This window comes from Neolamprologus brichardi, chromosome 3 (genome assembly GCF_056152115.1).
Source record: "Neolamprologus brichardi isolate AB-2024 chromosome 3, ASM5615211v1, whole genome shotgun sequence".
Taxonomy (NCBI): Eukaryota; Metazoa; Chordata; class Actinopteri; order Cichliformes; family Cichlidae; genus Neolamprologus; species Neolamprologus brichardi.
The window spans coordinates 23,789,482-23,861,570 of NC_142106.1; the positions used below are offsets into that span (position 1 = coordinate 23,789,482).

General features: G+C 41.0%; 1 protein-coding gene across 1 annotated transcript; it reads left to right on the forward strand.

The window, feature by feature from the left end:
• The first annotated feature begins 18,008 nt into the window (after window positions 1-18,008).
• Window positions 18,009-55,911, forward strand: cyp26b1 (cytochrome P450, family 26, subfamily b, polypeptide 1). Its single transcript, XM_006803409.3, has 7 exons — window positions 18,009-19,296; window positions 36,961-37,185; window positions 48,509-48,627; window positions 48,867-49,023; window positions 49,391-49,546; window positions 51,243-51,527; window positions 52,240-55,911. The coding sequence occupies exons 1-7, from the start codon at window positions 19,093-19,095 to the stop codon at window positions 52,630-52,632; spliced, it is 1,539 nt and encodes a 512-aa protein (XP_006803472.1). The 5' UTR covers window positions 18,009-19,092; the 3' UTR covers window positions 52,633-55,911.
• The last annotated feature ends 16,178 nt before the right edge of the window (window positions 55,912-72,089 follow it).

Below are 72,089 nucleotides of genomic sequence, written 5' to 3' on the forward strand. Positions count from 1 at the left end.
TTCAGATTTTGAGAGGACATTTTTTCACAGTGATATTATTGTTTGTTACAATTAGGGTTATAAATAAACTCATGATATCAAATACAGGGTCCTCGTAAAGATGCAAGTACATTTAATATGTGTGTGTCTGTGCGTGTGTGTATGTGCTTGCTGGATTTTTCCCCTGGTATTCACGGTGAATGCAAAAAACATTAAAGTGTCAGGCGGCATTACTGTAATTGCCGTTTTAGATCTGATTCGATACAGGCCTCTCTGGGGAAATTTTCGGAAATGTATGTGCACTTGTGTGTGTGTGTGTGTGTGTGTGTGTGCACATGTGTGTGTGTGTACATTTGAAAGAGACACGGCGATCCAGCTGGGAAACTGACTAACTGATTACTGTCATGATTTCTGGGAAATGAGCAGCATTATTGAACACAGAACAAGTGTGTTTATTGCTAATTTGTGGTGTTTTATTATTATTGTTAGATTTTGATAAATTAAGTGCAGAGTGTGTGTTAGCGGCCTTTGAGTCATCAGCTGTGTTTGGAAACATGTCAGCAAAACACAAGACAGAGTGTTTGGATTACTTTGTAGATGTTCATGTAGCTTCCTGGACCTGAATTAAATTTAATTTGAAATGCAAAATTTGAAACTGCAGTGCTTTGTACCAGGATTTTGGTATAATCACATACACTCACCACATACCTTTACCTTTTTCAACTGTTCGGTAATGAAAAAATCTCATCGACCAAATTTCCTCATTTTCAGTAAACCTCTGTAAATTGTAGCCTTAACTTCCTGTTCTTAGTTTACAGGAGTGGCACCCAGTGTGGTCTTCTGCTGCTGTAGCTGATTTTCTTGTGCATTCAGAGATGCTATTTTGTAAATCTTGGTTGCAACAAGTGATTATTTGAGTTACAGCTTAAGCAACAAAACTGCTCCTCACTGGATATTTTCTCTTTTTTAAAACCATCCTCTGCAAACCCCAGCAACACTGAATATGGTTTCATGTCCACTAATGAATCAAGAGGCTGTTCTTGCTGCTTTAGACATACAAAAGCACAAACTAGTCATTTTAACTCCATCAGAGCTGGTAAAACTCCAAAAACTGGCGAGTGTCCTTGAGCCATGCGGATAAATAAAACTATATTTTAACTTATTGTTACTGTTTCTCCAAAAAGCTCTGTAGTTGACAATTATTGTGTAGATTAATAATTACTTTCTTGAACTGTCTATTACAGGTTTGTGACTGAGCTTGTTGGAGGTGAGACATATGTGTCATGTTCAGTGGTTTTACCTGCTTTCTGCCACCTGCATCACACCATGGAGGTCTCCGATGATGACTCAAACTACATGGTGAAATTTAAGACTGCCTTCACAAAGGACCTATCCCAACATGTAGCTACACTCAACCATCAGTGGCTCAAGATAGCTATTGTGCTTGACGCACGCTTTAAGAACTTAAAGTGTCTTGCAAGGGGAGAGTGAGAAGAGGTTTGGACCAGCCTCGAGGCCCTGCTGCAGGAACAGTGTAGAGATGATATTTTTTGCACTAAAATGTTTGATGGTTTAGCCTAATGTACAAAATAATTTGGGCTAAGGTTACTCAGAGTTTAAAGGTGAAGCTGGTCAAATAATCTTTCATGTTTCTGCCTTGTGTGTGTGTTTTTTTTTTTTTTTTTAAAAACTGCACTTTATGTTGAAATTTGTATCATTATTATTATTATTTAGAGACAATACCATTTTGAAAATGTACTTAAAGTACTTAAAATAGCACTTTATTTTTAAGTCTGCCCAATTTTGGCCAGGGATTATTTTTGTTTTTCTGTTTTGAATTGAAATGCAAGTTAAATGCTCCAGCCCCCCCAGAAAATAAAAGTGCTTGAGTATACAATATTCATGTCCATGTCTATTATTTGATTCTGTTGCCCAATAAAACCCTTTTAAATAAAAAAAAATCATTTGCGCTTTGGGGCAAATTTTCTTGTGCGATTAACTGCAATTAATTTTTTTTTTATCGAGTCTCACCCCTAATTCTTTCATTTCTAAAAAAAATGAAAAAATATACCTAGCACTGTTGCCGCACAGCAAGAAGGTCCTGAGTTCAATTTCACCATCAGGCCGGGGTCTTTCTGTGTGGAGTTTGCATGTTCTCCCCATGTTTGCGTGGGTTCTCTCCTGGTACTCCGGCTTCCTCCCACCGTCCAAAGACATGCAGTTAGTGGGGATAGGTTAATTGGAAACTGTAAATTGGCCATAAGTGTGAATAAGAGTGCAAATGGTTGTCTCTCTCTATGTGTTAGCACTTTGACAGACTGGTGAACTGTCCAGGATGTACCCTGCCTGACACCGCCCCCCCAAACCCTGACAAGGATAAGCGGAAGAGGGTGGATTTTAAAAAAAATGTATTTAAGACAACTCAATTCACTACACTATCAATTCAATATCAATACCTTCATTAGTAATGAAAAATGATGGGTTGGGAGTGACAACAAGGTTTCAATAATGATGTAACCAGTTACATCACTTTTTTAAGCGTTATTTTAAACCCTGGCAATGAGTAAAGCCTGGCTTCAGTGCTTGTACTTAATCTGCAGTAAATGACCTAATAAGGAAATCTGTCAGATACATAGAAAGTTATTGGAAACCAAGGCATGTAAAGCAGTCTCAAGTCCGAGCTTTTGAGCCCAAGCTTTTTTTATATACGTTTATTTGATTATCTGAAAATTTGACCTCATCTAATGTGAACATCTAAAAATTCCAAGATTAAATTCAGAAAAGTCCCACAGGTTTCTTTAAACTGGTCCTTCCTCTAAATGAGAACAGCTTTCTGTTTTTGTTGTTACCGTTGACAGTAACTCTGTACTTTTTCACAGCAATCAAAAGAATCCACTCAAACTTTTCCCACCACTCATGATGAGATACACAAAAGTGTGAGACATAAACATTAAAACACAATCACAGAGAAACAAAGTTACAGAAGGCAGCCAAACGCACACAGAAGTGAGTCATTGAGCCCAGATGTCCTGATTCGGCTTTTCACCTAAAACCCCCCAGAATGACTGTTTAAGTGAGATACACTCATAAAACCCAAAATACAATCTCATAACCACACACAATACACTAATTGAATGCACTCATACATACACACAAACGCACTCTTCCATTACCATGAACTCACCTGATGGTAGACCAGGCTGACCTAATGAACTGTGTTTTCTAGCTGACGGCGATATGTCATCATGGTGAACTGGTGCTACATGTGTTATCTATAAACCGCTGATTAACAACAGTGTGTGTCAGAACTAAAGAGTGTGTTGTGTACATGTGCAACTCATGACGTTTGTGGGAAATGGGTTGTTGGCTGTACAAACGCTCAGTGTCTCTCTCTCACACACACATGGACACACTGCGACCCCCTGTGCAGTGCAGACTAATAGTTTTGCAATGTGCGTTTCGTGTCATTGGCACCAAGCAGGGCGACTGTCAGCAGGAGATCTGACACTCCGAGACATTTTACAGATATGTCAGTGTGGAGCAGCAGGGTAACGATCTCTTTGGAGCTGCCCAGTAAAACACCAGTCTGCGGTCAGACGATCTGTCACACTAATCCACACCATCCATCAGAACAAGAGGGAGAGAGACAGAGTGGGATCCAGAAAGAGTGAGAGAAAACTAGTTTTCTATAAAAAAGTTATTTCGGGTGTTTGGTGAATTTATTGCATTTCCATAAACAGAGCCATGACCACAACTTACCTTAGTTAAAAGATTTTACAAGTTTAAATTAGGTTGTAATTTCCAGTCAACGGCAAGGGGCTGATTTTACAGTAAATGTCCACCGCATCTCTATGAGCAAAACGCTCTAATCTCTGCCAACATTTACACGGAGATGCTTCACTGTTTATTCCACTGAAGTTGATGCTGATAAGCACCTGACTAACTCAAGATATAAACATATAAAGTGCTCTGAAAAGCATTTGTCCCCATCCTGATTGCTTTGCTTTGCATCTTTGTCCCCCTAAAATGTTTCATGAAAAAAAATCTAAAATCTAAAATCTAAACCTGACCTTGCATAAAAAGTAATTGCCTCCTTTGTTAAATCTTGAATTAACTGTAATTAACCACACATTTTGGAAAGCTGAGTTTATTTTAACACAGGCCTGATTAACAATCAAGAAATTATTTAAATAGAACCTGTCTGACAAGGTAAAGCAGGCTAAAAGATCTCAAAAAGCAACACATCATGCCACGACCTAGAAAAACAACCGAGAAACAAAGTTATTGACACTTATCAGTTTGGAAAAGGTTACAAAGCCATTTTTAAGGCTTTGGGACTTCAGTGAACCACAGTGAGAGAAATTATCCACAAATGGAGAGAACTCCATTTGTGGATAATGGAGTTCTCATTACTCACTACTCCTACTTCCCAGGAGTAGTCGACCTACCAAATTACTCCAAGAGCGCATCGCTGACTCATCCAGGAGATCACAGAAGAATGGTGAACAACATCTAAAGACCTGCAGACCTCACTTCTCTCACTTAATGTCAGAGTTCATGATTGAACAGTGAGAAGGGGACTGAGCAAAAGTGGCATCCATGAGAGAATTCAAGAAGAAAACCACTGCTGACCAAAAAGAACAAAGACTCGTCTCACATTTGCTGAAAAACATCTTGATGATCCCCAAGACTTTGGGGAAAATACTCTGTGAATTGATGGACAAAAATAAGGTTAAATTTGGTGTGAAGCTAACACCTGATTTCACTTTGGTTATGCAGTAGGACAATGATCCAAAAATTCCCGAGCTTTGTAATTGTTTTTGGATCATACTAATTTGTTAGTATTCATCCATCCAGCTTCTGCCTCCTATGTGGCTCAGGGTCACAAGGGCAGCACTCTAAGGAGAGACTCACCTCCTACCTCCTACCTACTGAGTCTTTACGACTATTGGGTCTATGGAGATGCTTAAAACACCCTGAACAACCTCACCTGGCTCCTTTTCTACTTTGAGAGGCCAGAAACTCTTCAGAGGAAACTCAATTCTGCCACTTGTATCTGCGAACTCATTCTTTTGGTCACTATCCACAGATCATGACCATAGGTGGAGGGTATGTAGATCAACTGGTAGACTGTTTTTTTATGGTGAGTTATCACCTTACACCAACAGACAAGTACAGAATCCCGTCACTGCTGATACCACACCAGTTCATCTGTCTCTCAAGTTTCGCCTCACTTGGGAAACTCCCAAGATACTTAAACTCCCCCATCTAGGGCTGCAACTCATCCCGAGTGGGCGCTCCACACTTTTATGGCACAGAACATCAGTTTCAGACTTAGTACTCGTGCACTGTGAAGCAAGTTCTGCTGTGGATCTAGATTTGGTGACATTATCCAACAGTAGTGCAATATACAAAAAAGCTGCAAAGATGTTGTGAATAATTTGTTATACTCATTACTTTGTACTTATTTATGTTGCTCTCATTTACCAACACAGACACAACCTTTAAAGCTCTCATGAGCACAGATTGAGGGATTTTTATTATGATATGATGCATCAAAGGCACTGATTCACAGCACAGAAGATAACATTTAAGAAGAGGGAACGTTGAATACTTTCTTATCTGGAGCAGACCACAGCTAAACACCAGTATGACCCATTACCTAAAGAATGCAGAGAAAACTGGTCAGATAAAACTACTGCAAACCCTACCTGTTTTATCGCATCAGCAGACATCCTCAGCTTGAATGTGCCCTCTGTCAGAAGTCAGCTAATGCTAACTTGGTGCCAGACTAAAGAGGTACTTGGAAACTAAACATATCATCCGTATTTCGAAAAACTTGACCTATTTAAAAAGAGACTGGGTTCTAAACTGGAGGCAGGAAGACTGTTTGCTGGACTGTGTGAAAGTGGCTGATAAGATGATGGAGAAAGAAGAAAGGATGGGGAAAGAAACAGCGTGGGAGGAATGCAAATGAAAAGAAAATACAAAGAGAAGCACCACAAAAAAGCTGACTTAAAGAGAAAATAACATGGTAGGGAGGAGTGATTAAGTACTAGTTTAGAGGAAACCAGACAAACTGGGTAGACAGAGAATAAACACTGGCATTTCTTGTTCTAATTTTCGCTCATTGGTCTCTGTCTGGTCTGTACCAGAGAAACCTCCAGTACATGTTCAGTTCTGATCCCTCTATGGCACCACTGTTGTCATATTTTCCCCTCCACGCCTTGTTGGTGCTTGTCATTGATCACTTATTCTGTCAGAAAAATGTGTTTACGCTCCCTTTCTGGCTTCCCAGCGTCACTCTTTTCTCTGGCTTCTCCCTTTTCATCAGAGGGTTTATTTGTCACTTCAAAGGAAATACATGAATCCCTCTGTTTTTGTTGCATCATCAGATGTCGCCATGGCATCTGACGAGGGCGGATTAAGGCTGTCTGTTTCTCACTCGCACTCTAACACAAGACAACTTTGAGTTAATTTAAACCATCCTCTGCCCGACCAGTAGCATAAAGACTCCCTGTGGAGCTCCCGACGGCAAAAAAAGTTAGAGGCTCTTCTCAAAACAGCAAAACATCACAACAGATGTTGTATTTCTGCACGAATCAGAGGTTTCAGTCAGATTCTTAACGATTAAAGAGTCTCATGTGTTTAACATAGAGATTAGAGGTGCTTCTTAATGAGCACTTGGTCAAGAGTTACAGTTAATTAATGGATCCATCCATCCATCAATCCATTCTGCTTATCTGAAGTCAAGTATTCCAGATGTACTTCAGGGGATTCCTGAGGTGACAAGAGTGACAAGTATAATCTATAAGGTCCTGGGTCTATCATGGGGTATCCTCCAAGTTGGGTGTGCCTAAAAAAAGGTGCCCAAGAGCCTAATCATCCCAATCAGATGCCCAGATTACATCATCTGGCTCTTATCAACATGAAAAAAGTTCTCTTCTCTAATCTCTTCACAAAAAGGCTACAAAACTGGAGAGAGAGAGTAATGGCTAAACTGGTTTTGTGAAATTTTAACGTGCACCTATAATTAATGATTTCAAAGCTCACTGAAGTTCACTAAAGCTCTTTTCAAGAATACACTGCTGGGAGAACTGAGTTGTAACTTTGTCCCCAATAGTCCTTTGTCATATCAGACATGAGTTACAGTGAGAGTAATAAAAGCACTGCCTGGTTTCAGTGAAAGGAACTGTGACATGAAGACACCCTGCACTATGGACCCGAGGGTCATTTTGTGGGCTTTGTCCTTGGGACCTAGCAGAGCAAAAACTTTTTCTGGTCTACTGCATTTTCACATAAAGCTTTGCTGGGTACTGTCTACTTCAAAGCTGTGGTGCATGTGTGAAAACGGCCCGAGGCAAGCCATTTCCTTGTTTAGAAACATGTGTTTGCTGGCTGCAGCTTCACAGTTAGGTATGAGGGTGGAATCAATCATCTCACTTGACTTAAAATGTGTACTTCTCAACATAATTCAAAACTATTTTAAAATCCTTTTTTAAAGTCACAAACAAAAATAATGATTCACATACAGATCCTGGTTACCAAACTTGCCTCTGGACCGGCTTCTGCACACATCTGGATGTCAGATGGATCACAACAATCATAATAAACTTAATGAACCTTCATTAAGTTTTGTCATTTTCCCCCATGTGAACTGCAGACTTACAACATTATGAACATTTCTTTGTACTGCAACGCTGGGATCTACTTTTACTTTTTCTTTCTTTACTTTTACTTTTTTTTTTTTTTTTTAGAAACCTTTAGGTTTGTTGCACTATATATGTAAGGTATAACACAACACACTGATCAATACAATCAATATTTCCAAAATTGTGTGGTAAATATAACCATCAACCAAGTAAATAAATAAACCTGAAACTCAAAAATAAAAATAAACCTTCTAAAAACAAAACAAAGACAAAACTAAATTCACAATCTACTGACATACAAAGCTTCAGAACAGATTCTTGTTCACGAGCGAGGTGAGGGTGGAGTCTGTCATCTGCATCTACAGATGCCTATATGTTGAAGAGAGAGCTGCGAGGAGCTTCATCATTCCTCCACATCAATAGAAGCCAGTTGCGATGAGTTGGGCATTTGATCAGGATGTTTCCCGAACACCTCCTAGGTGACATTTTTTGGGCATATCAAAATGGGAAGAGAACAAGGGGTGCACTCAAGACATGCTGGAGAGATTATGTCTCCTGGCCGGTTTGGGAATGGCTCAGTGTTGCCCCAGAGGAAGTGGAGGAGGTGGCCAGCGATATTCAGATGGATGATTCAACCGACCTGGACCTGAGTGAGTGGTTGGATGAGTTGTTGGTTAGGCTTTAGAGTTAATGTCACAATTTTCCTTTGAAGGACATGCGCACAGTCTGCCCACTGGAGTATTTAGCTTGTTTTATCTGCAGCCGCCAACTTAGAACTGACTTTAACTGTCAAGCAGGACCCTAAATATGACTGTGAATAAATTAGTGACAAGCTCATCAGCAGGACCGACTGAACAAACAGAAAATCATGCACTCACATCCCTCGGCCAAATGTAAGAGTTCAAATGTACAGCTTTCCGATTTAAAAAAAAAGCATTTTTTTAAAGTATTAAATAAGTGAATTAAGCAGATTTTACATCTTCCCTTCTAACAAATATGCAGCCAAGACTAGAAGCTTAGAGTTCTGATGAGCTGAAGCTCTAATTAAGTTGTCACACAGTGACCTTGAGGGGCAGCTTAGAAACCCACATCCTAGTTTTATTCAGAAGTCTTCCACAAGTCCCGATCCAGAAAATTTGTGGAGCAGGAAGGGCACTTTGTATTTAATTACTTCAAGGAATCCGCATAAAACCTTGGACTGTTTAACCACACTTAGTCACTAACCCTGTACCCTGCAGGCATCAAACACAGCACAGATAGTTCTCTTCTTCTTCTTGTGAGACTCGTCTCCAGAATCAGTCGTGTGTTCAGCTTCAGCCGTTTTAAAGGCTTGGGTCCTCAATATATAACAGATGACGAGAAGGTTATGTGTTTGACTCGCGAATACAACTTATCTGAATGTGTTGTTTTGAAAAGTGCAGTGAATAAATTGGATTATTATCTTGGTAATAAAAAGCAGACTGCTGACCTCTCCTGAACTTTAAAGTCTGGATCAGTCGTCTTTAATGTGACATCCAAGTGTTTATTAACACCGAGAACGCCACATGAGGACATGGTTTGTTATCAGCATAGCTAATTAATTCGATTCAACGCTCATATGGAGATCCAAAACAAAAAGTGCCACGTGGAAAACCTCTGTCCCTCCACTAAAATGAACAGAACAGAACATCAGCCACATCTGTAACTACTGAGCAGTTTTAATCTGTCTGTTTCTGCTTGTTCCACCGTGTTGTTATCTACCCATTTCTGCCCGGTCCTTTTATTGTTTCATCCATTACCACAGGTCTGCAGCCGCCTGCTGTGCTACACACAGCTCTTATTTTGTTAATGGAGGTTACCTAAGAGTTCAAATGATGAAAAAATGTGCAAAGCTAATTGGCACAGCCTGTGATTACATATCAGAAGGCTTACTAGCTCATTTAAAATTAATATAATAAAGGCTTTTCCGATGATCATCTTTTTCCACAGTTATAATGCCCAAATTAACTTTTAGTTCTTTTCATTTACCCGTTTAACCCTTCAAAACTGGAATTTTCCAATAGAAACACTCGTGTGGTGCTTTAAATTAAAATTAAAGGCTTATATACAACCAGAAGTCTTTTTTCAGCTACAGGGTTCATCTCCTGCTGGCCATTAAAAAATTATGATTTTAGACACCTCCAGATTGGCCTCACTTTACAGACGTAGAAGCTACACCCATCTTTTATGTACACAGCCCATGCACATGCAAAACTAAACAGCCATACACACCTATCCCATACCTGTGAGATAATTAAGCCATCCAATACAGAATGGTTGCAAAAAGGAAAGTTGATGCTAGTTTCTTCACATCTTCAAGCATGTGCCCTCTTTAGCCCCAAAGAACAACCCGGCAACTTTGTGCAATCTACATTTTTCACACAGAAGTAGCACCATCTGTATAAAGAATTTAATGTAAAACCATTGGATTTTCTATTAGAGTAAATTCTCTGTAAACTCCTTCCTACACTAGTCTGTCAGCACTGAAGAGGTTAAATGTTATCCAACATCTTTTGGCAAGGCACCCAACAAACTATCGTCACTTCTGCATGCCAAACTTGCCTAAATTTCCCCCTAATTCGAAAATAGCTGGTGCTCCATCAGCAGATAATAGCAAGCCTAAGGCTGAGACCAGTCTCACCGGCTGGGATTTTCGGTAATTCCCTCCCCTGATTTTGTTTTGAACACCCACATATTAAAAAAAAAAAAAAAAATACAACAGCAAACAACAAGCTGATCATGCAAACGTCTCATGTTCAGAAGAATGCAGGTTAGTTTCTGGGTGTTATTTGTGTCCTTATTAAGTCTCAGAGGCTGTAAATCTGGTGGTGCTGCCTGTAAATCAGCAGGTTACTGTAAATCTGATTTGTGTGAGTGTCTGCAGGCAGTAAGTGGTGATGTCATGCTTGCTGAACGGATACTGTATTCAGCTTGTAAGGTCACCCGGGGTGCCGTTGTAGATAAATATGCACTGTGTGTGTGTGTGTGTGTGTGTGTACTTGTATAACCAATGTTGTGGGGGTGCACTGTGAATCAGTTACTTGTGGGGACTGTGTTCCTGTTGAGGGAGGGAAAAACAGCCCTAATCACTTAAATCACTCATTCCCACACCCCTACAGGAAACCTCACTAAATAGATTCATTTAATCAAAAATAATTAAATGAATAAAATAACAAAACAAAACAAAAAAAAACATGTCCCTGTTGACTCATAAAAACACTAAATGGAACAAAGAAGTTCGATCAGGTAGTTAAAAGGAAATACATTAGCTTAAAGCAACTGAGAAATAATTTAAATATGTAATATAATGCTGGATAAGTCACCAGTAAAGATGGAGAGATTCAATAAAATGCTAGTGGCAAATGAAAACTTTAAGTCAGATATAGTTAAATTTTAAAAAGCTGCAGTTAGCTGGATGGAAAAGTGCTTCAAATAGTTTTCTAAATACACTATATCATCCATTATACATATATTATACATATTAAATACGGTGGATAAATGGTTTCTATTGAATGCAAAATTTACCAAAGTGACCTAAAGACCGACTGACTCTTCAACTTTGTGAAAAGGGGAAACATTGCTGAGTTAATCAGCAGGAAGCGAACGCTGTGATGGAAATTACTATCTCTGTTTTTGTATGTGAGATAATGAGGTCATTGCAAACTGTCTTTGCAGTCTCACTCTCTACTCCCCTCTACCCTGTTTCAAAATACTGGGTCAATGTTCAGTTTTACATATCAAGCCTTCGCTGTTTTTCTTGCTATTCCTTGTTTTGCTGCTTATTTTGGGTCCAAAAGCTTTAACTCTTTTCCCATTGGATGCCTACTGAGCGGTTTCTGTGATATTTCAGGCCTGTTTGCAGAACAAAATGACTGGGTTCACATCAGAAATTAGCACAGGTGATCACTTTAATAGCAACACACTTGGAAAAATCCAGAAAGTATTCTAATGGTCATCAAAGCACGCACGTATTTATATATTGGTGTTAAAACTCATCATTGAGAGTACAGTGAACATCTAAATGGGGGAAAGCTTAAAAATGAACACTGACCAAACACACTGTGAAATATTTTTTATACTTGAATCTATGAAAAATGTCAAATGTCATCGATTCAACTAAAGAAATGGGAACAAAAAAATGTGCTTTTACAATGGGCTGCTGGTAAGAAAGGGCTTGAAGGTACAAATTAAAAACACACATCATTTAGTTCTTTGCAAAGACATGACACTTGTTCATCCCTTGTGTTTGGTACCTTTTTTTTATTCTTGAATGATTCATAGATCAGTTTCAAGTCTCTCAAAAAGCAAAAAAAACGAGAAAGTCTGTCTCACTGGACACAAATTTGAAGACATGACTGGTGGCTCAAGACTTTTGCACAACTCTGTATGTGCATGCGATGAGGAAAGAGAGACTCATCATGTGAATATGATGAAGTGAACACTTCTAGGAGATACCGGAGACAGACTCGAAATCGAGAAGGGTTTTGTGTACAGTTTTAAAATAAAGCTACACATCAGTAAAATTCTGCTCACCGCTTCGCTTTTCTGCATGTGTGTGCGCTTGTGTTCACTCCCTGTGCCCCACTAAGCCCTCTAAAACCACCTTGGCTGTGAAAGGTTGTTCCAGGGTCAGAGGAAATTGAAAATAGCTGTTGAGCAGAAACACGTCAGGACTTACACACACACTTTTCTGTATGTTGCGCACCCACATTGTTTCTGCTCGGGCTAACTGAGGCAAGCGGCTGTGTGTGTTTAGGTAGAGCGTTAAAAGCTTAAATGGACATAGCTGTGGAATGTAAAGATAAGGCCTCTGTGCTTATACAACGAAAGACACACACACACGCTTACGCTGCAGCCACATGAAATGGGTAATTATCTGTCTTACACGCATAACAGCTTTAACGGGGTTAAGCAGCACCAAATCAAACACTGGAAGTCTGAAACATTATACAAGAGGTCCCGACCTCGCAGTCGAGCGAATGAGGTCACCCACAGAGGATGTTCAGGAGGGCAGTGATTTACTTGTTCAGGAACTATTTCAATCAAGGTTGCTCACTCATTGCCTCACTGTGTTCAATCAGAGTCGCACCACAAAGTTGTGAATCAACTTTGAATCAGAGCGACTTCATCTGCACTCCTACTCATTTTCTTCCCCCTCTAAAAACTCCTTTAAACAACCAAAACTTTACAAAGATGGTCAATTGGATTTAAAATACTTTCTCTTTATTGGCATATATGTGTAATTTTCGTGTATGTAATAATATAATAATACTGCATTTGTGACATCATTACATTGCATAACTTGTATCACAGAAGAAAAATGATTATGACATTTACTGTGTGGTGTGTTTGCTCATGTATTAATCATAAATGACCCTCTGTGGTCAAGTGAGACACCTTAGCAATCACTCATGTGTGACGGCAACAAAGAAGAAGGTCAGATTATATTTTAGAGCCACAAAATCCACACCAGGAGGAGGCTGGGGTGGATGGATGGGTTTAAAAAACATAGGACTCTAACAGGAGAAACCACTGTTGTTGTTTTCCTGCTTTTTTTTTTTTCTTTTAAGGTGTGGAAAAAGGTGGAGGTGAAAGGGTTGCTGTTTTTTTTAAAACCCCGAGATACTGAAACCAGTTTCACATGACTGAGGTTTCCCAGAATTGGAAGGTCTTTGGTCTCACAGTTCCTCTTCAATTAATTACAGTATGTGGTCAGGCCCACATGTGTTTGACCCTATTTTTGCATATTGTCCTCTGTGCAGCACCACAGTGGGTTTTTAAAGTGGGTTTTAAGTGGGTTCAGACTTTCAGAAAGTGCAGACTTCCAGCTTTAATTCAAGGGATTTAACTAAAGTACTGCAATCGCTGTTTAGGAGTTACTGCGAAATAACATATTGTATTAAGTAATACAATATGTTTACAGAGTTTACACATTTAGGAAATAGCACTATTATATACAAATGGCTCAATTGTAAAAATCAATAATACTACGGAGGCGAGAATACCATGATTAACTGACAAGCAGTTTCAGGGCCAGGTGATGCCTGTTTCCTTATTATTTCATTACAAATGATGATAAAACTCACTAGTGTTATTGACGGTGTGACTGCTGACAGGTGTAGCAGGACTAATTGTGTCGTGTACTGGGCCATACTCTCTGCTCAGATTCAGCCAAATTCTGCAGAAGTGATCAGAAAGAGTTTCAAAATGCAAACATATGATGACCCAAAGCACACTGCAAAAACAACAACTCAAGACTTTCTCAAGGCAGAGAAAAGAGATGGTCTTCAACGGCCAAAATAGTCAACTGTTAGTGAACTCTCAACCCATCAGGTACTGGAGACAAAACTGAAGACAGAGAGACCCACAAAAAAGGGTGGAAATGCCCAGAAAGTTGAAACTCATCCAAGTGATGTCTTCAGTCTCAGCTGACGGCAGGTTTCCCCAAAATAACCTAGCTACAGCTACTCCCTATTTATAAAAACACTTTTTTAATGTTTAATATTTCATAGTTACACATGACTTAAGAACCTGCATTTAAATAGCAGCTATGTATCAATATACAGAACAGTTATATATAACCAGCATGAGTGCAACCTGCAGAGCTGAAGGAAACCTGAAGATTTGAAATTAGGAACAAACTTAATTCATTCTGCTGAGCACACATGCATCAGTCTCAAACAATATACGATGTGCTGGGAGCATTTTTCTGTGCTATCGTGGTTTCCTCTGTGCTGCCAGCAGTGAATATTACATCACTACTGCCCTTAATCACTGTGAGGAATCTCTGCTTGGGATATGAAGCTGAATTTTAACTGAAACAAACAAACAGTCCAAGATAATAAGCATGGATGGCATGCGGTCCAGTTTTGGCTGCAGGCTGAAATAACAACGAGACTAAAAGTAAAGCCGTTCACTGATCTCGCTGTTTCTGTTTAGAAACTCGTGAGCTCGGACTTTCCCATCCATTTTTTAACTCTGTGCTGTTTAAGTAACACGAAGCGTTTGATCCTGTCAATCTGCAGTGCTGCGACTCTGTCCATGGTGCTGACACTCCCTTTACTTAGCCTAAAGTCAGTTTCAAAGCAGCTCTGATTCAGCAGTTTGGCAATTGTATGCGGGTTAGGGTGTTCTAATCTAGAGTTCAGTCTGAGGTCAGGTTTCGGGTGTTTTGTTGTGAAATTGGCGTGACGGCAGGTGAAAGACAACTGCGAAATAAAAAACATCTACAAGTGAAAATAGGAAACACGTGTTAGAGCAACAGCACAACAGCTTCTTAAACCCTCTGAACTTTATATTCAAATACATAAACGTGCATCATTTGTAACTCTGTGTGTGGATTAGACCTTCAGGCATGTTTGTTAGAGTTAGATACGCAGAGAGGCATGTTTATGTCACTGCGTACGTTTGTCCTCATGCTTTTATATTCATCTTTATTTCAGTATAAACTGGTTTCCTTTTTTTGTTTAATATTGTTTTTATCCCCTTTTCATTTTCTATTACAACTTTAACTGGCTTTGATTTTTTTACTTATTGCTTCTATAGTATGTTTATTTATAAGGGTGTGTTTATTAAAATTGAAATCTTGCATAGTCGTGTCATTTAAACTTGTTTTGCCTTAATGTTTGTCTTTCTAATTTAATTTGCCTTCTGAGAATCATGTTTTTTGCTCGTTTGCCAAAGGTGCTGTGAAAACTCATGAGTTACACGTCACCAGTACCAGGTTGGAGCTCCTTTTGCCTTCTGAACTGCTTTAATTCTTCGTGGCTAAGCTTCAACAAGTTGCTGAACACATCTGAGGCTGTGACTGTGGAGGCCCTTTGAGTACAAAAGGTTGTTAGAAATCTTCATCTGTTGAGCCAGTGTGAGTTGTAGCCTCAGTTTCCTATTTATAGGCGGCAGGAATGCATCCAGCGTGGTCTTCTGCTGCTGCAGCCCATCTGCTTCAAGGTTTGATGCTCTTCTCCTTACCTTAGTTGCAACAAGTGGTTATTTGTGTTGAGCTTGAAGCAGCCTGACTCTCATCTGAACCCTGTGATCAACAAAGCTGCTCACCAGATATTTTCTCTTTTTCAGCCCTTTCTTTTTAACCCCTATTGCTGGTTGTGTGGGAATATCCCAGCACCAACAACCATGCCACATTCACAGTCACTGAAATCACCTTTATTCTTAATGTTGATTCCAGATTTGTGCCTAAGTGCTTTTCTGCCATGTGATTGGCTGATTGGGGAAACTTATTAAACTGCTCACAGAAACTGAAACTTTGAATAGCTGCAGTTACAGAAACAAACAAACTGGACAAACAGAGTCTTCTCAGGAATGTCATTCAAATGTCAAAAACAAACCTTCTGCTTGATTGATGGGTTTGCATTTAAACTCTCCAAACTGTACATTGAAGCTAGACTCCACAATAAAATGAAGAAGCAAAGAACAGAATAAAATCCAAAAATCTGCTTTTATTTTTGTTTTTATTGTTGTCTTCCTGGAGTTTATTGGATCAGACTTTGGGTTTATGACATAAAGCTGCTGCTGCCCTACATATGAGTTCAAGCTAATACTGAGATCCTGAATGTAAGCATTTTATTGGGATTTCAAGAAATGATTGACTCATTTTGTCCTCTCACACATGTTTGAAGTTTCCTGTTGTCAGCAGATATTTTATGAGATATCAGTGCATTTCCGCGTGTGTGCGTGCTGAGCAGTGAGTTTCAAGTGTGTAATGATGCAGGACTAAACTTTTGATGCTCTCACGATGAAAGGAAAAACTTGACACAGTTTTTTCTTATCTATCATTTGCTCTTCACCCTTTTCTCTTCACCCCTTTCCATGTCTGACTCGCGGGTCATGTGATTCTCCTCCGCTAGGCGGCAGCATTAAGCCGCTGTCTGAGAGCGAGAGGGGAAAGACCCGATGAAAGAAAGGAGAAATGAGAGTTTGGCTCTGTGAGTCTCGGTCTGGAGTGCAGGTTTCGGAGATGGAGAAAAGAGGGGAAAGGGTGAAGAGAAAAGAGGATTCGTGAAAAAAGACACACGTGTGGTTAAAGATGCAAAGACAGAAAACAGAGTTTAAATGTGGTTTGATAAATGACCTGAAACAATGAGACCGCAGAGCAAAACGCGCCCCCTCACTGTACGAATGACCTTTTGCATCCGTGGTGCGGGTCAGGGTCTCCACTCTGCCTCCGTGTTATGTAACAGGTAATGTCTGCGGACCTAATTGAAGCCAGTCATTTTCTTTGGAATGAAGCAGCTCCCGCAACCCACCCCGCCCCCCAATCCTCGCGCTCCTGCGTGTCATTGATGAAACTGTATTCTGGGGGCTCAAGAAAGAGATAAACCACCCGGCGCTCAATTTTAAAAGGTCAGCTGAGTGAGCGGGATTAAATCATTGTTACGCGGGAGACACGAGACGAGATGAGGTGCGTGTTGGGAAGATGTGCAGCAACTTTAACTCTGAGATGAGGCAAGGAACGGACACAACACGGAGAGAGACGCGAGGAGAATAAGCAGAAGCGGGTTTAGTTGGAGTGCGAACATTCCCAGTATTCCCAGTCCTAAACTTGAACTCATTTCTTTACAAACACTGAGAGAAATCAGAGAAAGTGAGGGAACGAGTTTAATAAAAAAAATATCAGGGAAGAAACAGGCAGAACCTAATCTGTCACTCTGATGAAGCGCGCGGGATGTGCGTAGAATATGGGATGAATAAAGGGATGTTTTGTAAATAAAGTCAGCATAAATCAGATCCACGCTGTTTACATCAGTTCTGTTTGACACTAAAACACTCGAGAGCTCAGTGATTCAAGTTTTGACATGCGCAACAGAAAGAAACAAGAAGCTCGCTCCAGACAGCCTGCGCGTAAAGACGCGTCTCAGAGTAAACACGCAGCTGAGAATCACGTTTTCAAACAAACGCGACAGGATCTGTTAACAGTTTGGACTCTATCGCTTCTGTAGAAACACAAAGAGGTCTCATCAGTCCTGATGCAGGTGACTCGTACTATAGTGCGTCCTGCACGGAGACACAAGTCAGAACTGCGAGCCTTGTTCCCCCCTCTCTCACTGTTCCTTCCGTTGGCACCCCGCCAGGTCCAGCACGCTCCGAGCCTCTTCTCCTCTTGCGCCGCTTGCTGCTCACTTTACACCACCCCTTCTCCTGAGAGGGGAGAGAGAGAGAGTGGGAGGGAGGATGGAGAAGGGGGTGCCCCCGAAAGAGGTGGAGCCGAGCGGAGGGAGGGAGCAGGGGAGTCTCTCTGCCGACGCTGGAGTGAGGTAGAGTTGGGTTGGAGGGGGGCGACGGGAGCCCTTGGCCGCCTATTCGCCTTCCAGTTGCCTCCACGCTATATAAACACTCATTGGTGCCTCTGGCTTGACGCACACACACTCCTTGCGCACGCATGCACAATACACACACTGAGGGTGACTTGTATAGGCAGCCAGAGAGCGAGAGAGAGAGGAGAGAGAGCGCTCTGAGAAACAGAAAGGTACACAGAGAGGAGAGTGGACGTCAGAAAGTAAGAGAAGGAGAAGGAGGACGGCAGCTCCTGAGCATCTCCTGCGCACCCACGCATCCCTGTACGCTCACGGATCTTAAACATTTCTACTCCTCGTGTTTGCGCCACAGAGACGTGACTTTTTAATGCAAAGACGCTTTTTGATTTTCTCTTTAAAAATTATTTGAAGGAGACGCGATTCCTGGAAGAGTTTTCGTTTATTTTTTTTCCTCTCTCACCTTAAACCAACTCTTTCCATCCCTCGAGAAGTTTTAAAAAGTAAAAAGCCCTCGTCAGTTCCAGGGCTCGGCTTCACTTTTTCCACGTGTCCCCGGGAGTCCCGGCGTTTGAAATAAACGTGTCACCTTAGAGATCATTTTTTTCTTTTTCTTTCTTCAGCAATTTTTTCCATCTCCCTTTTTTCTTTTTCTTTTTAGTCAGTAATTCACAAACGAGACTAAAAATGATATTTCAAACATCAGGACAGACCCCAGCCAAGAGAATTCCGTGTCCTAAATGTTTCAATCATTAAAACAAAGCGAGTTTTAATAGTTTCACTTTCCCCCCCACACTTCATAAGCTGAGGCGTGATCCTGAAGACGCGGGGAGCTCACCTGTAGCGTCTCTGCCCAGTTCAGCCGAGCCTGATTCGCACCTCTGAGGCACAGAGACGCCACTTTGTGACTGTTTTAAAACACAGACCCACGAAATCAGAAAGGAACTTTACACACTTCATTCATTCTCACAGCAGAGCAGCCGCTGCCTCCTGACACCTCCAGTGCGCGTAAAAAGAGCGCTGCGCTATTTTACGCAAAAAAGAACTTTGAAAGTTTGACGAAGATTTACTTTGCCCCCTTTTTGGAGCACAAAAACAAAGTTTCAGCGCATCTTTGTCCAAAGTTTCTGAAAGTCGACCCCAGTTCCGCAGAGATCACCGGGCTCTCCATCACCATGCTGTTCGACACTTTCGACATCGTCTCTGCTCTGGCCACTCTGGCCGCTTGCCTGGTGTCCATGGCCCTGCTCCTCGCCGTGTCCCAGCAACTGTGGCAGCTCCGGTGGACGGCCACGCGGGATAAAAACTGCAAGCTGCCCATGCCGAAAGGATCCATGGGCTTCCCCTTCATCGGCGAGACCTGCCACTGGCTTCTGCAGGTAAGAGCGCACTCTGGGCAGGGAGCGAGGGAGGGAGGGAGAGGGGATGAGTTTGGTGGAGGGAGACAGAATCTGGGTCAGCGCCGGTCTCCGTGTCTGTGAGGTGATATCAGTCTCATCTAATTATTTATTCCTCCCCAAAGATCGTTTTGCGCTTTTTTATTGACATCTTTAGTAATTTTTGCAAACATCTGCGCCTTTTTTTTTTACCAGCCACATTTTTGTTGTTTGCAAAAGGAGAAAACTCATTTAAAAAACACCAGAGCGCAACTTTTTTTTGTTTTTAAAGCCTCACACTCGTTCTTTTATAGCCTTTGTTAATTGGACTCCATATCCCATAATGCACAATGTTACATTAACTCAGAAACTCATAAATATCAAGATTCTAAAACAAAAAAACCCCCCCAAACTGATCTGCTGCTTCATCTCCATCCTGCGCGAATGGGATGCACAGTGAACACGCACACACAGAGGAGAATCAAAGAGTTTCGCTTCATCTTTTATTAGTTTACAGCCCTGTAATATCTCTCCCCGCACTCCAGCGGTGGCTCCGCACAGACTCTTCTTTCCCCTCATTATCTCACACAGGAGCGCATCAGCCAGTCGCGGCGCGACGTCACAGTCTATTGATCACATCTGATACGGTGGCGAGTCCAGGCTGAGCCGTGGGGACTCATGTCTCTGACCGAGAAGGAGGACACTCGTGTCCACAAAGAGATTCTGTTTTGTGCTGATTGTTCTGAGAAGGAATGAGAAAAGGGAAGTTCTGTGTAAAAGGGTTAAATCGAGGGTAAAGTGCAGTCTCTGGACACGCTCTCCTCCTCCTCCTCCTTTTCTTCTTCTTTTTTAAAATCTTGGTTGCATTCAGAAAGGTTCCCGACACGCCGCGTTTTCAGTAGATTGGTCAGAGATTCCTGCAGAAAAAAGGAAAGCCCTGCACCATGCGTAGTATTGATCCAGCTTACCAAAACTCAATCGGTAAGATGCGTCACTGTCTAACCCCCCCCCCCCCCCCCCCAGCATCCACCCATATCAATAAAATTTGCAGATAATCTTAATGTTTGAGGCTAAAAATGAAACACCTGGACCAGTGAGTGATAGGAGATCAGGGTGCACGTGAGTGCCGCTACTGAGGACTCCCGGGAGCGCGCCAGCTGAGGGGACAGCTAATAAAACAGACAGAAGAAGAAGAGAGACAGGAGGGAAAGGGAAGCCAGGCTCGACGAGCGGAGGCAAGTTGGCCGCGTGCGGGGCTTGAACTCGCGGTGCTCCTCTGCGTTACATCTGACACCGAGCGAGACGCGTTCCCGGAATGCAAGCGGGAACCACGGCCAAGTTTATGGTGAGGGGAGGGGGGAGGCATGTCAGTCAGAAGGAGGAATAAGAGGCTGTCTGTACTTATGAGGACCCCGCGTCCCCACAAGCAGGGCTCAGACCTGATTTATAACCTTAAAGTGAAGTTTTAGAACAGCGCAGTCAGGAGAGGTGGGCGGGTCGATGCTAATATCAATCGTATGCTGGTATTGGTTTAGGATCATTCTTGTGTTGCCTGTCATGCCCGTTTCATTTATAGCTTATAGCACATTTAAAGAACAGAAGTTGAGCCAGAGTGCTTCATAGGCAGGCACATTTACATTCAAGAAACACCAAATGCTGAAAGTTGTGTTTTGTTGTGTTAACTAATTATTGTGGAGAGTAAGAATCAGGGTGATTTTTTGGTTGGTAACAAGTGTTCGGAATTTGCAAATTTTTTACTATTCATCTCATAAATCATGACTCGCTGTGAGCTGCCTTCATCAAGTAGTAGTTTCGGCACTGGTATCAGTAATACTTGTCCTGTGTTTACAGTAGCAGCCAGTGTACCAGGAGCCACTACAGACATCTTTTTGATTATAAGAAAAAGAAAGAAGGTGCGTGCACTACACTCTGTGTGTGTCCCGTGTCCAGTCCAAAGACTGTAGATAGAAGATGGATGTCTGTGACATCACTCACTGGCTGGTGAAATCCTGTCTGGAAGCCTCAGGTTGAGTACTTTGCCCGTCTCCAAGCCACAGGAGTCACACCACACCCATGCGCTAAGGAAGCCACGCCCCCAGGCATATTTTTCTCTAAATGGGAGCATAACCGACACAACAAAGGCTGCACTGACGATGATTTGAAGCGAACAATGAGGTCATAAACTGCCCAGGAAAGCGCTTAGCGAGGTCCCGGCCTGAAGAAGCACTAGCACTGTTTTCCTATAGGTTTAATTAAAACTGACTTTGCCCCCTGCTGGGCATCAGACATAAAGCTGGCTTGCGGAGGTTGACTTGGTGCTACTCAGAACATTTTTGGGGGACTGCGTTACTGCGATGTAGTTTTTTTTTTGCTCTTCTTTCTCCTAGAGATCAACCATACTTGTTGTGGTCATCTTCCTTCTACCAATCAGAGTCTGAGCTATGTGCGGCGTCATCACCCAGAATTTCCTTCCTGTTTGAATGTTTGGTTTCTTCTTAAAGACTCAATTTTCTTTCTTTTTTGATCACTTGGGATCGTAAAAAACAACTCATGCAGAGCAGAAGCAGCATTTGGAGGTTCTGAGCATTCTGTGTTAGGTCTGTCGTCGGTCGCTGCCCACTCCTCACACTTTAGCTACACACACAGTCACCATTTGGTAAATCTGCCTGTCTGCTGCTGAATTTTTTTTCTCACTATGAGAGCGTAAAAACAGTGAAGTTATGCGCATACACACATATACACATGGTATATTTTTACCCTGCACACACGCAGCAGCACATTTCTGTGACGGATCCATTTTAAAGCAATCTGCAGTTAGAAATAGTTCTGTGGTCACTCTGCCAGAGCCCTGTCTGCTCTCATTAGGAGCCTGAGCTTTCTGGAGCTACGGTGCCAAGCAGGAGCGCTACTGAGGCTTCACACACACACACACACACACACACAAACACACATACAGGCACACAGAAATAATGTACTAATCTTTTTGCACATAGACATAAATGTTTTCCTGTGCACACACATATATGAAAAGAAAATATGATACAAAAACCATAAGTGCATGTTGATTCTGAGTTACCTTTAAACATATAATTTATAACAAACTTTTATTTTTGAGTGAAGCTGTACGGCCGTAGACTTGTAGTGTTTTTTAAAGTCATTTTTGTCTCACGTTAGATGATCTGGACACTTTGTTTTAATCACTCCACTCCTCACAATTTTAGCTGGACGCAAAGGATTTTTTCTGAAATATTGTACGCATGTTGCTGGGTTTCTACTTCGTTGAAGTTCGTTAACAGTTACCTTCCACGACCACTAGGGGTCACCACACCACAAGGATCCCAGGAATATGTTTTGGTAGCTAAGAAGTGAATTTAAAAAACATCGGAAACACTGATAAGTCGAACCAATGAAGTTTTTTAAATACATTTTTATCCTCCTTTGACAAAACAAATCTACTGTTGCTAGGTAACCAGGTAAACCTTTCTTCTGTTTTTCATGCAGTTTCTTTGGGTCGGAGCCTCATAACTTACTCACATACACACAAACAAACCACACAAACATGTACGTGGAGCAGCCTCGCTGGACTGAATCTGGGTCAGATGAGAAGAAATGAACATGAGGCTCACACACACAGAGTAGAAGGTCCAAATGTTTTGTGTCGTCATTTTTGGCTTGCATAATTGGTCAAAAATAGCGACCAGGAGCTCAGATGGAGCTACATCAACTCACACACACACACACACACACACACACACACACACACGCCTGCCTTCTTCTGTCTGTTCGGCTGTAATGAAGTGTCAATGACGGTGGCCAGAGTAATAACAATCCTGCAGCCCAAACACTCTCTCGTGGCTCACAGTGACGACAGCCTCCCTCCGTTTACAGCTTGCTCCTTCTTCTTCTTCTGCACCTGCACTGTTGTCTTCTTCTATGGTGGTACGGCTACAGATCCTCTGCAGGTGATGGCTGTTTCTGTTGATGGTATTTGGTGTCATCAGGTGTTTGTGTTCTTTGATGACTTGAACCCAACCTTTTCATATAGTCAACTTTTACAACATCCCAAGCAGCCTTTAAAGGCAACTTTTAATTCTTGTTTGCAGATAAATGCAGGCAAAAGCCACCAAAATTGAGAAGTGTTCATCAGCTGTGCAGAGTTGGCAGGTTTGACTAACAAGGCTACTTCAGTTTCTTCCTCACAGCCCAAACACGTGCACGTTTGGGTTTACAGGTCATTCCTAAATGGTCCTAAATGTTGGCCCCGCGACAGACTGGTGACTTATCTGGGGTGTATCTCGCTTTGGCTTCGTCTGGAAATCCTCACCTGGATAAGCGCTTAAGAAGCTACATGGATGACACCGATGCTCGGTCAGGCCCGTATTGCCTCACTGCAGCCCGCTGTGCAGCATTTTTCAGTGTGCTTAGAGTCTTGCCAGCATACCGTTTGGCTTTGTGAGGACAAATAAGTAAATACAGAAGTCTGAAGTAGGAGGTGGATGTGGAGGAAAACCTTCAGCATGACGAAGCATCACTGGGCAAGATACTAAGTTTCCACTGATACATTCATCAGAATGTGAGTGTGAAAGGATGAATGAAGGCTGTAGTAAGAAAGCGCTTTGGTAAATGGACTGATTCATATGCAGTGCTTCTCTGTTCTACCTGAGCACTCAAAGCCCTTTGTACAACATGCCTCATTCACCAATTCGTACAAGCACTTTTTTCATTTTTTTCTTAAGGGTGTTTCAGCATATCTAGACATGGATCGAACCGCCAACCTTCCAATTAGCAGATGAACTGGTTTTACCTCCTGAGCTGCAGCCAATCCCAAACAGAGCAGAAAAGGACTATATAAATACGGCTCCTTTTGTTGCTTTGTCGCTGGCGTTAGGGAAAAGGTCAGTGTTTGGGTTTAGACGCCTCTTTTCTCAGTGTTGAACAAAAGTTGCGTATCTCCTCGTCAATAAGCTTATTCTTCATTTGCCTAATCGGCATGGTGGTCATTTCATGGTGTCCTGTACCAGCAACCATGCTATCTATTCACGGCTGTGCCAGGCATGTGGGGGGACGTGTCATGTTGTCTGCTGGAGCAATACGTGAAGCTTCTGGCTCCTGACCGAACGTCAGCATGTGAGGAGCTGGAAGTGAGGACGGACAACATGCAAGAAAAAACACTGGATTTAAAAAAAATCAAATGCAATGAAACTTAAAAAAAGATTGTTGTTAAAAAACAATGTTTCCTAAACTTTTTTAAAATTGGGAACAATTGTACAAATTTTAACAGAGATTCACAGATTCGTTCTGCAAAATCAGGAGCTTGCAATTCACGATCTCGACAAATTGTCATCATAAAACTCAAAATTCAGTCGTATACGACGCAAGATTCTCTCATGCCGACGGCAGACGACCACCTCGAAGCTCCTCTGCTTCGTAGCGCATGTGAGGCCTTTTGTTTTTTAGCCGAATTGCTCCTTTAAGCAGCTCAGACAGAGGGGGGATTGTGAGGACTGGTGGCTTCATCTATAGTAGGTTCCATTACTGCGGTCCAGCCCGCTGTGTGCTGCATAGCTGTGGTTACACAGTCCTGAGGCACACACACACACACACACACACACTCAGAGTCTTTCCATTTGCTGTGTTGGTCTGTGTGTGCATAAAGTCATATAACATGCAGCAGGCGCACATATAGAGTATGATGATGTAGCACACATGCAAAGACACAATTAATTGGCCACACATGCACAGCAGTGTGTGAGCACATACAGATCATAAACCCACTCTTTCTCTCTGTCTTTCTTGTGTGGCGTGGCAGGGAGCTGGCAAGTGCATGTTCACTGGGTAAGAGATACATAGTTCACTGAGCGGACACAGGGGGTAAAAGTGTTAACATTCAAGGCAGGACCCTTGAACCGCCGAGGACGCTTCTTCTTCTCACACCCCGCTAAACTGTGTTCAAGCTCCTCTATGTTTTTCGTTTTGTCGTTGTATTTTTTTCTCCGTTTTTTCAATTTTCTTAAATTTAATAATGAAAAAAAAAACAACCTCCTGTCACCGTCTTGTGTAAATATAGTCGACTTTACATTTTAAGTGCATTTAATGATCCTCTGCGTGATTCGTGATATAATTTCCCCCCCCCAACTTTTCAGTCCCGTAGTGCTGCTTCCCTGCAGCCTTCTGTTTTTTATCTTCTTCAAATATCTGAGGCATTTCTAACTTTCTGGATTTCAGTGTTTCAAAAATAGCCTCACCTAATTTTTTCCCCACGCTTTCTCTGCTGTTTCCTCGAGCCTTTGCTTCTCTACGTCTTGCCATTTTCTTGTTTTCCCCCAATCAATAATGACATTTTTCATCACTATTTTTCTTCTTCCTTTCCCCCCTCACTCTTACATCCATCCATCCTTCCATCCATGCCCTCCTCCTCCCTCCTCTTGTACAGATTAGCAGGAGGTACTGGCAGCAGGTCCCTTGCCCCTTCTTTCACCCCGAGAACACACTGCTCCCTCCTTCAACACTCTTGTCCTGGGCCGAGTATAGAGGCCAGTGTTAATCTCCCTTTCTCAATGAGTGTGCGTGTGTGTGTGTGTGTGTGTGTCACAGAGAGCTCGAGTTTTTAAAAGATCAGGATGTTTTTTCATTCTCTTATTTTCTTATTGTTAACAAACTCTCACCAAAGAGCTCAATGCTTGCTGCGTTTTTCACACCGCTTTCCCCACTTTTTGTCAAGCGTCACTGAAGAAATCAGGAAGTTGCTCCTAAAAAACAGACGAGCACAGCATTGTAGCAAACGCTAAAAGTGTTAGGAACTATTTTCAGCAGCGGCTTGATCTACAGTTGGTGCTATAATGAGTATTTGGTGCTTGTAAATGGGACCAAGTCAAGTAGATCTTTCCAGAAGAAGATAGAAAAGCAGCGCAAACGAGATCCTGTTTGGGTTCCAGTCGCAGCATCCGAAGTCAAGTTCAGGCTCAGAGGTCGCAGGAGAAAAGTGGCGCTTCCATTACTCAGCGAAATGAGAGTTAACTCTCTGGACAACAATGGAGGAACAGGACGTGTCAGATGGCAGCTGCTAGGAGGATCAAGTCCTTGTTGGTTTTGGTCATTTAGAAGGAAAAAGAGGGAATATCAGCTGAAGGATATTGGTGGACTTTCACACGGTGTCTGTGTTGGCTTGTAGTTGGGGTGCGTCTGTGTGTCAGGGCATTAGCTCGGGTCCCCGGGGTTAGCGCTTAGAGAGTTTTAAACAACCATAATCTCCCTTTCTATAATGTCCCCGGGTCAGGGGCCAAGCCTCTCCCTCTCTCTCCCACCCGCTCCCTCTCTCTCCTGCTCGCTCGCTCTATTCTCCTCGTTTTTTGGCTGAACTATCCGTAGCCCTTTTTTCCTTAATCCGTCCTTTCTGAAACGAGCACCCATCCCGATCTCCCCGCCTCCTCCGCCACGCTCAGTCCCCTTTCACACTTTCTCCCTCCGTCTTTAACCCCCCCCCACCTTCATTCTTTATCTTTCCTCCTCTCCTCTTACCTTAGTTTCCTTCCTTCTCTTCTTTCTTCCACCCCACTCCCCTCATTCCTAACCCTTCTTCTTCTCCTCCTCCTCTCGGTGTCTCTCTCTGATGTGGTGGCGTGACTGCAAAGGGACGGGGGTTCATTGTCAAGTTGAGGACCTATCGCACCATTCAAACGCACAACCCCCCCCTCGCACACACACACTGGCTCCTTGGTATCTCTGGCACCAGCTGAATGATTGACAGTTGAAAAGAGAGAAGGAATTCCCTTGCAGCCTTTGACCTCGTTTCCTCTGCCTCGCACTTCCACAGTTATTCTCGCAGCATTTTCACTTTTCATTTTTTAACCTTTGATTTAGATAAAAGTGGGTTTTTTGTATGTGTCTGTGTGTTTCCAGACTATATATTCTCCCCTTCCTATCAGTCAAGCATCATACGGACAGAGATCTTGTGAATGTTTTTGCTTCTTCGCCTGTGACTTTTGTGGGTTTTAAATTCTCTTTTGCTCACTTCTAGTAACGTTAGCGCATCAAGCTAACCGTGAGCTACCTCACATCGCTTCACGTTGCCATTTGCGTCTTAAAGGTTGCCTTTTAACAAACTGCAACGATGTGAAGAGGAGGGTCAAGGCCGGCACTCAGTACCTGTCATTTCTTCAGTTAGAGGGAATTAACAGTCAGTAAACTCGTTGTTTCCTCGTACATTTGTTTCGCTTGCTTCCTCTTTAGCACCGATGTCCAACCGTACTGCAGTTTCACGGTACCTGTGTACAAATATGTCTGTGCAACGACAATAAAGAGTTAAAGTCTGATGGATATCCATTCCTCTCAGAAATTCCCGGTGTGTCAGATACAGCACAGATAAATGCAAGCGCAAAGCTTAAGACAACCACACATTTACATTTTAACGAGAAACGCCACCGACAGAGTCCAACACAATGACAGCAGCACGCACGCACCTCAGAAAGCGTGACCCGACTGTCCCCAGCCCTACACCACCGAGGCAATGTCCTACATTTCGATTGGCTCCATTTTAGCAAAGTGAACACACATGCACGTTTCACAGGGATTTTGGGGTTACAAAAAAAAGCTACAAGGACAGAAAACGGTAATTCGTGAATGCAAGAAGACAATGAGAACAATCGTAGCTCTGTCCATCACACGATCGATGCTGTGACAAACCTAACATGTACAGTTTGCTTTCATTTTTAAGAAATATCGATACTGAAATTTCTGACTATATTATTACTGACGTGTCTCACGTCCCATACAAACATACTCTTTGTTGGAAACCAGCCGCCTTGAATGTGTTGAAAGGAGCCGTGATTAAAAGCGTCAATAAAACTAAACAACCGAGCAACCGTAAAACCAGAATACGGTAAAAAGGAGGCGAGGCTGAAGCCGGATGTGGTCAACAAGTTCAATCTGAGCTTTCTTAAGTTTGTTTGATGTAAGGTTTATATTCAAGTTATTATATTTAACTTACGTTTTTAAATTAAAAACAAAAGCCAAACAGCTTCTTTTGATAAGTATTTAAAATAACGACTCGCGTTGGTAAATGTACTGCTTTACTACAAATTGTTTTTTCCGAAGTAAAACGGTTTCTGTCAGTGTCACTGTGTAAAATATAATATTTTGGGGCTCATACTCGGCTTTCTTGTAAAATGTTAGTGCACGCAGCTCGATTAAAGAAAACTTTTAAAGCATTTTAAAGTGTGAGCCTGCTAACAAAGCTGTAAAGTGACTGGAGTTTGATGTGAAAAAATGACTTTTTAACCATTAATTTAGAAACTATAACGATTTTTTTAAAACACGGATGCGTTTAAATCACAGAAAATAAATGCAAAGCAAAAATTTAGACCAAAGTCTTCAGGATGCACTCTTTCTTCCTGGTAATTTAGCAGGAAATGTCACAAAACAAAACTCTTACGAGCACGTCTAAATCGGAGTATAGCGTCTGTGTATGTCGACTGCATCGTGTGCACTTTACACCGAGTTAATAAGTCAAACATTTTCATTCAAGGAAACCTTCAACTGCTCTGGGAATGCCTTGAAAAAGATAGATGTAATTTATATATTTAATAGATCCCCCAAAACATCAAGTTTGGGTTCACTCCCTGACGTTAATTTGAAATATTTGTTCTTGTTATATCAGCTGCTTTATCTCTTTACACAGTAAAGCTTTCATCTCCCTCATTTTTTTCTGCAGCTGGTAAAAAATCTTCCCCGGGTTTGTTGGTGAATTTCCTACAACTGTCTGTTTCTCTACTCCGTCTAACCATCACCCCAATATTTGTATTTCATAGACTCTCTAAATATACACACTTATACACAGACACACTTACTCTCACTGTCTCTGGTCAGCAAGCCAGTGTGTGTGTGTGTGTGCGTGGATTGATCTGAGTAAACATAATTAGCTGTGTTTTTTTGTCTTGCCCTAATAAAAGACTCATTTGTTGGACATTTCCACTGCACTACAAAGAGGACATTTATAAGCCCGGGCCCAGGTTCGCCCCCAGGCCAACCCCAACAGAACAGACGGGGGTATTTTTAGCACGGCCGGCGCGCTAGCAGGGTTTGCCGGGACAGTGTGTGTGAGTGTGTGTGTGTAAGAGAGAGAGAAAAGAAGAGAAACTGAGATTTTATGACATCTTTTGTGATTGCGCTGGTTTTTGTGAGAAATTCTGTTGAAATGTGAGTGTGTAGCTCTCCTTTATTGAGAAAAAATCTGATAAAAGCACTCTAGAGAAGCGGACACTGGCGGCTACGAGAACGCTGTCCAGACTGTAGTCACGCACAGACAATCTTTCAAGGCCATTCCTTTAGTCTGTCCCCTACCCATTGTGTGTATAAAACCTTTAACCCTCCTATTCTAACCCTCCTTTAACCACACCTCAGGGTCCAGCTTGAAGCTGTGTTCGCTTGTCTAAACCCAATGACAGCGTTTTTGTTCTTATCTTAAAGTGAATGGGGAGTTTATGGGTGAGACCGATGGAAAAAAGTGTGTGGAAAAAAGCATCAATTTTTAAATTTTTTTTAAGTTAAGAAAAGTTTTGTTTTTGAAGTAAACCCACTTCGTCCTTTCAAATCAAGAACAGGGAGAATGGCTGAAAATGTCGGTGTACAGGTTGTTACAACGAGAAGATTGACGGGAATTTCACTGACCACACACACAGACTAGTGTGCATAAAATTTTGTTGATTATTATGATAAAAACATCTCCGCCAGATTCCCTTCTTTTTAGAAAAGATGTTCCCCTTAAATAATCGATCCACATGATAAATGTCTGTAAAAAAATGCAATCAGCCTGCTGCTACCAAACCGCAAAAGTCACAAAACCTTCATATCGAGAGTTTTGGATTCAAACAGCTTGTCAAGGTCTAGAAATATTTTAAACTGCTTGCATCGCCATGGCAACAGTAATAAATTGGAATTATTAATGACACTGTGAACCAGTTTGGGTCCAGGCCTCGCCGCTGCTGTTTATTCCATGTAACATGCAAACAACGAACAACAGCAAAAGCGCCGTTATTTTGTTTTTAAGAGTCAGAGTAGAATGCACTTCAGACATTTTGCAGAATTAAGTGAAGCCACACACACACACGCACCTTTATTTGTTGTCCATTTGCTAAATGCGTGGAGCTAATATGCAGTAAAGTTCAAACAGGAATTAATTTAAACCAAGAGAAACAAATTTAACCCACTTAAAATGATATAAAATAAAGGACCTGAATTTATTTTAAATACCTAAAAAAAAGAAAAAAATGGCTAGTGGTTATTTATACTTGTTAAAATCAACTGTGAATGTTTTCGAGGCCATGCTCGCTGGTATTAGCTGTGTTATCTAATCACAGCCAGCTACTTATAGCAGATCCAAAATAAAATCTACATGTCGTCAGTTTTGTTGCTTTTCATAAAGCATCCAACTGGCGTACGGCGTTGCAGGTAATTGCAGGAATTTCTTTCAGCTTGTGCTGGAAAACCCTCACAAAGTCGGCCACGGTTCAACAGTAAAGCGGCGGCAGGGGTGTGATTGCACCCTGAGCTCTCTGGCTTGATTCCAGTGTTATTCACAGCTTCTGACTGCACGGTGCTGGAAAATAAAAATAAAATTAAATAAAACCCGAGGTGCGTTCCTCGTGATGTTTTCGGCTCCCATAGCCAGCTTGTACTTCCCCCAGTTGCTATGTAACAAGAAAAAAAAAACTTTATGCCCACCGTCATTAAGAGAAACCTCTTTATGGTTTTCAGCTCACATCAGAGTTTGTTGCCTGTGACCTCGATGGTAAAATCAGCCGTTATGTTGTGGGACCAATTTTGGTTTGGGGTTTTTTGTGTGTGTGAGTGTTTACAGTGACGGCTGCTTCGCCTCGCCAGAGTTTGGAGGGAAAGTGTGTTTGAACCAATCAGGGTGATTGCAGACGCGACGGCTACGTTTACAAATCTGTGTGTGCGTGTGCACAGTTATGTACGTGTTCTCCTGCAGAAGAACTGTGGCGTCATTACATCACAACTTTCCATGCTTGCTCCCTGTGTGTGTTGGGCCAGTTTTGAGAGCGGTGGGGAGGTTGTGAGGTTAGGGAGGGATGGGGTGGGGGTACGGGGGCTGTACACTTCTCACCTTTTAAGCTAAATGTCACCCAGACCACACCCCTGGCGCATGCTCACACTCAAGCACACACACACTTTTTTTCTTGCAGAGAATCTGACAGAAGAAAACCTTCAGCATTTGCCAAAATGTGTGTGAGTTTCTAAAAAGAAAACACAGAGAAATGGAAAGAGAAGTCGTAACGCACAGAACGCACAAAAAAAGTACACAATCGTCCCAATCTGATGCTGTATCTTGGAGGGTGAAAGGGAGCCTTGTCTGGCTGCCTGAGGAACTCCCTTTGAATTGGACTGTGTGTGTGTGTGTGTGTGTGTCAGCAGGCCTGCCAGGCAGACATACTAAACCACTCTACATCCATGTGGCAGCAAAATGTAGCTTGGAAAACAACCCTGCTCTAACACACACATTTACGCACTCAAACACACACACCCTGAGGGCTCTAGAGGCCAGCCGGTCGACCTGGTGTGTGTGTTTGTTAATGTGTGTGTGCTGCAGTGAAAACAGGAAGTGTACAGGAGCTGTGAAAACAGCTCGGGCCAACAGTTTGTACCCAGACACATCGACAGAGAGAAAAAGAAACCCCCAAAATTTGCAAAGGTGCATGAATGAATGAATGAATGCGGCTTCAAAAATAGACTCTTTAAAGACAACTCAGTCCCAGCTACACTGAAACTGGATGGTTTCTACAGTTTTAAGCCGACTATCAGGTGGACGACATCGACCAGGAATCAGGCAGCTGTCGGACAGCTTTGCAGGATAAAACCCAGTGTGAATAAAATAACGCCAGCACCTCGAGTTCAAGTGAACACTCTGAAACACGGCAGGGCGGGACAGTGGGGCGTGAGGAGCTTGAATGCTAATTAACAGCATTTCTCATCAATAAAAGCAGTCTGGCAATCAGAGTTTTCAAAGCAGCACGAAAACAGCAGCCAGACGTACAGAGCGGGCAAAAGCATCTGTGCTCAATTTAGGTCGACTTCACACAGAGAAACCTTAGCATGTCAGCTACGTTGCGATGAAGAGAGAAAGAAATGAATGACTGATATTAATAAGCAGTCATGAAGGAAGAAGGAAGCTTCAATCACCTCTTGATCGTCATTGGTTGCTGTTCAGCAGGTGTTTTGCGTCGCATCTTTATCCTCTGCCACAGAAACCGTTTGAGTCTTGTTTGTCTTTCTGATGTCAAAAAACTATTTAATTACAACTCTTATTTCCAGCTTATATTTGGTGATATGGTAATGGAAAGCAGCAGCAGGAACCAATTACACAACAGAGATGTAAGAGGTGGTATGAAAAGGAGGTGCTGGGGGTGGAGGTGGGTTGAAATGTGGCTTGCAGAAGGAGCATTGATACATAGCACGCCTTACATGAGTTTTGCTGCCTGGATGTGTACAAGGACATCATGTAAAAGGCTCAGCTTAGCTTCTTGGCCTGCCTGAACTAACACCGTGCTGAGCTGTAGGAATCAAAATGACATGGCTGTTAGTTTCTGCAAAAATGACTCAGTTTTACTGCAGCAACTTCATTGTGGGTGGAAACTGGGATTGAAACCGGTCTGTTACCAGTCTTTAGGAGTAGGAGCTTCACCTGCGTGTCTGCTGTGTTCGTTTAGGGTCGTGGGTTTTCCTGCAAAGATGTAAATCCAAGGAGTATTGGTAAAGGCATGCTGAATACAGCACACTATGGAATAGAGCAGCATAACAGAGCAGCTGACAGTAGTTGCTTTTTTCAAAGGGGCTCCATACACAAAGTGCATCACTTTGGTGCTGATGGTTGGTAGCCAGGAGACATTCTACCTTCTGGTTGCCTAGGTAACCCTCTAATATTTTTACAAACCCTGCCACATGGCTATCGACGGCATACTTCACTTGAATTCTATTCCATCAATTGACCCACTTCATGTCACCAGTTATTTTACCCACCTTCGCTTCAAGCTGTTTAATATGATTTGGTGTCTCCGCCTTCAAGATATATTTCATTTGTGCTTGAAGGTGGAGTCCACCAGTTTTTTGCAAGTGAGAGGTCATACAAAAGAACCAGGTAATTAAAAACCGATATCCCTCTTATTAGTTGATGGTAATCTTGGAGGGGTTCAGTTTTCTCCAGCTCATTCTTCTAAATATGTGAAAGACCATATAAAGTTTTGAGATTGCATTTATTCCATTGCCTCTTTTAGCCCCCTTCAAAGTCTTTATCTATTCCCATGGTTGTCCCCCGGACGCTGCTCAAACACAAGTGAGCAATATGTCTCTGATAATTAGACATGTCTTTAACATTTACCAGTGTGTTTGGAGCTGAACCTTTCATAGGGACTAAAAGCAGGAATATCTCAGCCTCTGGTAATTTATTCTAAATGTGTGACGTTATAAACATGCACTACTAATTCCACTGAGTTCCCCTTTGCAAACATCTATGCACCGAATGTAAAACACTTATTTACACCCAACCAGAGACACACACACTTTTTATATACTATACAAAGTCAGTCCTAATTTAGACCATAAGCACCTCCTCAGCTTTAAAACCTCTTGGCCAAGCGAGGTGTTTTTGATTGGGAGTTTAGTAAATCTATCGAGGCTTCACTTTAGGACTATGAGCCAGTAATCACACCGCTGACCGGAATCAGTGAGCGGACACATTTTGAGCCCTCGCACACAAACAAAAAGCACCGCCGCTGCTGCCAGAGGTGTGCCCTCGACCAGGAAACAAACTACTTGCTAAAATTAGTTTCTGAGCTCCGCATTCAAGCACAAACATGCTGCCTATAACTGCACTCATACACATGCCGACTGTTTTGTAGTGTCGGGGGTTACAGCTTATCGTAATGTTGGCTTGTGTCAGGAAGGTTTAAAGTTATTCTGATTTTTTTTAAACAAAAATCCCAATAAAAATGCTCTCCTTGTCTGTTTTGTGTTGATGTGTGAATAAACTGCCTTACAGGCTGTCCTTTTGCCTTCATGTTTACACACACACAAATATATATGTGTACATATATATTTGTGTGTGTGTGTGTCTGTGTGCCTCACAGTCATAAATATCTCTTTTCCCTTGAGTAAACTGGGGTCAAACCAGTTAGTGTTGTCACGGCAATTTGCAGTTGGGCCTCCACGTGTTTGTTTGCTTTCCATGTTTCTGAGTTTTTAAAGATTGTTTTATTTTAATCTTGAGTGAGTGTGTGTTTTTAAGTCTATATGCACATGTGTGTTAATACTTGCATTTGAATAATGCCTTGTTATACTCAGTGTGTATGTCCCGTGTACGTGTGTGTGTGTGTGTAACACAGTAAGCAGCCTCTCAGGCGGCTATATATTCTTTTCACTCAAACAGCCCATTTACAGTTCTGGGGTCGGCTCCCTCTCACTCTGCTGTGACCCAGACCGTTTAGAGGTCAACGTCAAAGCTGAACTCAGGTCAGCTTGCTAACTGACTCCAGCTTCGGTCCTCTGGGGTTTGTGCTTGCAACCTGGGTTGTCCAAACTGTGGGACAGGGGCCCTGAAATGTGGCGATGTGGCTCCTTGTGATGGGTCAAAACATAAAACAGGGACAAATGTTTATTTTTTTATTCTCCAGCAAGAAATTCGATTTTTTCTCCGTGGCTCGTAGTATTGCTCATGCACCTACATTGTTTTGGTGTGAACTGCCCAGTTTTGCAGGTATGGGGTGTAACAACGCTTATCTAGATGCTTATAGGAATAAAACATGCACTTAATCTCTCTTTTTTTTAAAAAGAAATCACACACCTGTCACTAAAAAAATTTTCTTCTTACTACCGAGTTAAACCAGAAGCTCTACCTGTAATTCTAGCAAGCACTATGCTTCTTATAGAAAAAGGGAAAATTCACTTTCTCTGATTGCCTTCAAATAAAAAAATCTGAGAAGGAGAAATCCCCTCTGTGATTTAAATAGTGACAACCCTGTGAAGAAAGATGCAGTTTAATGTGCTACAAGTTAAACTACATCTTGTGGACGTTTGGACCTCCTCAATAATTCAGGTAAACTGATCCCGTTCATCTGGACGTTTTCAACTGGCGAAACATTTCGTCAGTTTTCCAAGTGACTGGTTTCCCTAACCTTATAAACATGACTGACACTAGCAACATTGCCTAACAATGAGCCATGAGCTCAGTTGCATGATTGTTAATATGTAGATTGTCATGAGCATTCATCAGAAGTTGCCGGCATAGTCCATTCATCTTAGGGTTTGGGTTCCCCAGGCCTGACAACTTGGAGCTCCACCTCAGTTGATGAACTAGGAGAAAAAGATTTGAAGTGGCAATGGCCAAAAATGAGCAGTCTGAGGCTGAAACTTCTTATATCCTCGAGCAGTCTCCTGTCAGTCTTCTTCATCAGGATGAGAAATTTCATTTACTGTATTTTAAGCCTGAACTGCAAATGTTTTGAGAACCTTTAACCTCACCGCTCGTGGGCCGATGTTAAAACTGATCTCTGCCTGTGCCCTAAAGGCAACTTGAATCAGTTTTCATTGCATTAACCTGATGTATACAGGCTCCTTAAACATCTGCAGTCTTCTGCTTTCAGTTGGTTTAAGTTTACTTTTTTCTCTGAGAGCTGAGATGATGGAAACCTCAGTAACTTTTAGCATGTGGAGAACTCACCAGTCTGTTTGGGCCCCGAGCCACAGAGAGAGTAGAAAGTACTTACTGAAACCTTTTAGAGATGAAGATCAAAAGCTGGGGTGAAGGTTGGATCCTAAAGACTGTTTTAAATTATTAGAAAGTGCAAAAAGCATGAAGAACTAGCATCTTTTGTTAACGGTGGTCGAGGGCAAGGAGAGTGTTTTTCAGAGTAGGCCCCATCAGTTTGGTGAGGTATCACTGTTTTGAGGAGCCTTTTTGGATCTGACCATCTTCTGTTTGAGGACAGCAACTGCTGGCTGTCTACTGAAATATTTCATCAATTTTAAAAATGATTTCTGCATGATTAAAACCTCGTCTCACAATGTTTCCGTAACAGTGATGATGATGATGGCTAGAATCACGAAATTTTAAGGAATTTCATGTTAAGAATACACTAACCCTTAAACTGCTGACAATATAAAAGATTTCTTTGAGTCAGATATTAAGAAAGATATAGATTTAGAAGTGGAGATGGGGGCGATCTACATTAGCAGGATTTGAAAAGGTTCCTCTGATTTCCGTGAAACAGGGTGAGGAGTGTTTGGGAAATTCCTTCTGTTACCGTCTCCTCACACCTGCTTCTCTCAAAGGGGAACTCCAGCATTCAGTCCCAACAGTGCTCTCTAAAACTACCCATCTTTCTCTTCTTCCTTTCTTAATAGAATTTCGACTTTCTTATAGATGTTGAAGGAAGAAGAATGGAAAAGCACCAGGTTTATTTTTCTATGAGCAAAACTAGTTTCTTTAATATGGATTTGTGACATACTGCCTCATATAATTAATCCTCCAGCACCACTAAAGAACTGTTGCTCATTATACCGTAGAAAATATCTTAAAACGACTCTCGTGAGTTGTGTCTTCAGCATTACAAGTTAGATCTGTGATTGATCTCTGTGCTTACTCTCTTTTCCTTTGTCCAGGGCTCGAGCTTCCATGCATCACGGAGACAGAAGTACGGCAACGTGTTCAAGACCCACCTGCTAGGCCGTCCTGTGATTCGGGTTACGGGCGCAGAGAACGTGCGCAAGGTGCTGATGGGCGAGCACACTCTGGTGACGGTGGACTGGCCTCAGAGCACGTCCACGCTGCTGGGACCAAACTCACTGGCCAACAGCATCGGAGACATCCACCGCAAGAGGAGGAAGGTCAGGACACGTGTTAATTTAAGTTTGCAAACACACACAACTATACAGAGATACCGAACGCATGTATTTGTGTGTTCATCTTTACTTTTAATGCTTCACTTTGTGCTAACTGCAAAGACTCAACTTGACCAAGGAAAATTTACATCCTAAACCAATCAAAAGTTAAATATTTTCAGGATGTAGATATTTTGATTTTAAGCCATTTGACTATACAAAGTGTTTAGTAAGACATTTCAGTCTCTGTCTTATATTTTTAGCAGCACAAAAAAAAATGCAGCACTATAATTTCAATACTTTAGGCAGAGGAAATATGTGGACTTAAATATAACAATGCAACTACTGATTTAATTTAAATGCAATCACTATTGATGACTCTGCCCTTGGATACAACTAACTACTGTCTTCAATGTGAGAAGGTTAACACCAGCTTCCAACTTTATTTTGATATTCTAACATGATAGTAGAAGGAGCAAAAAAGACTGTTTTAAACTGAAGCATAATATTTGAACTTTCTGGAGACCAGAGTACTCACCTGACACGATAGAAAATAAGTAAAATGAAAGTATACTTTCAAGTGTTTCCTGAATCTGCACAACTGTTTTTTTTTTTTTTTGTAAGTACGGCTTATATTTGGCTTCTGACCTCTTGCTGCCTGCAACACATCGCCAACAGTTCCTCGAAATAATTAGCAACAAATGATAAAACTGCACTCTGACGATAAACTCCAGCCCTAACTCAATATCGACTGAAACGCTGAGTTAGGTCCTTTATTCCCTTTTACGTTATGTTAGGTAGAAACTGATCATCTCGTCACATGACGCTTTAGGGGGACAACCTTGAGAGCACTGAAAAGAATGAAGTAGGAAGCATATATGCTTGCTATCGTATCAGGGCGTTGTTTAAGAGGTCCCTGGCCCCCAAAATGTATAAAACCAGCTTTCTTACAAAGCTTCAGTATGAACTAAAAGCAGCACTCTGAAAGAAAGACTCACCGCTGGACGGTTCAAACAGCCCTGAAAAGATGCTGCAAAGGATCTGTCTCCCTCGAAATGTCTGCGGCTAAACCCACCTGGATTCACAAATACAAACCCAGAACACAAAATACAACACAAAAGAGACATAAGATTAATTACACAAGTTATAAAGATAATTCAACTCTTGTCTTGTTTGGCCTGATGAGGTTTAATGGTCCCAACTTTTACCGGCTTTTCTCTTGTACCTTGTTTTTGTAACACGAAGTGTGGAATTGAAGGTAATCATATGAACTGCATCTTCATGCAGCAGCATGCACGGGGGTATCAAATGCTCACCCTGAGACAATGCTTGAATACATTTCTCGGAGGCAAAAGAAATGTGAGGCAATAAAAACATATAAAATCACCAGGACATCTTAAATAGTCGGCTTTTACTTTTACCAAAGATGAAGATCTGTCTCCACATGCAAACAAAAACAAACTCTGAATTTTATGTCTAAAAATTACTTAATTATTAAGACCTATAGGATTTCTATATTAATCTGTTAGTCATTTCATTTATAAGCTGCCAGAGAACAGTGAAAAATCCACCTGTCATCAAGCACAACGTCTTAAAACAGGGAGTCTGGAGCGAGGGCGGAACCACTGCGCTTTTATCGAATATAAAAAATAAAAAGCAGACCTAATTTAAATGCAAACAATTAATAGATGGAACATCAACTTTTTAATTCCTAATGATTGAGTGAAAAAAAATTGGGTATTGGGATGTGCACATTATTTTTGTTTGCAAAGGCAACCATCGGACTTGCATCTTTGATTGAGTCCCAAACTAGTTTTCTATTTTCTGTTGATTTCTTCATCTCTTTACACACTATGTGCACATCATCCTGCAGCAGCTGCAACTGCATGCAAACACGCTCATCAATATTCATGCTGTGGAATAAGTGGCAGACAGTGACGTGCACACATTCGGAGTCCTCTGCACAAAGGGTGAGGCAGGACGCGCAAACAGACAGAGTATCGGTGTAAAGCTGATCCTGTCCGCTCACTCTTATCAGCAGCATCCTGGCTGCTGAAGCGTGAGAACGACCCCTCCATCATTCCATCTTCTCCTGCTCCTCCTCTCATCTGCCTTCGGACAGAGCGAGCGAGAGAGCGAGAGACAGCCCTCATGTTTCCGTTTTTTTTTTAGTTTTTTTAATTTTCTGTCATTTCTCCCCCTGACTATTATTATTATCTCTCTCGTGCACTTTCTCTCTTCTTTTCTGTCTCTTGCTTCCTCTCTGGCTCTCTCGTTTCTGTGCCAAGACCATTTCAGGTAATCAGCCACTTACCTCTCCCTCCTATTACCCCCTTATCCCCAGGGCACAAACCTTCTTTTCTCTCTCTCTTACACACACACACACACACACACACACACACACACACACACACACACACACACACACACACACGCAACATCACGCACAAGAATCGGAACGAGAAAAACAAGAAGTAGAGCTCCCAGTGTTTTCCTGTAAATCAGTCTCTCATTTTCTCTCTGCAGACACAGTTAAGGTTTTTTTGGAGGGGTTTGGAGGCGGGGTCGGGTTTCCTTGCTGCCGTGCCCCGGGACAGGCGAGGGGTTGGTCGGGTCTAATCTGAGCTCTGATCCCCTCTCCTCTCCCTGGAGAACCCCGCACTAACCTCATGTAATGACCCCTGATTAGGAAGGCTGCCTCCGACACGGCACAAAGAGGGGCTTTCTGTGGGGGCCCAACATACACACACACCTGAACGCTGCCTTGGATGGATACACACACAGTAAAGTTGCTTAGCCTCATAAGTTTAAGCTGAAGTGCCTCTGAGCAAGACTCAAACTCGTGACCTCTGGCCTCCAGCCAAGATGTCCCCGAATATTCGACTGTTGTATCTAACTTGATTTCAACTTGTCTACTGTCCTGTTTATGATCGGGAAACCCGCAGTTCTGGATCATTTTTATCACGACTGATATGTTTAGATCTCCTAATGGCCCTCCCCTTTGCCTTTTTGAGTCTCCTCAAGTTGATGAAGTCACGTGGAGCATAGTGATGAGGGAAAAAAATGGCACACAAGCATCTCAGTCCAGGCTGTGTTTTTTCTGGGGTGAGACAGTATTTTTTTCTCTGCAGTGTCAGTCTCATTCTGAGGGATGAGCTAAAAACTTCAGTCGTGGCCGCAGACCCGGTTCTGGTAACCGGTTATGCTCTTCTACATGAAACAGCAGAGAATGTTTGCTCTCTCTGCACAAGTTTCGAGCCTGTGGTAAGATCACAGAGCACAACTGGTCAAAACTTTCAGGACTTTCAGGGAGAGATCTAAAAGCAGCCTGGAAGCTGTCATGACATGCCCTAGAAAATCAGCCAAGTTCAGGTAAGACTTTTGATTTTTGTGGGCCTCCACGCCACCTCGTACATCATCTTAGCTTCAGTGCCGACCAATCCCTTCATGGATCAGTACCCACCACTGCTGCCAAGTTAGTCACTTTCTAGCTAGATAAATATATATGGATATTTAAGCACTTAAGTCATCATTTAGCAGCTACCCCTGAACAAAACAACATTTTATGGGATTGTTTAAACTTTGTTGCAGATACAGAACTAGAAAGACTTCAAGAGAGCTATTAGTGAACGTGTAGGTTTAAAGAGCCATCAGAAAACCAATAGACTGAGCTTGTGGCAGGTGCAGAGAGGCGGGTGGCTTACAGGGTCCTTCAAATGTACGCGTGTTTACACTGTGACTTTCAGCTTGCTGTGGGATTTACAGACACATCACTTCAATATAAGGAGGGCCGACAGAATGAATGATATTATAAGGAGAGCCAGAGGTCAGCTGGCCATTTTTCAGCAGCTTAAACAAGTGTGTGTGTGTGTGTGTGTGTGTGTGTGCGGGCTCCCTCCTGTTTTTCTGGATAATAAAGCTAAGTCAACAGAAAGAAGCGAAACACCATCAGCTGAGAGAAAAATAAGAAACTGGTTTACTGTCTGACCAGCTGGACCAGAGTGTCTCCTCTGTGTGTGTGTCTGTGGTTTTCATATGGAAAAACAATCTGCACACAGCACATTAGCCTTTTTGGTGGATCAACAGAGCCAGCCAGTTTCCATATAACCCCGTGTTAAGCTAGGAAACTAACTCCATCAAAGAACCACAGTAGACTGGTTTTCCACTACGGGCCAATCAGAGCCTAACAAGGGCAGCCAGGACTTACACATCATCCTTGACTGAAAACAACATCGAACATACCGTTTGCATTTCTGCTGCGAACTGAAGGACTTTATTTTGGTGGGTTTTAGTCGTGTAGGCTAAGATCTTTGCTCCTGCTGGATGAACAACTAGATGGGTTTGAGCGTAGTGTTTGTTCTCATGCAGACATCAGACTTTCCAATGAAATGTGTCTTTTTCAGATCTGTGCAAACACTAGAGGCACGGCAAGACTGCTTAAACTCCACGAAGGTATTCGATTAGGTTAATGACTCTTGGCCAGAATCAAAAATCAGAGTTTAGAGATATATCTCTTTTATTTCCAGCTTTAAAAAAATTGAAGTTCAATAATTAGAGGTTGTAACTCTGTTTTTGGTCTCCACTGTCACATCAGGAAAGATGCTACACAATTTGCTAGCTTTGACCACTTCCCCCCCCCTTTTTTTTGGGACACATTGCATTCATCAGTGTTTTAAATTCAATTAAATTTGGTTCTATTTATATTGACCAAATCATAACAACAGTTTCCTCAAGGTGCTTCATATTGTAAGGTAAAGACCGCACAGTAATACAGACAAAACCCCAACAATCAGGTAACGCCCCTATAAGCAAGAACTTGGTGACAGTGGGAAGGAGGCAGCTGGTTGGGGCTAAATTAAAGAAGCAGGCTACGGTTATAAACATGCTTCTTTAGAGAGTCCTACTTGGCTCTCAGTGGAAATGTTTCCCTCTGTGATGGAACAACACTGTGCAAACACTCTGTTGACTGTGGCAGCCACTACTTTTATTTTCAGCTTCACGAGATACTTCTCACTTCTTCACATTCCCTCATACCATCCCTTTCTTTTCCTGTTTTTCTCCACATTTTCCTTCCCCCCTTGTTATTCTTTCTTTTGGAAACGTTGCCCGAGGAAAAACACAACTTGGACAAAGAAAAGATAGAGATGTAGAGAGAAGAATGGACAAGAATCTGACTCGATCTGACACCTTTTCTCGGTTGCTGCTGGGGTTTTCTCGAGGAACTCCATAAACGCTTGCTTTAAATAAGCGTACAGTGAAATCAGAGAGATGTGATGTCTGTGAAAGTGCTGCGATGGTGATGATTCTTTGCATGGAGCCCTTGTATGTTTGTCTCAGCCTCCTGTGCTTCTGCTCATCACCAGTAGAGGGCACTGCAAAGTGGGACTGAGGTGAAGCCCACTCTGTGCGTCCCTTTTTTTAAATCCAGGTTTTATCATTGCTAAGATCAAATTTACACTTTATCCTCTTGTTGCCTGAAGAAACTGCTGTTTATAGTGCAGATGAGGTGCAACATGGCCCTCTTAAAAATTTCAAAAGTGTATATAAATACTTTTTAAAGATCCAGTGGAAGTTTAAAATCAGTACAGTACTACACTGTCTTAGAAATACTGCACGCGAGGAAGATTATTTAGTTTTGAGAAAAGTAATACTCAACAATACCCAGAAAGTGAAAATCCAGCAGTCCAGCATTAAAGCTTGTTATTACTTGACATGAATACACAGTAGCACAGTGGCACAATGGTTAGAGCTATTGCAACACAGCAAGAAGGTCCTGGGTTTGAGTCTAGGAGCTTCTTCTGTGTGGAGTTTGCATTTTCTCCTTGTGCCTGCGTGGTTTCCTGCAGGATAGCTTCCACCCACAGTCCAAGACGTGTATGTTGGGTTCATCTGTGATTCTAAATCGGCTGAAGGTGTGAATCTCTTTGTGCAACCAGCGTGTACCCTGACTTCCACCCAGTGACAGCTGGGAGGGGCTCCAGCCACCCCATTACCCTGAATTAGATAGAGATGTGTTCCTGAATACAGTGTTGTAGCTGCACGTTAAACATGTGCACTGCTGTTAGTTTTTCTGCTCTATATTTCCATATTCTGTTAAAAAATTAAAAGTTAAATTTATTGCGTGCCTTTCTCCTAAAAGTAAATGACGGGGTGAAATATTAAGCTTAATATTGACCTTAACCCTCATCAGCAAAGCAATCACTTTGTGATTCAACGTGACAATAGAAGCAGGGAAAAACACAGGGACTGCTTTTGTAAGTAGGAGAAATGAGTAAAAAGGAATAAAAAGTATGGTTTAGAAAAAAAGGATGGATGAAGGGGCAGGGAGAGCCAGGAAGAGGTGGGAGCAGGGAGAGAGAGAGAAAGAGGGAGGGAAAGGAGGGCAGAGAAAAGAATAAAGGAGTCTTTACATGTCTGTGGAACCAGCAGCTCGCAGCACTTTCACATAATTTAAGACATATGGGCGTTATTAGGACAACTGTGTCTGTGTGCGAGTGTGTGTCTGACTATATCTGTGTGTGTGTGTGAGAGAGAGAGCACAGGAGTGAGTGTGTCTTTAAGCATGTGTCTTTGCGCTGCAGGCTACAGAAGACAGTCACGTTTTTGTGGTGCAGCAAAATGACTGTTGTATTGAACAATCCCCCACTAAAACACACACACACACACACACACACACAAACTCCCGTCTTGTGTGGAACTTGGAACGTCCCAGAGTGACACTACATAAAAAAACTGTGTTTGATTGGCAGCCAGAGAAACTGTGTGTGCGTGTGTGTTTCTCAACATGTGTGTGTTTGTCTGACCTGTAGTTACCTTTCAGAGTCTCCCGTCTGCCTGCTCACACACTGACTGCCTGACTCACGGGTCCTACAGTAGCTCAACCTTTCTGCTCTGTCTGTACTTAAAAGTGTGTGTGTCTGTGTGTGTGTCTGTGTGTGTGTGTGTGTGTGTTGGAAGAGACAAAGTGCTCAACCAGATTGACCAATTATGCATAATCCAGTGCAGACGGGTTAAATGGCTAAATTCACAATGTTACACAGCCTTATTTGGCCTAACTAGTGTTTCTGGCGTTCAGTCTCTGCTTGGTGTGTGTGTGTGTGTTTGCATGGTTGTTATTGCTGATTTTTCATGATGATTCACAAACATATTTGCGTTGCATGTACTGGATATTGTATATAAAAGATAAATGGAGCTTCTTGATTTAAAAAGTGCCTTAAACCTGAATTCTTTTGAACGGCCAGCAGAGGGAGATTCCACTGGTTGCAAAGAGATTCCGGGTAGCGTTGAAGGTTATTGGAAAATTATTTGATCTCCGACTCTCAGTCAACACTTTTCATATTCTTTAACGTTTCAGACTTTAGCTTTCAGAATGACTGAGCACAATGTGATGTTTAAATTGTAAACTGTGGTCGTATCCATCCATACTTCTCTACATTAAGATATTTCCAAGACAGCTCAGAGATGTAATCTCTCTAGTTTGTCCTGGTCCTACCTGGGGCTTCATCCTGGTAGGACATACTTGGAACACCTCGTCTTACCAGGAGGTGTCCGGGAGGTATCTTAATCAGATGCCTGAACCACCTGAAACACATTCTTATCTGAAGGTATGCTGAAAACTAACAACCTAGTTTTTATAAGCAAAACCTCAGCATGAGACATGATGAGGGCTGGTGGAAGTTTAAGGCACAACGCTGCCAGCCAGGAGACTGTTGCATCCCCTTGGGGAGCTTTGTGTTTTGTGATTTGTTTTGCTCTGTTTTCATTCACTGATTGGTTAGGTTTAGGCACAAAAAGGACTTTGTTAGATGTAAGACAAAATGGCTCTGTTATAATATGCCCCTTCACAACAGCAGCCCTGCACGTAAGCAGGGTACATGGCACTCAATGTGACACCGAGTTGTCTTGAACAAGCATTGATACATGCGTAACACTCGTCTCATTACTGCCATGATTGGTGCGTCGCACTGCCAGAGCCAAGTGTCTCTCAGACACTGACAGCTTTGACAAATGTGACTTTGGCAGCGCTCGACACCATGGGAATGGGAACAGGCTGAGGTAGAGGTGGGGGCAATCCGCAACCCTGTTTTACCACGCAACTTCAGCAACCCTCACGGGACAATCTATGTCATTATGACAAGAGTGGAAAGCAGTTTAAAGATCCTTTAAACGCAATCCTTCGAATTTCATCCAAATCCAATCAGCGGTGTCCACTGTTTCCTGGGCAACAGACAAACAAATGACTGATTAATCCAACATTGACAGCCCTCAAAGTAGCATACTGTCTTCCAGATGAACAAAAGACGTCACTGCAGTCAGTGTTTCAGTATCTCAGACTCTTTTGAGCTCAGATATTGTGTGTAATCTCCTGTGGTTGGGGTTGGGCAGCAGGTCGTGTAAGCTGATCTGTGACCAGCAGCCCCAGGGTGCGGCAGCAGAGGAAATGTAGTGCTACTAAGGTCTTAGAGGGCTCTGTGATCTGCACTAACCACTCCCTAACGCACAGCACATACGTATGTACCCGTACAGTGCGCACATGTAACGCATGCACGCACTCGTGCACTCGACACCAGCTCAGTGGACTATTGTTCATTCATTTTCAGGAGGGCGTAGGGAGGGAAGCAGACTTTGGAGGAATGAGAAGAGCGGGAGAAAATAAGAGGGAAATGAAGTAGAGAGCAAAATAAGAGTATGAGCGCCCAACTGATGTTTTGGTGGCTGAAACATCAACCTCAAGAACCACATGTACCCTCTCTGGCCTTGGTTCAGATCCCACTAGAAGCTGCTTTCTTCCCTCTCAATAAGTCAATGAAGAGAAGCAGAAACACTCCACTGACTCCTCCGGTGTGTTAACATATGGGAAATATATTCCAAAATAAACAATAAAGGCACTTTGTTTGTGCATATTTCAGTAAAGCAAAGAATCTGGACACAATACAGTTTTTATGAGCATATAGTGTTATACTTAAAAACCCCCAAAAGTCTTTCCCCCATACAGACAACATGTGACAGCCTCCCCTGTACCCTTAATGATGAGTTTTGACACTTCACAATATCAATAAAGACGTGGTTTGACCACCATTAGAATAGTTTCCGGGTTTCTCCAAGGATAGCTGCATAAGCAGAGACCAACCTCACCAACTTTGGATGAACAACCAGTCATTTTGTTATGCAAGCAGCCCTGAAATATGACAGAAACCACTCAGTTAAGAAAAGGGTTTCAAGGGTTACTCCTCATCAGCTTTCAGGTGGTAACGAATTAACCTCTAAAGCCCTAACGCCCCCTGATACGGGGGCAAAAGGCAGGAGATCAGTTAGGCTTGGGGCTTAAGAGGTTAAGGATGATTGCAGACAAAACCCATTATCAAAGAGATTAAGCATATATATTTTTTACAACATGCTGCTATTAGAAACAATGCCTATACAGGATTTCTTTTTTTTTTTTTTAGCATAGATTAGTTTCTCTGCAGGGTCTAATAAAGGAGAAAGTCATAAAAAGAAACCACAGTGATTAAATAAAGCAGAGAAAAACCACAGACAAGTAGCAGTTGGAAGTTTGTATGTGTATTTTAGATAATAAAAACGAAAGCCATTAAAAAATAATAAAAAGCCACTTTACGTCTACTGGATTGGAGACATTTCCAAAACAACTGTAAGGCTCAATGACCACTCTTTATTAGAAGTTTTCCACTTCTAATGGAAACTCAGCTCATTTAGCTTTGATTTCTGATTCAGTAAAACCTATAAGATGTATTGGTTTGAGGGCAGTCCAAAGGAAATAGATGACAGTCTTTTTTTAAAGTCTCAGTGTGACCATTCTAATATCATTGTCTTGTTTTGGAGCCAGGTGTGATTGTTGAGTGCATAGACACAGTTAGTTACTACTAGGCAGAACACTGTTTCATTATTATTTTTATTATTAGTAGCATTTTTTATTAGTATTTTTATATAGTATAAAAATACTAGAGCACAGACATGTTGGACAAACAAACAATGTTTGCTTTAAAATACTCCAAAAATGTTTGAAGTGTCCACTTTAGTTATTTGCATCAGTAGATGTAAAGGATAAAAAGCCCCAACAAGTCAGCCATGGCTTGGTTAGATTAGGGAACAATATTAAAAATAGTAACTGTGTACAGATATTAAAAAGAGATAAATGTTTGTAGCAGCCTGTGAACATGTTTGTTTTTGTTGTAAAGTAGGAGCATTTTAATATGGGGCTCTATGGGCATTTACCCACTTTTGGAATCAGCCTCAAGTGGCCACTGAAGGAACTGCACCAAGTGAAATCCTAAACACACAAAATTTGATTTCACTCAGTGTTTTGAGAAAATAATGAAGGCTGTTAACAGCTACAGTTCATCTGGTTCTAACTTTGTTTTTTCTTCTTCACTCATCTACATAATTAGGAAAATGTCTGACCGTTAAAGGAACAAGAAACTTAGTTCAAATAAAACTAAGCATGGGTAGCTGACTCATTTTAATATAAAAGCTCTATTCTAGTCCATTTCCCTCTCTTTTTTCTCCTCTTCGGTGTTCTCCACTTCTAAATCCTTCCCAAGACTCTTTCATGGGCAGTTTTGCACTTTAAATCTGATGGCATGTTATTTATCCAAACAACACTGACGACTGGTGACTGATTCATACTAAGAAATACTCTGTGCAGCCAGGAAAGAACTTAGCTCTTCCCCCTCTTTCTGTTCGTGCTCTTTCTGTCTGTCATTCTAGTTCTGCTGACTACAGGGGAAAAACCTCCACAATGTATAAGTCTCTGTAAAGACCAAGCAAGAGCAATAAGGGGGGAGAGACAGAGAGAGGGAGAACTTGGGGATAAATAAGGAACGGGAATCATAGAAAATGAAAAAAAGAATGAACACGTGATGGAAAGTCCAGCCTAGGTAGAATTTAGAAGAGAGAAGGAGATCAATGATTAGACAATTTAGAGAAATATGAGAGGCCAAGACAATGGCTACAAAAATACAGCCAGATGTTTTATCCTTTACCAAAAACAGTTGTCTCTTTAATGGTCAACTGTAGAACTTTGTACCAAATTTCACTTGTAAAGTGCACATTTTTTAGATGCCCTGCAAACCAAGAGACAGACACAAAAAACCCCAATAAATTCCCAGTGAATACCAGCATTACTGCAGAATAAACTTGTGCTTCCTGTTGTCTTTTCACATACCTGTCAGTCAGGATTTACAGAGAGGATTACAACATATAATCTGTGGACATTTGTCCTCTGTTTTGACTTGCACTTCTCCAACAGCTGGGCGCTGTTGCATTCTGCATTTGAGACTGATGTTATTTGCTCATTTCTCTGTCTCTCCAGGTGTTTGCCAAAGTGTTCAGCCATGAGGCCTTGGAGTCGTACCTCCCTAAAATCCAGCAGGTCATCCAGGAGAGTCTCAGAGTGTGGAGCTCTACGCCTGAACCCATCAACGTCTACAGGTACGGCCAAGGAAAGACAGTGGAGACAGTTGTTAATGTAGCTAAAATCTGGGAGCAAGACTAAAACAGCGCTCCTATCCTAGGTGAATGCAGGTAGAAAGGTATTTATGATGAGTATCGCTGACAATACAGAGTCGTTATCAGCAGTGGTGGAAACTCAGAATATACAAGAGTTCAAAAACACAGGCTGCTTCAATGGGCTACTAAATTAATATTATTCATCTGGCATTTTTCTGCAGGGAGAGCCAGAGGCTGTCCTTCACCATGGCTGTCAGGGTGCTGCTGGGCTTCAGGGTGACAGAGGAGGAAATGAAGCATTTGTTCTCAACCTTCCAGGACTTTGTTAACAACCTCTTCAGTCTGCCCATAGACTTGCCATTTAGTGGCTACAGAAGGGTAAGTGTACCATATGACCACTTCCTTCTCATTGGTATTTTTGGATCTTAGTATATCTTTTTACATCTTAATGTCCCCAAAAATAAAATTAAGAAGTGTTTTCCCAACTGGTCACTGCAGATGGCTGCACCTCCCTGAGCCTGGTTCTGTTCGACGGTACTTCCTGTTAAAAGGGAGTTTTCTTTCCTACTGTCATCAAGTGTTTGCTCATAGGGCGTTGTGCAACTGTTTAGGTTTCTTTCTAATATTGTAGGATCTTTACCTTACAATACAAAGCATTTTGGGGTGCTTGTTGCTCAGCTAAACTGAATTTGCATCAAAGAGGACATTTTAAGGGTAAAAGGACTTAATTTGTGCATTGTTGCAGGGTATCCGTGCACGAGACACCCTTCAGAAGAGCATAGAGAAAGCCATCAAGGAGAAGCCCATGTGCACCCAAAGCAAAGATTACAGTGACGCGTTGGATGTCCTAATGGAGAGTGCCAAAGAGAATGGCAGCGAGCTCACCATGCAAGAACTCAAGGTAACATACCTAAGCACAAAAAAACAGCCACCTGGGAAAGAGGGTAGGGTAGTGCAAGCATGCGCTGAAAAGAAGCCAGAACCACAAGAAGTCACTCAATCACATGTAGAAGCACGTGGATACACACTAATTCGTATGGGTGCAAACACACATAGAAATCTCTATTTACCTAGCAGAGAGCTGCCAAAAGGAACCGGTCTGGGCTGACTGAAAACACAAACAGTCATCATAATTCTCTGACAAATCAGCCAGTGATCATAAGTACCAAACGGGGATAATGATACACACCCTAATGTGAAATATGAAAGCGAGCTGCGTTAATACCTATCGGCTGACAGGAACAGCATAACACACACATACACACACACTCATGGTCAGGCACACCCTCTGTTTACCTATTAAAGTAATTCAGAGGAATTCTGTGGAAACTCGACTCTCTGCTTCTCTCTCGGACTTTGTGGTTTCTGGGTTAAGTCCAGGGCCAAAAATAAGTCAACACTCCCCCCCTGCTAGGGGTCTGAAAGAGGCCTCCTGTACGCACACACTCACACACAAATATTTAAATACACACACAAAGTGAACTGGGGAGGCCCTGTCGCAGAGGCCCAGGCTGAAGCTCTCTCCTGCAGCTTTCTGATGCATGCATTTATAGCACACACACACACACACACACACACACACACACACACACACACACACACACACATATATATCTATACATATATATATATATGTATATATATCTGTATATATATATATATATATATCTATATATATAGATATAGATATATAGATATAGATATATCTATATATAGATATATATATATATATCTATATATACATATATATGCTGGTAGATGCGAGGAGGACCTCACTATTATTTATTCCACTGACTTAAGGCCTTAAGGGGCCCAGCATAGTGCACACTGAGTTTGTTATTGGATGTTACCTTCATATTTCCAAACACACTACTTTTCAGGAATTAAAAACAACATACTTTTATTATGTATTGACTTTTGACTCCTCTCTCTCTCTTTCGGTCCAACATTGTTCCAAAACAAATGGCAAGCTTGAGGTGTGGGGTAATGGATTTGTGCCCAAATTATGGTTGAGTTTGCACATAGCTCTGTTTTTACTCAGTGGAAAGAACAATTTTACATTTTTTAGAATAATATTCCTACATGCCGCTGTTAAACAAGCAGTTTCTGGGATTACTTCTAGCTCAAAAAGACTATGAAAGACTACTGGTTGAGCATTTGGCTGATGCTCACCCTCAGCCTTCTTTATTTCCACTCTGCAAACTGTTTATTAAAGCAACAAGTAATTAACCAATCAGAGATGAAATGAGGCTATAGTTGGCTTGCTCTCAAAGTAAAGACAAGTCAACTGATACACCCTCAGTACTGCCAACTACTCAATGAATGCTTGTGATCATTCAATAATGAGTCTTTACTTTCCTAGTTATTGTTGTAAATAGTGATAGGAACTCTTTTTCAAAGCTGTTTGCTATTCTATAAACCTATAAAACTTTTTCCCCCATGGGAGAAGATGAAAAATGTATAGGGTCGACTGATAGCCTGGGAGCTCGGGACCTCCAAGGGGTTGCAAGATAAATGTGTTTTTCTGCAAAACTGTTAATCAAACAAGACCCAAGGAGCGCACTAATACGCCATCGTATCTGTTTGCTGACCCACAGGAATCAACCATTGAGCTGATCTTTGCTGCCTTTGCCACCACTGCCAGCGCAAGCACCTCCCTTATCATGCAGCTCCTCCGCCACCCTCAAGTCCTTGAGCGCCTGAGGGAGGAACTGAGATCCAGGGGTCTCCTTCACAATGGCTGCCTCTGCCCAGAAGCAGAACTGAGGCTCGACACCATTATCAGCCTGAAGTACCTGGACTGTGTCATCAAGGAGGTGCTGAGACTCTTTACTCCTGTTTCTGGGGCCTACCGAACTGCCATGCAGACCTTCGAACTGGACGTAAGTGTCCCTAGAACAGTACATCCTTCACATCTTCATGTACCTCTTGTTGTGCAGCATACTTGTCTTAACATAAATAGTATCAAGTATCAAGAGTCTGATCACACAAAAGGAGATTTAGAGGAAAATTACCAAGGATCGACCTCTTTAAATAGCTTTCTGTATTTAAAGAAGAGAGAATCACTGGCAATGGAAACGAATTTTGGTACAAAAAGTGTTCCAATGTCCTGATTACCATCACAGATGTATTCAGCAGTGAAACTATTTATGATGATTTTGACTTTATTTGCTTCTTTAATGTATTTGCATTCATTAACAATGACCACTGGATAGAAAAAGAAGGTCCTAGCCCACATATCTTCAGATGTTAAATCAACAGACTCTTTCCATTGTACACGTACAATGACAGTAATGGGCTATTCTATTCTATTCTATTCTGTTCTATTCTATTCTATTCTATTCTATTCTATTCCAATGGGTTCCTGGATTGATCAAGGACCCTAAATGCTTCTCATATTGCTGTATTCTGGTATGAACAGAGAAAAGATAGTTTGAATATGGAAGAACACATATTAGCAGAAAAGTTCACAATTACTTCTTGGGGATACAACAACAGAAATCAGATTGTTATCCAAATTGTGCTTATGGTGGCTAAGTGAACAATTATTTTTATGTGTGTTCATTGTTATGAATTCCGGTCTTTTGTTTCCAGGGAGTCCAGATTCCCAAAGGCTGGAGTGTGATGTACAGCATTCGGGACACCCACGACACTGCTGCCGTCTTCAAAGATGTGGATGCCTTTGACCCTGACCGCTTCAGTCAGGAGCGGAGTGAAGATAAAGAAGGACGCTTCCACTATCTACCTTTTGGTGGCGGCGTCAGGTCCTGTCTGGGAAAGCAGCTCGCCACCCTCTTCCTTCGCCTCCTGGCGATCGAGCTGGCCTGCACCAGCCGCTTCGAGCTGGCTACGCGGAACTTCCCCCGCGTGATCACGGTGCCCGTTGTCCACCCGGTCGATGGGCTGAAGGTTAAGTTCTACGGATTGGACTCCAACCAAAATGAGATCATGGCCAAGTCCGAAGAGCTCCTGGGAGCGACAGTTTAAAAGGGTGGAGGGGTTGATGAGTGGGGGTAGGGGAGGAGAGCAGATTTGTAAGGGAGAAGATTTGAGAAAGGAAGGAATACATTTTAGAGTTATCTTTTCCTTTCCGCCTTTTTTTTCAGCCAAGAAGGAGAAGTCTTAATGTTATGCTACAGCTGATGATTTGGACTTTCCTTTAAGAAAGAAAGAAGCTGCCAAAAAAAGTTCTAGAGTTCTATACTATACAAAGAACTATACACACAAAAAGTATGTACAAAAAAAAGAAAACAAAAAACAAAAAAAGCTATGTAATATAATTTGAAAAAGAATGTGGGTAGTGCACAAAGGGAGAAAGAGAGTTGTGGTGGTACTTTTGGTGAAATGAAGTGTAGAAAAGTTAAAGATGGTTGTCAGTGGGAGGCGAGATGGATGAAACAGGGTAAAGGACGAACAAATATGATATTCTAGCATTTATGCTTGTGCTTAATCAAAAAATGAGTGAACCATTTCAGTTGCATAGCAGGGTAAGAGAGACGGATATATAGACTTAAACATTTCAGGTTTCATGATCCTTTAGTCTTTTTCGTTTCCTTCTTAGTGGTGCCCTCCAAATTTAATCCATGTCTTTTTAGTGTATGGTAGTGGTAGCTTTTTTTGGGTTCTTTCCAATTCAAGTTCTTTACTAGCACTCGGATGCACCCTAAAGGATCGTTGCACACTGGGTAGCAGGTTGTGCATCACTTTAGCTCTATACCATTAACTGTATGATGATGCAGTATATACTTTTGAGTGGTTTAAACTTGTACTGCTAATTAGTGTCAAGTATCAATGAAGAATGTATTTTAATGGGGAAGATACGCTGGACGGCTAAGTTGAGGGGCAGTACTCAAACCACACTGAAGTGATGTAAATGGGCAATTTGTTTCTTATGACAACATTGCCTTTCCTATCTGCCTCTAACAGTTTCCATATTACCTCCACTCGTGCACCATAAAGTAAAATAAGCTTCTCAAAGTACTAGCATCGCAAAGAAACACATACATAAAGGCTAAGAGCTGCAGAGCTTTTATCCAGGAGGGAGGGGGGATTTTAATGCAAAGTGCAGCTGCAATCACAGTAAAGAGAGGAACTAGGGAGCCTCAAAGTCTTTGAGATATATCTTGAAAGAATAAAATCATGCTGGAAGGACAACGTGCTTTCTGGCTCTAACATTCCACTTAAAAAGCCCTAAAAATGGGAACTGAGTTCAAGCGAAGCTCAAAGAAAGCCTTACTTCCTTAATTCCACTTTGAACCTTGAGATTGTTTTTCAGGTTGCCCGTCTGCATTAAGTCAGAATCTTGCCCATATATACAAATCCTCAATTATCTAAAAAGTGAATAAACTCAGGTGCAGATTAGGCACTATGGTGTAGAACCGATAAGCCTTCTTTAATATTTAACTATGACTGCACATAACAGGACTATCCCTTACTCGCCGCCGTAACTTCAGAGCTGGATCGATGTTTTCTGCCCAAATCAAAAAGAAGAAGATGAATCATGGGGTGAGGGTGAGCAACTTCAAACAGCAATTCTTTTTCTACTTGACATGTTACCCTTCTGCAACCATTTTGCATCCCCCAAAGCAAACAATTTTGTTGGTGGAAGCACAAACAACCGACAGGAATTCCCATTCGGCATCACACAAGATAAAAGCAATGGAATCCGGGTCAAAAGTAACGTGGTCCAGGTCTGCTTTGTAAATTCTCTGAACCTGTGCTTTGATTTGATTTGATTTTTTATATACCACACTACCAAGTTGCATTGAGATTGTACTCTCTCGGGTGGACACTTTGTCCCGCTAACAAGGAAACAAGTAACTTTAAGGACTTGCTCCGAGAGAGAGAGCAGTGAAAAAAAGAAGAAGGGTAAGGCGGAGGTGGAGAGAAGTCCTACATACATGCTGCTTGAATGTTGCTTTGTCATTCTGCGTTTGTTTATTTGTGTGCTGTTTTTATTTGCGTGGCTCCCTGGGGTGGCCATTTTGAGCTCTGCGGAAAAATTGACGCTCTGTCTTGCTGCTCCTCCAATCAACACTAAGAATGCAAAAACAAAAGTAATTCCACGGTTTAAGCAACTTTATGAGCTGAAAGAGATTTATTGCTCGAGGTGATTGCACAATCAGAACTCTTGGAGATTTTTGTGTTCCATAATTGGAAAGGAACATCCAGTTCTTTTTCCCCATATATGGAAAGCTTCTAACAGCGGAAATCTGGGACTTGTTTGGGACATTCTGAGCTCCTTGGACAGAGTTCTATGTTTTGAGCTTGGGAGAGAAGGACCAATGAGGTTTTAGGGGAGGACAGGGTGGCACTCAGAGTTTTTTTGTTTATTTTTAAATAAAATTTGATATCTAATTGGACCATCCTGTTGTCCACTAACATTCCAGATGGATCCTGCCTGTGCCAGATGTTGTTCACTCCTTCTGCCAACCACACCACTGATCTCGTCATTATGAAAAAATATGAACGTAGATATTTTTGTTTTTGGTTTTGCTGCTTTTCTTGTGTACATTTTCTAATTGAGAGTTCTAGATTGCAATAGTTTGTATCGAGTGAGATTTGCTATTTCTTTCCTTCATATATATATATATATATATATATATATATATATATATATATATATATATGTATGATTTAGCTGATTAAAATATTTTGTGAAAGCAGAAAGAGCATTAATAGGTTATAGTGTATATTAATTTGTACAATATTCCTTTCATTAGCAAGCCATGGGGGAAGATCAGCTATTTACATCAACTAATAACCTAATATTAATGTTATTGTACAATTAATATTGTTGTTATAAGATATTTGAAATGCTATTTTTTATTCTATTACAGATTTAGAGTTTTTAGGCTAAATGAGAAGGTCTTTGGTAAATATTGGATGTATTTAGAATGTTATGTATTTCAATTATATTGTAAACAGTGTTTAAAATGTTAATATTGATGATTTGATTACTGTAATAATTATTATTTGTTTTGTTATTCAGACTTATTATCACTGCATTTTATTTGATATTAATTATGGGAAACAAAAAAGCACTTGTGAGGTATGTTTTATTTTTTAAGTGCCATGCGACTACACTTCCTTTTTCTCTCACCTGTTGGTTTCTGAACCTGTCTTACGTCATTCTGTACATATTTGCCTTTCTTTATACGAAAAAAAAAATCATTTAGGTTAAATATGAATGTCGTGTGCTACTTTCCTTGTTTTCTTTTTGTTACTATGATTGTTAAATATACTCCTGTAATAAAATATAAAGTGAAAAAGATATCTGAAAAGTGAATTTTTTGACCACTCTTTCTTTTGACTAGCAATCTAAAGAGAAACTGCAGTTTTTATTGGACAGCACTGTGTTACCTTCACAACAAGACGGTCCTGGTTTTTAATCCTGGCTGGGGTCTCCTTCACTGGTCCTTGCACGTGCTCTTTCTGGATATTCGATATTCCCTCGTAGTCCAGACATGCATGTTAGGTTAATTGGTGTGACTGTGCAAGTAAATGGTTGGCTGGGTCTTTGTGTTAGGCCCATGCTAACCTGACAACCTCATCAAGGTGTAGGGTTGGGCAGTAATTTAAATGAATGAGAACTGACATTTTGCTTTTAAATTCTCTCAATACAACCTACAGTATGTACTCTCCCAGTAAATTTTCATATTTTAAAGCTAAAATACAATCATTGTCTGTATCAGAGATGGGCAGTAATGCGTTAATCTGATTCCTTTTTTCAAGTAATGAGTAATGTAAGGGATTACTAATGCAAAAAAGCAATTAGATTACTGCTACTTTCCCGTAAGCATGCTGCGTTACTGTGTTACTAAACCGTGATTTTGTTTGTGAGAGTGTCTCACGACAATGATGTAAGCGCGTGCAACGTCTGTGGCAGCAACAGACGTGTAGATCAACAATGGATAATGGAGTGCGGGAGAGAGTGCAACCATGTAGCGTTAAAAGCGTGGAAGTGCTTACTCTACTTCAAGTTTTATTCCGTAAAAAGTGACAGAAACATTAGCGTCCGCTGTATACTCTACGTGGGAAGAAAAGTTAAACTTCAAATCTGAGCAAGCACCGAGCAAGCCGCCACGGGAATGTGAAATTGACAGAGAAACCCCCGAATCCCTCAACTGACCTGACCGCTGCGGCACCGGGCAAACCTCCACCTGCCCCACTCCTGCTAAACAGGTGAAAATAGATTTAAGAGAGTCAGGACTTGTTGTGTTGCTAAATCTTTGATTTTGTTTATTTTTTGCTGTTTTACTTGCATCTATTTGAAAGAGTGAGTGAAACACACACACAAAAAAAAATCATTTTACATGCTGGAATATGCAGAAAATGGGTTTAAATGTGTATTCAAATGAAAGACTTTTGCATATAATTTAATTTTTTGCTTGATGTGCATAAATTTAAAAGATTAAAACTAATAAAACAATTTTACAAAGAGACTTTTCCATTTGATTCAGTTTTATATGATAGATTATGCATAAAAATAGAATTGGGCTGAAAGGTCTATTGTTTTGTATTCAGGTTGTGTATCATGTTTTTAAAAAGTAACTAAGTAATATGTAATTAATTACTTTAATAATTAATAATAAGTACTCAGTCATGTAACGGGGTTACTTTTTTGGAGAAGTAATCAGTAATAAGTAACTAATGACTTTTTTCAAATAACTTGAACAACACTGGTCCCTATCCATTAATTTTCAGATTTATAAGTAAATAATTACAGTTATTTATTTGCATTCCTGAAGAGAGAAAAAAACATTTAATGGTTGAACATTGTACTTTATTACTTTCTGAGTTTTCAGTCCACTGTACTGGCTCAAATTTAGGTATAAAAACTTTACAAATTTTAGAATTTTTAGTCTTAAACATGTTTTGGCAGATTTCTAAAATATAATAGGTGGTGGTCTTATAAATTTGTTATGCGTGTGTGTGGTAGCGTTTGCATAGCAAACAAGGTAAAATTTTCAGTTATTTGCTATTGTGATTAGAGGTCATATCGCCCAACCCTCCATGACAGCTGGGATAACCCTAACCTCTTAGCCAGAATACTAAAGTAAATAAATCCGAACTAAAACAGCTGTGTGGAAAAGAAAAAACCTAGACTTGGTTACATCTGTGAACCAGCTTTTTGACCGATTCAAAGATCGCCAACCATTAACAACTTCTACCCTCCACTCAGCTTTGCCATGCAGCATTGTATGTATGTGAGTATTGTATTCAGATGAAGTTAAATCTTTATATAAGGTGTTAATGCAGTGACAATCTAGATAACCAAATTACATCCAGACTCTGAAGAGCATGCATGAGAACTTTGTTAGTTTTTTGAAAGCCACATGAAACCGGCACACAAACAAAAACAAATGTATGTGCAAAAGTGCAGCCAGCAAGCAAGTCAGACAGATGGTAGGCAGCCTGTATTGTGCATGATAACAAGCTTGAAGTACTGAAAGCACGAACATGTAAATCAGAAAGTTTGGAAATCTTGCGGAAGGGTAACAAGCAGGACCAGGTGCTCTCTGTCAGTTTAAGTTAACTATTTATAGTAGTAGATTCTGTGATGAATCCCAGCTCCATTAATGACATATTCACCCATCTGCTCCAGTGGCTTCTGTCCCCTAAAAAAGAAACCCGTCAGTGTTTCCACTTTGAAAGCACAAAAGAAGTCTATGTAAAAAGGTTGTAGGGGTGGCAGTGTCACACGTCAGTACAGTAATTTCACCCATGACACTGGAGTTCAACCCTCATGTAATCATAGTTTCATATTATATTTTGAGTTAAGTTTTGTTTTTACGCTCACAATCCCATCAGTGACACTTTTTTGAAAATACGCCCACCTGCTGGGATGGCTTCTGTCATTTAAATAAAACCAGTCATTGTTTCCCCTTTGAAAGAACAACAAAAGTTCACATCAGGACGTTATGGGACTGGCAGTGTCATACATCAATACAACAGTTTCACTCAGCAGAGTTAAACTCCCATGTTATCTTAGTTTCATATTATGTTTTGACCTTTGTTTTTACATGCATTTACTTTCATTTTAATAGACCATTTCATTTTCACTTCGTCAATACACCCTTATTACAATGTTAAACACATTTTAGAAAGCTCAGTTTTTTAGGTTAGAAGGTTTAAGATTTCAAAAGCAATTATTTACAAGGCCTCAAGAAGTCACCCGATCCCTCTGGGTTTTCCCTAGTAATTTCTTAGTGAGCTAACAGCTAACCCGATCTAATTCTATTGGTTCCAACAACCCCCAAAGCACCAGATGTACATGGATGTTGTCTTGTTGGCTAAATCTTGTAGAAATTTCTCAAAATTTGGCTTATTAACTTGAAATTTTGACTTATTAGCTTGAAATTTTGCAAAAAGTAACTCAAAATTTTGAGTTAGCTCTTCCAATCAGTAATCTACACGAATGATGTCATTTTCCTGTTACTGTGATTCATGTGATTTAGTTAATAACACAAGGATTTCATCATTTGTGAAGCCACGCTGAAAATACTCAGCAATTTGTGCATTCATGACTGGCTGTAATACTGGTAGCTTAGCTTTAGCATTTATAACAAGGAAATGACGTAATTCATGCAGATTACTGATTGGCAGCGCTAACTTGAAAGTTACTTTTCTCAAAATTTTGAGTTACAAATCAAAATTTTGTGTAAATAAGTTTAAATTTTGAGAAAATAACTTGAAATTTTGAGAAAGGTAACTCAAAATTTCAAGTTATAGATCCTTTTTTTGTGTGGAGGAAACGGGCTTCCATAAAAAAACGTTATTGTCCCACGTGGGAAAATTATTTTTGGCAAGCAGTGCTAAACCTTGCACCATTCACCATAAGAAACTCAATCCCCCAAATCAATCAACAATTAAGTTCATTTTAGTTGATTAATTAATACACATTTGTTTCCCATAATACAACTCCAGCTAACATTCAAGTGTGTAAAAGTGAAAGGTAATCTTTTCAAGGCATTAGAGACACCTGAATTTATGCCTCTGAGGTCTAAAGCATCACCATTCCTTAGACATCAGCACGTCAACCTAATTTTAACCATTCAGCATATTTCTGTTAATTTTAGGATGTCTAATACGTCCACTTCATGTTTATACAGAGCTGGGAAACGATATTTGCCCCCTCCCTTCCTTTTTAGCATATTTGTTACACTTTGTTACTTATTTGAGTTCATCAAACAGATTTGAAAACTGATTTAAAGTGAGAAAGAATGAAATGGAGGGAGGTGGAAAGGTATAGGTGCAAGGAGTAGCAGTAGTAAAAGATGAGTTTAAATACCTAGGGCCAACCATTCAAAGTAATGAAGAGAGACAGGAGGCTGAGCTGAAGGTAGCAGGTTTGAAGACTTTCATTGGGAGTGACCACGATGGACAGGATTACATCAGAGGTTGAGCAGCTCGAAGAGAAAGAGGGACGGCTGGGATGGTTTGGACATATCTAGAGCATGGATGTAGTGAAGGAAGTCATGCAAAAGGGTTGCTGTGTTAGATGCTAGAGCCGGAGAAAGACAGAAGCAGATGATCCGCTGTGGCAAACAGAAAGAAGAAGGCAGCATAAGTGATAGTGATTAAAGAGGGGATTAGCTTTTCCATCAGGAACCTTTTTGGTGTTCACATCTGTCAGATCTAAATAAAAATCAAATTTGGGTGTAGTGTGGGACCGCAGTGTTATTTAGAGGAAAGATTCATTTGATTTTGGCTAAGTAAGCATTGTGAAAGCAGCAATGAGCAGCTTAATGGGTGAAACGCGATACTGTTGGTAACAAATTGTCAACAAGCTGGATGCTTTCATAAATAAATGACGCCCAACATTAAAAAGACCGCAGACTTGATTAAACCCTACTCGAATGTTCCCTTAAGCAGCCTCGCTTTCTTGATGCAGAGACGAATGGTGGCTCTTTCCTTGAACATTGTTCTTGGAACTGTTACTGGAACTAGAAAACAGTCAGATCTCCCTCATACGTGTAAACATGCTCCATGAAAAGCTGACTCTCATTTGAAAAGCCACAGGGAAGCAATGCTTAGCTGCACACTAGATTAAATAGTAAAGGTTTTTGTAATCTCTTGTTTGTCTCCTGTTGTGAATATTCAACTTCAGTATTGGACTCTTCAAAGAGAGCCTAACAGTGGGACTGAGAACTGTTATGTTGGGGACTCTCAGAAAACGGTGATCTGGTTCAGGGTCTCAGCACTGTGATTGTGTGATTGAGTGATGTCTCACTGCTTCCATATCTGTTTTTATTCCCCTGCCAGCAGATCACGGTGGTTTGTGAACATCAAGAAGAAACCAGAGTTTTTCTCTGGCTTGATGGAAGACAGAAAAGAGAGAGAGAGAGGAAGACAAGGAGAAAGCTACTACAATAAGTCCACATGTAAAAACCTACACCCACTTCAAAGACATTAGGGTTGGAGAGATGCAAGCTACACACACTTACATGGTGACCAAAGAAGAACACACAAGTGTACGAGGAAGTTTTGGAAATAAATGATAATGTTCACAAACAACATGAAATATGACTGAAAGTAACACCGGCTTTACAGTTGGGATACACGCACCAAATCACACACAGCTTGTGGGAAGAACAAGGAGTTTGGTTCTGTTTGTTTGTAGTTTTGCTGCCAGGAGAGTCTGTTTGCCACAGTAAGTACTCCAAGATGAACCACTTCAAGGGAACAGTGTGTGTGTGTGTGTGTGTGTGTGTGTGTGTGTGTGTGTGTGTGTGTGTGTTTGTGTTTCCCTGCGTCCTGTTGGTCAGACTGTGTGGACATAATTTGATGGCTTTCATGAATGGAGGAAAGTTCTGTGATCTGTATTTGTTTTTCATTTTATTGTCTTTATACCATTACACAGTGTTGTGAATGCGGTGCTTAAAAGGTAAAGTGTTTTTGAAAAATGCTTCCAACAGAAAGAAAAGAAAAAAATCAGCTTGTGAACATTAAAACCTTTTTCTCCAGTCTTCTGCACCACCTGGAAGCCATTCTCCTTCAGTTTCCAAAACTGCACAGTTTCCCAGGGCGTCAGATCCTGTTGTTGTGTCAAAACCCCTCGCGTCTCGCACAAGGTGTCCTTTGGCATCAGCGCTGTAATACACAAGGTGACTAGACTTGTGTAATACACAAGGTACTAGTGACGTCCCATTAAAATGTACTGGGCAGCGTCATTTTTTGAATGTGCAAACCATAATATTGTTTTTGAACCTAACCACATGGGTTTTGTGTGTCGTATCAGTTCAACTAAGTTTTATTCATATAACACCAAATCAGAACATCAGTCACCTCAAGCCTTTTTAAATTGTAAGGTAGGGACCAAGAAAAAGCCCCAACAATCAGGTGACCCCCTATGAGTAAGCATTTGGCGAAAGTGGGAAGGAAAAACTCCCTTTTTACACAAAGAAACCTCCAGCATAAAACGGCTCATGGAAGGGCCATGTGCTCGCCGTGTGCTGCGAGCTGTAGGTAATATTCTTTTTAAGATTTATTTCTGGGGACATTAAGATTTAAAAATATGTGCAAAGAGGCAAAAACATAGATCAAAAGGAAGCATTACACTTTGTGGATCTGCGAGGATGCAGGTGTGTGTGTGTGTGTGTGTGTATGTGTTAGTCCCCGTAAGGAAATAACTCCTCTGCATTTAACCCATTCACCCAGTGAAGCAGTGGGCAGCCACCGATGCAGCGACCGGGGAGCTGTAGGGACAGTATCTTGCTCAGGGGAACCTCAGGGTACCCGTTAAGTGGAGTCGAACCCCCAACCTTCCGATCATGGGGCAACCACTCCCCATGTCTCATTGGTTCTGAGAGACTGAGGAGTAGCGTACGGCGTTTCGAGCACACCTGCTCTTCAACATGACTATGACCAATGACAATAATATCCATTCAGAACGTCTTGTACACATATGATAAATAAATCATGTACGAGTGATATGTGCTGTCTCGGACGTTTAGGAGCCAGTGTCAAGAGTACAGATGCAAAAAAAGTTCATGCTGTAAACTGAGAGCTTTAATGTCACCTCTCCTTGGGAGTTGTACCGGCTCAGTAAAAATATCTGACAAATACTTTGAGATACATATTTTTAAACTGGACTTTTCTGATCTTGATTTCAAATAGAAGAAAACACAGTACAATGTACCGTTTTTAAAAAGGAAGAATTTTCCCTATTAGTTATTTACGCATGTTTTTCTGTATTTTTACCATGCATTGAATTTTACCATTTATAGACACCTATGGTGTTATATCTTGGGTCAAGCAGCCTGAAGTCCTGCTTGTCCATTATGCACCTGCATCATTTATTTGTATCCACTATTTGCTCTTCCTGTGTTGCAGAGTCTAACTACCAGATTCTGTCACGGTTGACGATGGCCAACCGTGGGGAAGTGAGGAAGGAGGACCCAGCTCTGAATATCAGCAGTGCGTTTATTCACAGTGAATGGAAAAACAACAATAAATCCCCGTGCTCTCCCCTGACTCCCGTGTCGTGTTCTCCCTGAAAAGTCCGTGTCTTTGTGCTCCCCGTGCTGGCTGCTGTCTGGCACTCCACACTTCTCCTGGGGAAAACAATAGAAGCAGCCGTCAGGACACCATACAATCGTGGGCATACACACACTAACTAAACTAAACTGGAAGACTAACGTGGAGTCTCACGCAATGATTCTGCGTTGGTGGAGGCTTCACCACATCATTAAGTAGCTCCCTCCGCCGATGCTGATCCGCTGCAGGTGTGTGGCATCCTCCTTGGGCGTGGCCAGTCATCCACAGGCCTGACGGTGTGTGTGCCACAGCCACACACACACACATATACACCAAATAATAATAATAATAATAATAATAATAAGAACAACAACAACGATAATAGTCCACGCTGTTCACGGACCCCGAGTCCCGGGTCCGTGACAGATGATCCAGTGATGCCTGGTTAAACCACTTGCCGCACATCAGGAGCTCCTCTATGTGCCTACATACCCTGATTGTACTGCATGGTGCGTTTTTGCCAACTAAATCTTCATCAGAGGTTGAAACTCGGCTCTGGAGGCAGAGGTGTACAAACCCATGGCATTACTATAGCAACACTATAACACTTTCCTATTGTGCAAACATTTTTATGGGTGTCTTCATGGATGATACGATTGTGGCACAGCCTTATTTTGGACATTTATGCCACTTTATGGTACAATCCGAGTATAATGCTAATGGTCCATATACAACAATAATCCTGGGTTATCCTGGATAAAGACAAAGTTTGTGACTGAATGTTTTTGTGCTTAAACCCACCGAGCCTGTAAAACCAAAAGTAAAAAGTGAGCAAAACCTAATGAGCAAGTAAAAAAAAAAAAAAAAAATTCCAAATGGCACACAAACTGCAATCCCCTGGCTGGGAATTTTTCTGAATATTACCATGACTGGTGTGTAAAGAAATTTATTTAAATAAAAAATAATAATTTAAAAACGGGGCTAAACCAGGATGGAAATTTTATATTTTCTTTACATTTATAGCTATTATTGCATTTAAAAATAATTTAATATTCATCAAAACTTATGATATGAGCATTTTTTTGATATTACTCACCTCAATGGAAAAGATTTGGTTTGGCTGGATTTGCAATAACACAGCTGCACATCCCCTGTGTCTGGTTTCCTGAATAAAACGTATGTCTGTTCTGTCTCTTGCTGGGTAAAAGAAAGAGCAAACTAAAAGACAAGTTGGAGAGAAAGCAACAGAGGGAACAGCAGAATACGGAAAATTCAGGGTGAAAGGGAGACTTCTCTTAGCTGTGACTGTCACCATTTTTTGAGGATTAAACCTCAGCTATTATCCAGTGGACAGGATGTGGCAGCACACAGCTGAATCCTTAGCCGCAGGTATGACGGATCATCACAAATACTAACAACGGGCAACAACCAGCTAGTGCATAGCCTGAGTAAACAGAGTGGGAGTGCTGTGAAAGTGAAAGAGTGACCGCCCATGTTAAGACTGGATCATGCGCTAAAACAACTGAATAACAGCAAAGATGAACTTCACGCAGGACTTTAAGACAAATCCTGATTCTGTAGGTTGGATGATGACATTTCTAAGACAATCCACAAACAAAGTTGAAGATAAAGACAAAGTTTGTGACTGAATGACTTTTCGTGCTGGGCTGTCAAATGCTCATTCCAATGTTTACTTTTGTTTCTGATCAAAAATAATGCATATTGTCCTCCCCATCATTTATGATTTGTGGTAGTAATTTGCAAATTTTCTATTTTGCCTTTAGATGTGAGCATCAGTTAACATACATACAGCAGCATAAAGTTTAGAAATGATGCAGGGGTGGATGGAACGATTGACAAAGCAAAGTAACTTAACAGATCATAACTTACTATATGATTGGAACTGGACTTGTAGTTGAATCCTTTGCTTCATTGTAGTTTCCATTGTGATGGAGCAGCCATTTCACTGAATCAGAATACTTTATTAATCCCTGTTCAAAGAGGCGTGGCTATGCACAATTAAAATTATTTAATTATAAAAAGCTGAATATAACTTGCTGAGTTTACACACAGATTTAGGCAGTTTGGTATTCATTCATGACACCACTTCTGATTTTCCTTCCCTAACCTTAACCCCCCTTTTTCATAACCTTAACCCCATAGCAGCTTGGTATTATTTGCCTTGGGTCTCCCCATAGCTAATCTACCACTATTGCTGCATGCAAAATATATGAAAACATTTTTTTACATACTACATTTGAACATATTTTAATAATATCAGTACTTCACAATAAGTCTGGAATAAATAGTGAACAGGTGACAAGTAAATATTTTGGGAAATTTTGCAATTGTCCTCAGACGCTCTGACCGGCGTTCATCATATGAGTGTAGGCTGTCAGAAATGCAACCCAGTATCATGGCAAAATGTGTAATAGACATGCTGGTCCACTGTGTACATTTCCAGTAGGGGGAGATAATATATTTAAAGCCACAAAGTTAGTAGTGAACTAAGAACGTATGAAGTACATTCCAGAGTCTTTATTCGTCAGAATCGATTAAGCCAGTGGTTCCCAAAGTGGGTGATGCAGAGCCATTGGTGCGGTATGAATAAAAAAAAGAATGCTTGAACACTGCTAGCATAATGAACGGGGCTGCCACATAAATGAAAAGCAGAAGATGAATTATCGTCAAATATGCTTCCAAACCAACTTCATCCAAACCAAAGACTAGAAAATATGACGAAGCATATCTTGCATTTGGCTCCACCTGCATAACGGCGGTGCCAAGGTAGGTGTCCCCCGACAGAATTTGTTCCCCCTGCGTCAGGAGCAGCGCTGGGCTGTTTAAATCACGGGAAAACAGTATCCCACATTCTTGATTTTTAGTTCACAAACACTTCCTATAATGAAAGTTTGGAGATGTTAGCTCTTTATACAGCCAAGTTACAGTGGGATACAAATAATATCAGGCTGATCCTGCCACAATTTGTTCCCCCTGGTTAAATCACGGACAAACAGTATCCCACAGTTGTTTATGTTTTTAAACACATTTTGCACAGAGAGGCATTTTTTGAAAAATGTATTGATAGCAATGTTAAATATTCTTACACAGTCAAAACAACAACAACAATTACAACAACAAAGGTACGAAGATTTTCTTGTAAAACAAAGGGGGGCCTAGCAAAAGAAGTTTGGGAACCACTGGATTAAGCTAAGTGGCTAATATGTATATAGATGTAAATGTGCTAATAAACACTCTGTTTAAACACTTTCCTGTGACCATTTTCATGTTGGCTTGAAATAAAATATCTGCCTTGGTTGTTACTGCAACTTCTGCATGCGTGTACATTTCACCTTTGAAGACACAAAGCATTAAAAGGACAAGGTGGACCGGCATGTCTGTTACACACTTTGTTGTGATATGCGTAATGATAGGTGTGGAGCGTGCGCAGCTATTTACTCTGGAGGAGGCTGTAAGTCAGCGATACTGAGGGGCATTGTTGAGGATTTACCAAACTTTCTGTGGAAAGCGCTGCTGTTTTTGCTGCTGTTAGCCAGTAATAGTGAACCTTTCTTTGAAGTGGCTCCAATGTTCAGCATACAGAGCAGGAACTGTAACGTCCAACAATGTGGTTGTTGGACGTTACAGAAATATTTCAGCAAGGAGAGATCACGTGGAAGAATTAAACACTATTTATTTCTCATGATATTGATATTGATTTATTTGAGGATTAGACTTCAATGATCCTTCATGGCAGAATGGAATCCCAGTGGTGACAGGATTTAGGACTTGGAGTCTAAGCGCTGGTGGTGGTGGTGAAGATAAAGACTGAGTATTGGATGGAGCACTGACTTAGGTGTCTGTGAGGTGGAGATGGATAGAAGGTGGGTTGCACAATGACAGTCTGAAAGGGAGGATGATGAAGAGCACAGAGTTAAACTACGCAAAGTGGAGGTTGATTTTAATAGATAATGGATTAATTTTTAATGTTTTAAGGTTGCTCAGCAATGGTTATAAACTAGTTGATGTGGCCCAGCAAAGAGATAGTAGCCTTTGAGTATTACTTTAGTATCACTATGTTAATGTGCAGGAAACACACATAAGCTTAAGCAGGTATCAGCAGCTTCAAGTGAGACGGTACAGCCCAGGGCAAAACTGCTTGTCAAATTTTATAAAGTGACACATCCTGTAGGGGGTTAAGAAAAATCACATTTAGCTTATCCAGTTTCTTGCAAGCAATGTTTCCAGTAAACTTCAGGGGTTTTTCACTAGAAACTAAATGAGTCTGCAGCTGGAAGCTGCAGGACTTGTTTGTATGGGACTGCTGGCTGGTAAGAGGAAATGTAAGAGCTAATCAAATACTGACATCTGTAGTGACTGAGATTTAATTAAATTGGTGGTTGGTGACAAAAAGCGAATAATGACATTTTGGTGGAAAATAAGGTGAACAAGAAATTATGGGTGTAATTACACTTTAGGCTTCTCTTTAATTCTAGGCATGTGATTCTGCTTGTGCGGGCACGTGCGTTTGAACAAGTGTCAATATTTCCTGGCAGGCTGAACTGTCAGTTGGCATGTGTTCTGGTATGTATGAGGTGTGTGAGTTTTTCCTCCTTGCTTGAATGTGGGGTTTCCCTGCGTGATGGCCTGTCAAACATGTGCGAACTGCTCCTGCTTTGTCACTTCTTTTTTAAACTGTCCACAGCGAGCCAAGAGTTTGGGCTGGCAAAGCATGTCCTGCACATCCAGCTGGAGTGGGAAGAGCTTCCAGAGAAACTTGCTTCTTGCAACTGAACACTGGTACCTCATCAGACTATTTATAGATTTGATACGTTGGGGTTTTCCTTTTGTTTTTATCATGAAGGTGAAGCTCTTTCTGTAAATGGTGTAGAAGGAAATGAGGAGGAAGTTATTTGGCAGTTCGCCCTATTCAGCCTGGGATTCTGCACGTCTTGTACTTTCAGGTTTATTCGCGTAATTTTTTTCTTCAGAAATTCCCATCTGAGAAAGCTGCACCCAGTGTTTTTCTATCCATCAGCTCTGTGTACACGGGCCAGAACTCCCTCACTTCATTTTCTTTCACATTTCCACTGCATAAAATATGGATTATACCCATGGTTGTAATGAGAATTTCTAATCAAGTTAAATCAAAGAAACTTTTAAAAATAGAGGTCAAGTTCCTTCGCCCATAAACACCAATTTATATGTGATCGTTTATGTGTGATCGGTAGAATTCCTCACTTTCCTCTTAATGTTTTAACCCTTTGATGTCCAAGTCATCATAAGTTTTGTTCCCAAAATACCCAGAATTGGGAGAGCAAGTTAATAACAATGAAAAAATTCATATTCTCAATGCCTATGGTTAGAGTTAGGGTTAGCCTTAAGAATGGATAGGGTTGTCGGTTAGTCATTTCCATGGATATGTTGGAATATTGACTCAGTCCTGATAGTAATGCACTGTATTCAGATTTAAATGATGCATTTCATGCCAGCTATTTAAAATATAAAGAATTTAAAAAGGTATATGACTGATTATAATAAAGACTGAATTCACGGAGTTTAATGCTTTCCCTTCATTGATGCTAAATGCATTATCAAGCCTGTAATGCCAAGTGTATAATGTCTGATACATGTACATCATCAGTGTAATCATCTGTGTTTTTGAACCTTAATCCAACCTGCTGTATATATTTTTGTTTGTTTAAGATAAACAGAGAAAATTATTTCATGGTTCAGGCTTTATGGGAATAAAACACAACATAGTGCCATGTTTCAAACTTTCACTGAAGAAAGAGTCTGCAGGTGGCTGGGACATCTGTCCATGTGCTCAGTGTGAACCTGCTCTCATCTGTGAAGAGAATGGGCACCAATCACAGACAAGTCAGTTCTGGAGTTTGAGCAGAGGTCCTAGTGAAGGATGTTGGGATCTTGCACTGATCTTGCGCAGAGTCTGTTTCTGACAGTTTCGTCAAAAAAGTGGTCTGAATGGGCTGCAGGCTAAGATGAGAGCAATCTTGACTGGACATTAGGTTTGTCTTGTTGTTGCCACTCGAGTGAACCTGCTGACATGTCAGCTGAAATTGATGTTTTTGTGATTTATGCTTCCTGAAGAGACAGATTTATATCCCTGAAGTTTAATTGACTGCATTACACTGGGATAATCAAGGGTTCCTTAATTTTACTGAGCAGTGAATTTGCACTAAGTCAGGGGAGTTCATCCACTAGTCATTCAAATATTTGTGGTGGGTTGATTAAAAAAAGAAACTGACCAGTGAGAGTCACATTCTGTGTGGTCAACATTAAACTAAACAACAATTTTATTCCTGTCTGCAATACAATAACATTTGTTTTTCATAGGCTCCTAAAATGATACTCCTGTGTGCCATTTTGCAGTGGACCACAGGAAGCCCGCCCGCTGACTTCTAGAAAGTTCCAGTCTGTCGAAACTGGCCACACATGTCATCAAGAAGCTACTTTCACTTTGACATTGGTCACATACTACAGTAGGGTTCTGTTAAATTCCCTTGTTTATTGAATCTGTTTTTTTTTACTGTCGTGGAAAAAAGAAAGTGAGAGAAGAGGTGTGACTCATTGAGAAACAAAACAATGACAGAAAGAAGAAATTGTTGCATAACGTGATCGACTGGTACAGTAAGTATAACAAAGCAGAGAGATAGATTTAGAAATAGAAAATAAGGAATGAGGAGGAAGTAAATATTTAATGAATGAAAAGAAAATGTGAAAGAGAATGCGATAAGCGGCGTGGGTGCTGATGGGAAGATCAAACGGGAGATAAACTGTGGGGATTACGGCAGGTGTGTACACATGTGTGGGGTCATGCACTCCAGGTGAACTCGTGATGATGCGTCTAATGCTCAGCAGGTGTCAGAGTCAAACTGAGTTCAAAGAACAAGCTCAGGCACACAGCTATCTTTGGCTTTCTACACTCGTGGGGACCCGTGATTATAGAAAACATCCCCCTAGATAAACATCACGTCTGTCACTGTAAAACTAAGTCTTAATCCTAGAAAACAAAAGCAGGTAAAATGCCCTATAAGGATCTAAAACACAAATTGGACCTCAGAAAGATAGAAGCAAAACACACACACACACACACACACACACACACACACACACACACGCACATATAGCATATTCACTTTGGCTCAGAAGTCTATTCAAGATTTGATGACGCTTTCATATAAAAAACCCTTTGACCTGACATGAAAGCCAACTGTGATCCGTCATCTCACAGTGGGTAATACACTTCAGACTACTGACATAATGCAGGCTTCCTTTAAAATGTTATGAACAGCGCCATCAAACTTTTATGTAAAACTTCAGAAAAAATAAACAGAGGAGTGTGATTGTGTGTACAGTGTCTACTTATGTCTGTCTCCACGTTGGGTGAGTGCTGAGTATTTGCATATGTGTGCATGGGTGGATGTCCGTATCTGTGTGTGCCTGTTGTCTGTGTCTATATGTCAGGTCGGGTATTAGACGCCACCTCTCTGGGGACATCTCAGGCCATAGACAAGAATTCTGATGGCAAAAGAACCAAACGGGACAGGCGAAAGAAAAAAACAAAACAAACAAAAAAAAACCAAAACAGCTTTTATATAATGATAAAAACCCCTGAACTCCTGTTCAAGTTTATTTTATAAGCATCAGTCTACTGTATATTAATCTTGGACATCTGCAAGACAAAAAGAGACACATGGATGGTTTCACCAAGAAACTCGAGGTGCTGGTCGAAGTGGATGATGAATTATTGATGAAGGTGGTAATGGAGTCAGTATCAAGTTTTATGTCATCACACTATTGATCAGTGGAAAAAAAATCTGCTATATGGATGCATATCTGTTTACAGGTTCATGTGTAGTGAATCCATAGATAAACTATATGGAGAAAAGGTTTTTTTATAGGCATCTTAACCAGTGATGACGTTACTAATGCCTGTACTTTTTACAGTAATTAGTAATCTAATTAATTACTGTTTCGATCTTTTCAACGCCATTACCTTTGCTAACAAGAAAATGCGGTTAAGGGTGCGTTTTTATTTTTCAACACACAGACGGTTGAAGCTTTCTTCAGCTTACTGGGACTTTAGGCTGAGGAAGAATAAAGTAGTTATGGTGAACCAATCCCATGACCAATTTAAAATGACATAGCAACAAGATGTTATGTCAACCCAAGACAACCCTGAGTCTCCATTTTTGTGTTAAAATGGTCGACTTCAAACTATGTTTAACTATGTTTAAATTGTATTGATAGGCTACGTAAAACCAGAGTTTGATTAAAAATATATGCAGTGTTTTTCCTGAATACTATCGTCATGTTTACTGCAGAAAGAAATGGTAAAAACTGCGTTTTCTAAGAAAACTCTAATAGTGAATGTCACAGTTGCTGCCAAAAAGTTACTAAGGCCTGCAGGTATCAGGCTTGTGATGTGCTCCTTTATCTTATAGTGGACAGAAATTAGTTTTTGGACTGGAACAAAACATTTGTGTGGCATCTTATTTGATGCAGAATGCCTGATTGTTCTGTACATAAATTGAAATGTTTATTAAAAAAATGCCTTGGTTGCCTTTTTAGGTAAATAGCTGCATATAAATTTGTTGTTTGCAAAACTTGTGCATAGGTATTTAAAATGTAAAATTTATATTTGCATTTCAACTTATAAAATATGATTTGTTAATGTTTGTGGTTTTCACAGTAAAAATATAACTTTCTTCTACTATTTTATGTTTTTTGTCTGATTTTAGATCAATTGCGTTAATACGAGGTGTCAAAATGAAAAAAAATAACCATAACTTCAGACATGTGAGGTTGTGCTGAAAAGAATGATACTAAACAAGGTAAGATAAACAGTTTTTAAGGGTGAAGTGTAGAGGTAAAATCAAAAGTAGTCAAAGGGTATGATTGGTTAAGGGGTTAAACATTTTTTAAAGTAACAAAAATAG

Excerpts from the sequence above, each read along its gene's own strand:
- cyp26b1 (XM_006803409.3), top strand. The coding sequence starts at position 19,093 with ATGCTGTTCGACACTTTCGACATCGTCTCTGCTCTGGCCACTCTGGCC. Across the intron at positions 37,186-48,508 it reads TCCACCGCAAGAGGAGGAAG|GTGTTTGCCAAAGTGTTCAG; the intron begins GTCAGGACACGT and ends CTGTCTCTCCAG. Across the intron at positions 51,528-52,239 it reads TGCAGACCTTCGAACTGGAC|GGAGTCCAGATTCCCAAAGG; the intron begins GTAAGTGTCCCT and ends TTTTGTTTCCAG.